We start from the raw sequence: 57,531 nt of genomic DNA, 5'->3' as shown, positions 1-57,531 counted from the left end.
CACCGGCTACAGGAGTACTGAATGTGCACCCGCGCCGCTCCGCCGGTACAAGATACGTATCCGCGCCGCCGGCACAGGATATGTATCTACGCCACCGGCTACAGGATGTACTGAATGTGCACCCGCGCCGCTCGCGCCGGTACCAGGATACTATCCGCGCCCCGGCACCAGGATATGTATTTGCCCAGGATACTACGAAATGTAACACCCACCCCCACACACCACACACACACACACAACACACAACACACCCACCACACACCCACACACACCCACACACACACACACCACACACACACACACACACACACAATCACACACACACACACACACACACACACACACACACACACCACACACCACACACACATACACACACACACACACCACATGTATACATACACAATAGACATAACCAATTTGTTATATGTAATAGAGTAATACTTGAACTCTTATGTATTTGTCTCCAGAGGGTCTCTAACCCGTTAGAGACGTCATTATGACGGAAGTTATTTGACGTCACTGTGCTATCTGGGTAGTTACTGGTACTGTTTTATTTTTTTCTACAATATTTTAATTTTTAATTTTTCTTTTACTGTATAGTATATATAAGAGATTCTAAAGGTATTACTATATATTATTTCTTTCATGTATTTTTTAAAATAAAATTTTAAATACACTCATTTACACACACATACACACAAAAGACATAATTTTATTGTATGTAATAGTAATACCTTTAGAATCTCTTATGTATATTGTAGCTGGTACTTATTTTATATTTTTTTTACAAGAATAATTTGTTTTTTCTTTTATTGTATAGTATACATAAGAGATTCTAAAGGTATTACTATATTATTCTAAGGGTATTACTATATTATTCTAAAGGATTACTATATTATTTCTGTATGATAATTTTTGAAATTATGATTTTTTCATACACGCTGCAAAATAATAAAATAAACATGAAATATATATTTCTGTACTATTTTTACTTTCTTATCCTTTTCTCCTTCCTCACACACAACCAAAGCACTTGTCTAAATTATCTTGTCTTTCTACGAATTTAGCCCGGTGAATGTACGATATAGAGCCTACGCATAAGAATTGTCGTAATTGTTTACGGCCGTTACGGCATTATTGTAAGTCGTAAGTCGGTATCAGAAGTCAAAGATTAGAGCCACCGCACAAGACTCTCGTATGGTCACGTAGCGTAACGTAACGTGAACCAACGCACAAGAAACGTATTGGTTACGGCCGTTACGGCATTATACGTTTCTTGTGCGTTGACTCACGTTACGTTACGCTACGTGATCATACGAGAGTCTTGTGCGGTGGCTCTTACGTCTGAGGACAGATGCAGCGCCATCTCTCGCAAGATCTGTCACCTATTGTTGACACGGTTACTGCTCTGTTTATTTTTCTGTATCTCTGCTAAGCACTATATTCGCGAAAATCGTAGCGAAGGGTCAAACTTTTTTGTTACGATATTAATCTTCGTTTTTCATGTGCGGTATTCTTTGTTCACATTATACGAATGGCGCGTGTATCTTATTTTGTACATACAAACTGTACAACTCCTGTATTAAGCAAACGTTTACGGTAGGTGACAGCTCAAAATGTATTTTTAAATTTTTTTTTTCGATTTTTGTCTTGAAATCAACACTCGCGCGATGTGTTTTCGTGCGTATTTCAATTGTACATAAAATTTTTTAAGTTCTGTGCAGTCTACTCAAAGTTAGACCCCTCCCTGCAATTGTCGGTAATTTGGGTCAGTTTAGGATCCCCTTAATTTTTCTTTTAATTCCTGCGCGTAATCATCGTAAGTATACGTCGGTTTCGGTGATTGCGACAGTGCGGTAGGTAGTGTCGCTCGGTGCCCCTATAGTAGTTCAAAGGGCGTAAAACCGGTCGCCGTGTGCGGCGTCGTATTATATGCGAACATTGCGTATGGCGTCCATTCGTCCCAATCCGTCTGGTTTGCGTTAATGTAATGTCGCAAGTATTCCGCCAATGTTCTGTGAGAGCGTTCTAGCGCTCCATTGCTCTCGGGATGATATGCCGTTGTTTGAATTATTTCTATATTAGTAATTTACAAGTACTTTTAAATAACAAATATCAAGGTTGACGGCCAATAACGAGCAAACAAGGATGGTAACAATTTGAAAATGTATATTAATATGTTAAAACGGGACGTTTCGGCAACACCGTGCCTTCATCAGCCTAATAAATTACATAATTTAAACGAATAATCGAGAACCACACATTTCCACATCCACATAAGTACGGTGACAATGTTATAAAGTCGCAATCGCTGTATAAATACGGTTTTTTAGTCCGAAGATGAGTAAACGAGGATCATCGTGATATTGTTCATCGGAACAACCCGGAATCAAGGCGCATTTTTGAAACACTTGCATAAAAGTCGGAAAGGGTCCATGATTTATTCCTCAGTCGACAATGGGAATGAATCGAGTCAAGTCAGCGAAGTCTGCACGTCACCATAAAGAGTCAACAGTTGAAAGTAAAAATGCGTCTGAACTGTGATAATGGAAATAAATGTAGAATCAATTAATAATGTTTATGAGTACCATAATGTGAAACCGTGTAAGAAACAATACGTGTGAGAATTTGTTAACGATTATACGTACTGAATGTGGAATCAAGAAGTAATGTTTACAAGTACCGTACTGTTTCGAATCCTATGTGTGACTGAGCATTATCGCTACACCGCAATCGACTAACAACACAGGATGTCAGTTGAATAGTAAATAAGTCCCTATGGATTGTTACTGAGTTCGCTTAAAATACTAAAATAAGAACCATCAAGTAATTCCGTATCTTTGTTGGAATTGATGCCATTTTTTTGTTCTTTTATGTGTATCATTTCAGAGATGAGTCTCTTATAATAATTCGTTTCGAAATCTAAAATTTCAGGATCGCTCCACTTAAACGTATGATTCAAACTTAACATATGCTCCGTGATAACTGAATGTCTAGATGGATCCAATTTATAATGTTTTTTATGTTCGTTAATTCTTGTTTATAGTTGTCGTTTAGTCTGCCCCACATAAGAGGCATCACAATCCTTACAATTAGTTTTATAGATAACATTATTATTAGAACACAATGCATTGACGTCTTTTGTGTTTTGATGAATTTGTTCAATTTGTTAAGAACTCTATACCCTATTATGTGTTCTTTTTTGTCAAAAAGATGAGCTGTTTTTTCTGAAATATTGTTAATAAACGGCATTACAATGATCTTTCTTCTATTTTCAACTGAATCATTATCTTCTGTCTCACCTACATCACGCGCGTTGTCGCTAATGTTCTGCTTAAGTTTACCGTTGAGTAATGTATTCAATCTTATGTTAATTCTTTTAAAGATTAAATCCAAGGGATAACCGTTACTTCTCTATAAATTAATAACCAATTTTATATTCTTAGACTGGAATATAGGGTGGGATGATAGTATGGCCCTATCGACCAACCCGTATATCGTGCCAATTGTGTGGCACTCAGGATGGTTCGAATAATATGATAAGTATCTGCCTGAAAAAGTATCCTTATGATACCAATCTATGACGACAGAGTCATTAATTATATGCAGTTGCAAATCTAAAAAGCTTAAGATACGATCCTTTTCAACTTCAATGGTAAACTTAAGTCTTTCGTGATAGTTGTTGAATTTGTCTAAGATGTATTGCGCTTTGTCCCGTGGAACCGGTAAAATTATATCGTCGACATAACGGTAATAAAAAGGTAAATAAGTCAATCGATTCTAGTATTGTTTTCTCAAAATCTTGCATGACAATGTCGGCTATAATCGGGGACAACGGAGATCCCATGGGAGTACCAAACGTTTGCTTGTATATCACATTATTGAAAGTAAAGTATGTGGACGACAGTATGAACTCTATGGCCATTAGAAATTCTTTTTTTTGGTATGTTGGTACCTTTTTTGATATGTGACCACCTCTTTTTAATACTCTCCAATGCAAGACTCAGAGGAATATTCGTAAATAGTGAAGACGCATCTAAAATATAAGTATATCTGAATTAGAAATTTTCTTACCGGAGAGCGCACCATCCCAAGTAGCAAAACAATATTTTTTAAACGTTTTTAAAAACATTTTTAGTAATGAAAAAAAAATATTTTAAAAACGTTTAAATTAATGGGATAGATCCTTTTTTTCTTATTAAAAAAATATTTATTTTAATATTGTAAAAAACATTTTTTTAACATAAAAAAATGTGTTTTAATTTAAATAAACGTTTGTTAACCTTAAAAAATGTTTTTTTAACATTAAATAAATGTTCTATTAACATTAAACATTTTTGTAATGTTTAAGAACGCTTATTTTAACAACTTTTTCGACAAAAAAATGTTTGAAGAACGTTCTTTTTCTTGACCTAAAAACCGCTTTCCTAACTGTTTTTTTATATATTGGTGTGCGTACAACCGCGCGTCCATCTGAAAAAACTGCTTTCTTAAGCCGGTCACCCATCCGAGTAGAGTACCGCGCTCACGTTGCTTGACTTTGATGATCGAATGGACAAGTGACGATCCTCTGACTCTGACGCTTCCTTCTTACCTGTACTTGTCTACAACATATCTTTAAAGTGTTAAAAAATCTTATGGGTCCTATGACGCGGAAATTTTTTACGGAACGGCACATAATTTATAAAGCAAACGACAACAGAAAAATTCGATTGAAACATCTCTTACAATTAAATAATTAATATAAATAATATTGAAGTAAATATTAAATATAAATAGTAAATAAATATTAAATAATATTTTTTTATATTATTGCAATAAATTATTAATGTAAAAGAAATATTAAATAAACGTCAAATAAACGTTAACTAAATATTTTCTCTAAATCACTATTTTAAATAAATAATCAATGTAAAATAAATATTTAATAAACATTAAATAAATATTATTTTTACAATGAATTGTACAATGTATAATTAATGAAAAATAAATATTTAAAAAACATTTAAAAAACATTGTCTGCTGCTTGGGATATAAATCAAAACTATTATTCACATAACTTCTAGTTTTTGGTATTTTGTCAGAAATAATTTTTTGTAAAAAACTGGCCAGGGAATATAAAGCTGTATCAATCGAGGAACAATTATTCTAAACGGATGATTAGGCTTGTAAATTTTAGGAAGGGCATACGCTTTAGGTAATGTTGCGTCACTAGAACGCATTCTGTAATATTCCTGTTTTGTAATGTACTCTTTGTTGAACCATACTTTAAGTAAATTGTTGGCAATTGTTTTCAATTTGTTTTGCAGGGTTCTTATTTACAATTGTGTAAGTATTTTCATCTTTTAACATGTCTTCTGTTTTTTGAATGTAATGATCTTTGTTCATAGCAATTGTGATATTGCCTTTGTCTGCACGTGTAAAAATAATGTCAGGATTGTTTTTGCAAAACTTTTGGGTTATTTTGTACATAGTTAGAAGCTTAATGGTGACGTTGTTTGTGGTTGGTTTAGAATATAGATAATTATGTAACTGTGGAATGACTGCATTTCTTATTCATGGGAGATCGTCAATATTGTGACGTTTCGTGTTCCCTTCTATATCCTTAATAAACTCATGTATGTTCTTCCTTTTGTTTTAAAACTATTCGGGAGGCAGAAATTGTTTCCAAATTGCAACAATTCAACCTTGATATTTGTTATATACTGTCACGTCTTTTTCACTCCCGGTCGTACCCGGGGCGGCGACGGATCAAAAGGGGGAGGAGAGAAGGGTGGTGGGCCTCTCCGACGATTCCTCGCACAGTCCGGCAACTCGACACGAAAATTCTTAATGTTGGGCGCCAGACGCGTAGACACGCGTCCACTAAGTACGCTAAACCCGAAAGAAACGCAAAACGCAAGGAATCCGGTGTGCGAGAGATCGGCCAGCTCGACCTAACGGTTTATGGGCGGGGTTGATGAAGGGCAGCGCGGTATTTCAGCGACGCCTAAATCACTAACTCAGGCAATTAACAAATGAATACGTTTATTCGGAGGAATTTCTCCGGTGAGAGAGTCACTGCCAATTCGGCTTTTCTTGTTACCATAATTAAATAAGCAAATGATCACGCGGATGTCAGAAATGAAACAAACAATAATCGTCACGCGGAGGTAAGAATGAACGGAATATTACGTTAATTTACAGTAGACGCGCGGAATGCGCCGTTATCAAATCAGAGGATAATAGTAGAAAATTAAACTTACAACTACATAGAATATCGGCAAACGACACAGCCGAATACGCAATAATTGAAGTAAACGCGAAATAATATCAATAGAAAGTACGGTTGAGCGCGAAAGATCGCGAAATCCTGGTGTGTCACGCTCGGAGCGCGTGAACGCCACGTCCAAAGCCACGCGGGGATTCTGTCGCCAAATTCTTAATCCAGCGCAAGTAATAATCGCAGCGCAAACATCGTCCAAACGCAACACGCTATTGCCAGCGATATTGTAACGCGAAGAATGATGGGCAGAGGCCCTCGACATAACGCAAAATACTATAACTAACGCGAAAATACGAAGTTACCGCGAGTAACAATGAAATACAATAATAAACCGCAAATGCTATTCTAACGCGAATCGTATCCTAACGCGAGAATCAACCGAACGCAAGAAATCCAACGCGAATCATATTTCAACGCAATTATCCCAACGCAAGGAGCACCGAACGCGAGTAATAGTCCAACACAATTAATAACGCAAGTAATGCCGCGTGCGGAATTTAAGTCCCGACCGTACGAATTACGACGCACAATGAAACACGCGGTCGCGAACGCAAAGGTCGCGAGACATGGCGAATTCGCGATCTCGACATCCGTTTTGGACACGTCTACCGCGATCTCCAAGGGTTTGTAAGTTCGGTCGCGATCCCATGGCCACGAAACCAGTCCGGCGCCCCTCGCTTTCGCTATCGATCGCCATATCAACGCCTTATCAGCCAATACGCTAATTACCGAAGTTATTCTTGAGCGAAAGCGCGGCCCGGAGGGCGGTGTCGTGGCTTTACATACGGAATATTACGCGAGGCAACCTCACCAGTGATCTGCCTCCTCCCGAGGGTATGTTGCCGCCAAAGGTCGGGCCGATCGTCGTTGTCAGAACAAGGGCTCGAAAGGCCGGGCGTACTGTGCCACGTTAAACGACTTATCTCACTGGAGGACGATCCGAGAGTGCTCCCGAAAATTCGCTCGATGGCGGAATCGATAGCGCGCCCCACTCCGGGCGTACGCGGCCCTGCGACGCTATAGCGCGGACCAATTAGGGGTGAGCTCGCAGGCTCGCGACGTGTTCTTGTGCAGGGCCGTCAATCACGGCTCCCGCAGGACGCTTAATAGTTCCTCGCTCGCGCGGTGATTTCGCCGGGATTTTTCCCGGCAGTGGACGAGACGCTAATGTCTCCGTGCTCCCTCCGTTTCGGTCCGGGAATGGGGCCACCCATCCCGGAGTCCGGTCTGCAGATGAGGAAGACAGGTGAAGTTCATTCTGCCCCGGCGTCCCGGGGGTCCGCTTCTATGGGTCCGTCCGCCGCTGTGTCACGCGCCGCGCGCGTGTCCTCCTGCGCTCCCTTGTGCTTGTCGGCCCGCGAGTCTCGCCGCGGTCCGCCCTCGTCCCGATCGATCTATCGTTTCGATCCTCTCGGTCGACTCCGCATTTCGCGATCCGCTGCATGTCCTCAGGAACTCCGGTCTCAGCTCGGTGAGGCGCCACGCAATAGTACAAAAGAAAATAAAAAGGATCAGAACATGGCAAACGCGCTTAATTATGCCCCTGGAGATCTCGCATCGACTCTTGGGACCGTCCTCGGGCGCGAAGCGAATAATTATTTACCGAAAACCCGCGCCTTGTGACGGTGGATGGCGGGGCGCTGCCACGACGCAGCGAAACTGCAACGTCACAATACATACGAGCTTGTTCTGTATTTATTACTTTTAAATATTTCGCTAAGAAAATTCGTTCCTCGGTCCTTCAAAACCTTTTCTGGAATACCGTATTCAAATATTATTTCGTCACGAATTCTTTCGCGATCGTATTCGCTTCTTGATTAGGTACGGGTATCGCTTTACTGAATTTTGATAAATTATCCTGGAACGTGAGGATATATTTATTTCCGTTTTCGGTCATTGTCAAAGGTCCTACGATATCTAGAGCACATTTTTCAAACGGTTTATCCGCGGTGTCTGTAATTATTAATGGTGCTTTACTTTTTCGCGATAACTTATTCTTCTGACATAGTTCGCATTTGGCAATATAATTTTCGACGTCTCGTGTTAATCCTCGCCAATTATGCGTCAATCTTATTCGATTTATGGTGCGTTCCACTCCCTGATGTCCTCCTACAGGTGCATCATGGTATTCGTAAAGTATACGTTGCTTCTCTTCCTCGGTGTATCTTCTTTCGATGTCCTGGTCGTTGTTCTCATCCTTCTCTATCTTATTGATATCTGTCGGCACGTGTCGACTCAGCGCGTCAGCATTTCTATTCGCTTGACCGGCCTTATGTATAATAGTATAATCGTATTCTTCTAATTTTAATCTCTATCGCATTAATCGCGATCCGGGATCTTTTACGTTGAATAGCCAAACTAATGATTTATGGTCTGTCACTATTGTAAATTTTGTTCCATAAACGTATGGTCAAAAGTGTTTCACCGCCCATACTATCGCTAGTAATTCTTTCTCAGTAGATTATAATTTTGCTCGGCTTTAGATATCTTTTCTTGTGACAGTATGGCTCCGATTGCGTAATCTGAAGCGTCGGTAGTCACTACACTGAAAGAAAAGATTGGCTGCAGTAGCCTAGAATTGGCTGCGTCAGCCAATTTCAATGGTCAAATATGGCATAGCATTTCAGTCGGCTGCAGCAACCAATTTTCAATGCTACTATAAGCTTGGCTGGAGTTAATACGTGACTTTGCTGCTCCAACCAATTGCCTACTTTACAGGGGCTTGCTGATTGGCTACTCCCTAACCAATAACTCCCGCGCGATGGCCTACTAGTTGGTTGCTCCAGTCAACTTACTCCTGCATGGTGGCCATCCTGTTCATATTGTTACGACCATCTTATCTGATTGCGCAAACCATCTGCACGGAAAAAGTTATAATATATGAACACCTAAAAATATTACAACAATTTTTTCCGTGCAGATGATTTGTATATAATACATTCAGATAAGATGATAACAATATGCACAAGATTGAAGGCAACACCAAAATGCTTTAATCGGTTGATGGCCAGTTTTATTTAAGAACAAACAGCAAAAAATAGACAAATTATTTTCAAATGACATTAATTTATTTTCGAATGCATTTACACCGCATATTCTAAATTAAGGTAATTTTATGATAAAACATTAACATATTTGTCAGTACATACTCACAATGCATGCCTTGTAGAAATAAAGTATTTGCCATCATTCATTCTGACTGAAATAGCTGGAATGTGATCAAATAAATCATCAATGTTGATATAAGAAATTTTAGCACTCATTTGAACTTCATATGCATGCATATGTTCATCAAAGCCAATTGTTTTAAAAATAAAGCACACAAGGCAAACCTTAAAGCCCTCCGTGCAATATATCCTTTGAATCTCACCAAAGATAGGCAATTCAAAATTATCTGAACCAAGAACAACATATGTACCAATTTTGTATTTTGTTCCCTTATAATCAATCCATGGAACTTCTATGCAAGTTGCTCTAAATCAACAGAGATGGACGAATAATCTAAATTTTCGTTTTTAGGCAATTCGTCTAATATGTTCCCTGGCCCCATTTCAAATTTCCGAGTAAATCCTAGTTGACTTACTAATCTATAACACATTTGCAGAGATTCTTTGAACGCTAATGTAAAAGTAATGTTTCTTCTTGAGTATGTGGCATTAGCACGAATCTTGTTAAGCCTGTTCTTAGATTCTTGCCTCATTGTGCTAAATAAAGCTAATGGTCCTGACATTTCAAGCATTATAGGAAAGTGTAGCATAATATTATGCTTAGGTTTTAGTTTATCTTTAAAGAGTTTTTGGTACAATTTATGATGTTCAAAAATGAGCTGCTCCAACAATATCGATATTTCAGTCTGAATGTTAGTGGCAGCAACAATATCAAATATTTGGCGTAAAACAATATAAAAATGCCAGAATTTATTATCACACGGCACAAAGTCTCCAACTAAAAAACCGAACGTTAAAAAAAAATTTATCATTTCAGTACCTGACATACTTAAATGTTTATTTCTCACTTCCTCCTCTCTTACAAGTGGCGGCCTGTTCGAAAATCTGTTTATATAATAATCAAAACTTTTCATTCTTTCATTAAGCTCTTGAATTACAAAGTGTTTCTCATTGAACATTAAATGATATAATAAATGGCCCATTCCATATCGCAGACAACCTTCTGCCATCTCATGTAACAAAGGATCTAAAGCAAAGTTTTCATAAACATGAAACCCTTTAACTTCATTCCAAATTGAATATTCATTTAAACCAGAGTTGGATAGACCATCATGGATATCGTTTAAGTACTTTTCTCTCCTTCTCAAATTTTCTTTTCGTATAAAGCAATCTTTTTCACAATCTTCCTTTCGGGTAGTGCAAAAACGACAATAATAAGTGGCATTAAAACCCATTGAATAGCCTAATATTGTATTAAGTCCAAGATTGTCTCCAGTTAATAAACCAAGAGCAAAGTATACCTTTTGATCACCCTGTGGCAAATGTAAAACAATACCATAGTCCTGAAGAAAATTGATTTCATCTACTAATGTGCGAAACATAGCTTCATTTTTAAAATGGGCTCTATCAGATGCATGGAACAATAAAGTAACAAAAATTTCATTCAATGTAGAACGGTATTCTGGTGGAATACACGGAATAGTAACATAAGTTCCGTCTAGCTTTTGAATCGCTTTATGACTCCCCAAAGGATTATTTACTTCAAAGTCATCATAATAAACGAAAAGAGGGAAAACAATTTTGTCAGAAAAATAATCTGGTTCCTTTTTTCTCCACAATTTACCCTGAACAAAGTTAGATAATACAGCTGTCTCTTCCATTAGATATACCATGTAATTATAAATGATGTCAAACACTCCTGGAAGGCTAAGAAAGCTTTCAAAATTGTACGAAGAGGTAGGAACTGACCATGTATGGGTACAATGTCTTTAACCCGTTGACTGTGTATGACGGCTATAGCCGCAAAAACAAAAGTGGCCAAGAGTGTGTATGACGGCTATAGCCGCAACGTAGAAAAAACAAAGTAAAACTTTCTGAATTTGCTTGAAACTTGTTACTCGGGGGTTTCTGGGGTCGCTGATTACGAATCCGAAGTCAGATGTACAAAATTCAAAATGGCGGATCCAATATGGCGGATCAAAATTATAAAAAAGATTTGATTTTCATGAAATTTGGTACCCTTATGTTTTTTGGGTCTCTGAATCCGAATATGAAGTCAGATTTTCAAAATTCAAAATGGCGGATTCAATATGGCGGATCAAAATTACAAAAAAGTCTGATTTTCATGAAATTTGGTACCCTTATGTTTTTTGGGTCTCTGAATCCGAATATGACATCAAAATTAAAAAATGGCGGATGCAATATGGCGCTTCAAAAACAAAAACCATTATGGGAGCTCTAGTGTCAGGATGTTGAAGCCGTCAGCCGACTCGCGACTCACGAGCCCAGCCGCGAAGAAGAAGAAGCCGGAAATCCGGAATGTAAGTGTACTTGACGAGCCTCTCGCGATAAAGGGGAGGAAAGAAGATGATCGCGAGGAGGACCAGGTAAAGATATCGCCCAGATTAAAGGGGGCGTTACAAGACATCTACCGGTTGACGAAACGACCGGAGTAAGGTCTGAGCGGAGGCACAAATGTAAATACGTTCAATAGTATATAAGTGCGTTAGAATTAAGTGTTCATTAAGTTCGTTCCATCCGGAATATTAGTGCGCCGATAAATCAGTTTCTTACACTACCGATACAGGTAAAGTTTTCAGTTGACATTTCGTGCCTTTAAGTTTCGGTTTTGGTTTGCTTTGTTTTGATGAATTAAAGATGAATCATTGTTTTATTTTGATTAACCCGAATAAATAAAATCTAGTATAATTAGATTACAAAGTTTAGTTATCAAGTGGGCAAATAACGGTCCGCATTTAAAAGTTAAATTACCGGCGCGAGAATGGCGCATAGCTTGGTGGACCACTCATGGTAAATAGGGTACGGCGTTACCATCCATGGTAACAGCGGAGAGCATAGATCCCGCAACGAAATGAAATGGATATAAAAATACAAATTTGGTTGAGCGAAGTTAATCAAAGATTAAGCGCGTACAGATTCTTAGTTACGGGGTGAAACCCCTAAAAATAATATGATTAAAGTAATATTAGACCAAAAAAATGTTATTTTCGTTCGTTTATTTTATATCTACCATCATGGTATTCAATAAGTTTATCCGAATCCAGTCGTAATGGTTCGTGATCTATCACGCGTGGATCACAAAGACAAATCGAACACATACATTACGGAACGATGACCAAACTAGCGATGGTCAGCGGCTTGGGAAAAGTACTGGCGATAAATAAAAACTTGCCACATAGACATGTTCAAATCACTCCACAACGGTGGACTATACGCGGAAATTCCAAATCGAACGCGTACCGTGCGAGCGGCGCATACCACGGAGGCGCGGTCACGAAAACGAAGCAAAGAGCCATCGACCGAGCATCAGGGTGACAAAACCGCCTCAGGGGAGACCGATCGGATCGGCGACAGCAGCCACGATAGTGGCGCACGCGCGGTTCGCGAGTGGTGGAGGCCACTGAGGCGCGGCCACGCGATACGGCAAACTAAGCGACAGATCGCGCTAACCATGACCGGAGCGCGACAATGGGGACACGAACGGGTGGCCGGCGCAACGACACCGACGAGGGGGAGGCGCAAACCCCAAAACGCGGACCACGAGAACGAGACGTCAGCGTATCATGCCTCGGGCGTAGGGCATGCGGACGTATGGCGAGCGGTATAAATGGGAACGTGTGTACATGCGAAACCCTGAACCCAGCGTGTGGAGTAGCCGGTTAAATACGGCAAACATAGATAAAGGTAGGACATGCGATAATCGTAATAAAGGGACCAGAGTCTCGCATAGCAACAAGATTCGATCGAAGGTGATAGAATCGCGCGTAGCAACCATCGAAGGTACGAGAAGGAATGTTGTACGTTGAAGTAAATATGTCACGGGTGATTGATTTACGACTTTATTTGTGCGAACATATGGCGAGTACGAATAATAAATTGCGGAATGCGGAAGCCTTCGACACCTGCGTGAGCAAAGCCCATTGGTCGCTGGGGCGTAACTCGGACGGAGTGGGAGCGCCGCTGACAACCTATATAAGGGAGGACAGCCCGTGAATCGAGGAATTCGTTATCCGAACGCAAGGGGAACTCGTTCTCCGAGCGCGATAGAAAGGAACTGCCGACTTCGACGGTAGATTGTATTCGGAGGCGAATATCCCGCGGTAGTCGCGTTAAACCTAGTCATAACTTTACTTAAGCGAGCAGCTTGTAAACCTGAAACAAAAGGGAAATATATTATATTTTACCTATCACTAATTGAGAGTATAAATTAATATTCAAACGTGTGCGGTATCCTTACCTTCCCAACGTACTTACCTGATCCCGATCGATATTCGTGAAAGAGCCTACGTCTGTCCGGGGAGACACTACGTGGACGCTGCAGCGATCCGAGGGCGAGGACGGCGGTGCACAGCCAGGGTCCAGAAGGGTCCGAGAAGCGTGGTCCAGCGACGGTGGATGAAGATCCGGCGACACCCTGGGTAATCCGAGACGATAGAGAAGGGGAGTCAGCTAAGGGGAGTAAATTGAGTAAATCCGTAATTAGAGTCACGAATCCTTTCTCGGTTTCTAAGGGAAAAAAATCGAGTGGCGACCGTGTCGGTGACACTAGAATCACTGGTAAATGTAAGCATCACCCCTCCGTACGGTCACAATGTACTTATTGATTTATTTTGACAGTATAATCACATTACATTCAAATGTGGAATCGGCGGATCCAAAATGGTAAAATTTCTTTCTTATTAACCATTTTGAATATATTAATTATAATGTTAAATTTAGATTTAGAGATCTAAATAACTTCAAAATAATAATAATAAAATTCCGTCTATTTTTTGTAATTTTGATCCGCCATATTGGATCCGCCATTTTGAATTTTGAAAATCTGACATCATATTCGGATTCAGAGACCCAAAAAACATAAGGGTACCAAATTTCATGAAAATCAGACCATTTTTTGTAATTTTTATCCGCCATATTAAACCCGCCATTTTGAATTTTATAAATCTGACATCATATTCGGATTCAGAGACCCAAAAAACATAAGGGTATCAAGTTTCATAATAATCCGATGAACTTTTTTTTCAACACACTTTTGGCCCAAATAGTAAAATTCTCTTACACAGCCAATGGGTTAATAATTCGGCTATCAACTCTTTTTTCACTTACAACATTTTCAACAATATATGGTTGAGGCTTAATAAAATGATCTGTTGCCTGTAAAATTTTTATACGCTTATACTCAGAATTGAAATTCGTGAATAATTTAAGAACTGTATCAAATAAATCGAAAATATTCGATACTATCTTCTCAATAGATTCTGTTTCATTACACATAACACTTATAGCAGGCTTCAGAGATGATATAATACTAGAAAACAAGGCAGCTGTATCATCCATTACAATTTGAACATGGTTTCGGGGCAAAGTTGGATCTGCATACAATTTCGCAATGTAACGTAGCAAGTAGTTGTGAAGTTTGTCATTAATAGATGCTTTTGAGACCGATATATCCTGAAGAAAATCTGGAGAAAAATTAACATCTTCAGAGTCTGAGTCTGACGATCGTAAGTTAGCTCTATTACTTTTTTTAGCACTTTGAATACGACTCTTAAGGACAGAATTAGCTGGAAATTTATGATAGGATATAAGATGTTTTCGGAATTTTCTCCATGAATTATAATCTGATAAACATTTATTGGGGTACTTGACACTTATATTCGGTAATCTCATCAAATTTATGAGCAGTACTTAAATGCAAATGTAGAGCATTGACAGAGGTCAAAGTTAAATTACAATTTTGCCCTACACACTTTATCATTGTAATATTTTATTTTCGAACATTCAAAAATATCTAAAAATTAATTAAAGTTCAATGCAAAACAAAATTATTCCCAACTCAAAACTAAAGTAATTTAATTATCTGTTAACTGTAAATATTCATTCACCAATGTTGCTACACTTGGTACATGTTTATCCCATTGAGTTTTCAATTGATAAATAGCCTGCTGAAGAAAAAGCCATGGCTGACTACTCTGAAAGGGATAGGATGCATGCAAAGCCTGATACGCTTTGAAACACACATCTATTGCACGTAAAGGGCTCTCTACCTTATACGGAAAATTGTCGATATAAACATACGATTCTGTTATGTTTGCTGTATTTTCACCAATGATGACAGGGAACGGCTGAAGTTGCTTCTTAGCAGCAAATAGCTTCTGCCTCATGCGTTCCACTTGCACTTCCAAGTCTCGTAAAGCCTAAAAAACCAGTTTAAATTTGACAAAAACATTTTTCTAGAAGTATTTTTCACATCACCTTCTCTTTTCTCTTGCAATATTATTAATATGTTTTAAGAGGATGCTGAAATGACTGCTGAATTCTGATGTGAAATATCTGATGTATCCAATCCGAAAAAAATTACAATATCGATTTTTGTATCGTTTTCATCTGATATAGAATAATACTCTACTTTAATTTCGCACGTACTTTTATTGTTTAAGGGGATCCTGCAGCCGTATGATTTACCGACATTATCGTTTTTCGATGGATCTTTTAATTGGCTTTATAGAATTGCAAAAATCTTTTACAGAATTAAAGTCCGCACAAAAATCTAGGGTAACAAACGCGATTTTATATCAAAAACCCCAAAAATTAAAAATATTACTTATTTGGGCACATACAGCTGTCACCTGACGACAATATTTGCTTAAAACAAAAATTCTGCAGTTTATACATACATAATGTTTATCATCTGCCCTTGGGAAAACATGTAGGAATAATATCGTGCAAGTAGAAGTAAGATTCAATGCGTACAAAAAAAGATCCATCGAAAAATTATTTTAGTAATGCAAATACGGATGCAGAATGACAAGAAGAGCAGCAACAGTAGTTGCCGAATCTTGCGAGAGATGGCGAGCAATCATACAAGGACAGATGTCATTTCGTTAGACAAAGACAGATATAGGGAAAACAAAATTAGAAAGGTTGACATTATCGACATCGAGGAAGTTCGCCTGTCACTGCAGGATCCCCTTAAAAGCATTTTTAAATCTGTGCAACTAATACGACGTAAACATTACAGAGAAAAGTCTCACACACACTATATATACAGGATAGGCTATTTTAATCTACGCACTAAAATCTCTCAAAATCAGACCATGCAAATTTCTCTTCTTAAACTTTCTTGTAACTTCGACCAGTTGCAAGATATTTACCCGGACATTTATGGACGGACACCCTGTAGATATTTTTTTTTTCGATAAAGTTTTGAAGTTTAACATCTCCAAAGACAGAAATATCTATTACCTTGATATGCAGCAGGAAACCAGCACTTAAATCTGCAGCCGTAGGACGCCACTTTCCAACATTTTTTGGAGAGAAAAGTGTTGGGATTGCTAGCAACACCTCCACAGTTTCCTCTGAAAGTAAGTAGACCTTGGAAAGAGTTTCTATTGAAAAGAGGGAGAAAAGCTAAAATTTTTTTAATGTATTACCTTCAGGAGTTGAGGATTTTATGTTAGTCTTTAAAAGACTTTTTATTCTTTGAACAATTTTCTCCCAATTGGACAAAAGTTGCATTGAATTATTAGGGTACAAGTAGCTGAAATCTTGTTCCAACTGAAATTGGACAAACACAATATTATTTTCAAATATTTAAAAAATAGAATAATAAAATTTTAACCCTAGCAATTTACCAAAATATAACCCCAAGGCTGTCGCAAAATACGAAATTCATTGAAGTAGTCAGTAATTGCACCAATAAAGTGTTTGCCTTTTTTCTGTCTGCATTCTGTACTTCTGAGTTTCAAAAGTCTTATGGAGGCAGTCTCTTTCCACTTTATAATGGCCTCATTCTGTGGCTCCAGGCATCTCCGTAACCACTGTAGGTTATCTAACTGTGTTTCTGAAAAGCCCGCTCCTATGTGTGGTCATAATATCATAATATATAATATATATAAAACTGTCATTCATAATATATCATCATATATAATATCCTGTAGTTATAGTATCAAATGAGTATAAAATGAGTATCAAATGAATATACCATTAAAGTCATGAGAGTCATTCACGTCCTGCTTCTCTTCCTGTAAATTGCCACTCCGAAGCTCTGCTTTTTGAAGTTTGCCAATTAATTTCGTGTACTGATCGTATAGCTTTCCTTTAGGTTGTACTGCTCGATCAGTCCCAGTAGTCTTCTTTCTTCTCGGAATGTACCAAGTATCCTATTCCAAATAAAATAGAATGTAGCATAAATAAAGAGAGCATAGAAGTCTACTATTAAAAAATTAAAAAATAATAAAAAATATTTAAAACTTACTACAATTTCCGTAGGAAAAAGTTCTATGATTTGTTGACTAAGTCGCTTGAAATCATCCGAAGTAATTCTGTAAGAAATGTATATCATTAATTTTGTTTATATTCATAGTAATTAGTAATTACTAATTACAGTAAATGTGAAATAATTCGAACAGCAGATTATTGCACCACACTCACCGTTTGTTCGGATCACTAGCTAACTCTGCAGTTATTATGTATTTTGCTAAATCAGATCTCAGAGCGTTGTCGAAACCTTAATTTTTATACAGACCAAAATAGCTCTTGCCATCACTTGTTCGTTCAAGATAAAGCCTTACATCCTACAACAATATTTAACTTGTAATTTTTTATTACTTTAAATAATGACAATACTTAATAAGGACTTACATTTGAAACACAAGTATGTTGTCGGTTTTCATTGAAAGAATTTTTCTTGCAACGTTTTACTTGCTGTGACTGTGATACCTCCTCAATCTGTATTGACAGGGGATCAGTAGGGAATTCCTCATTAACTGGTAATTCTTCATCAACTTTTTGTTCTTCAGGTACAGCAACGATTAATTCTTCAACAAGACTACCATCGGCAGCAACAATGGTATTTATTGTCTCAATAGCTCTATCTTCCAGAATTACTGCATTCTCAACCTGAAATAGAAAATAAAAGCGAAAAAGCGTGAAAGGTTAAATGAATAATTTAAAACTAACAGAGTACATATATTTTACCTTCATTGATAAAGACACTTTTGTCCATAAGTTCAATTTATCTATCGCATTTACGCGGGATGTCTTATCCGGTTTCGGCAAAGAAAAACGGTTCGCGTATCTGCTTGTACGACATTTTCTTCCGTGATGTCCGTATTTTCCGCATTTTTGACATTGGATTATCGGTCGGTTATCACGCGGTTGCGGTGAGTACGCATAAGTATTTTTGGAACGCGGCGGATTTCTACTCGGTCCGTTTACCTTCTCTTCCGCGCTCGCTCCGGCAATCGCTTCTTGCAAGGTTGCAAAATGCTGAGCTCAAACAAGTAACTTGATCTCGTCTCTCAATCCTAATTGGAAATTCTGTAATGCCTGTTGTTGAATCGTTTCTAAGATAGTTTGCTTGCTTTCTATGGTGTGATTTCTTCCTTCTATCATGGAATCATATAATTCCATAGCTAATTTATCTGCTCTTAATCCGAATGCTCTTGCGCTTTCTCTGGATTTTTGCTTGAGTGTATTAAATTCTAATTGCAAGTGTGTTGTGCTTTTTCGACTAAGATAACAAACTTCTAACTCTTTCTTTAATTGTGCGAAATCTCGTATCTCTCGCGTTTGGAAATCTATCATTGCTCTTCCTTTTAATTTCATACATAACATTGCTTCTAATAATGTTCCTTCTTCTATGGGATTTATGTTTTTTATTGCGTATGACGCGGCGCTCAAAAATTCTTGTAATTTACTCGAGGTTCCGTCGAACTCGGGTATCATGTCTCGTGCCTCTTTTATGTTGGGAGATTTATAATGACCGCCCTCTGCCAACGAGTTGCACCTACGAGTGGCGCTGTCTCTTCCAAAATACACTAGAGGCAGTGCTGACACCTTTTTATTTTAGTTACCGCCAACTGAGGGCGCTATCGTATTTTTTCCTTTTCTAAAGTAACTAACGTTCATTCTTCACTTCCGTCCTTAATCTCGCCCGTGACACATTGTAAACGTGTGCGCAATAAAGTTTCGTACTGTATAAGATAGATATACTGTTTTGTTTCGTTCTCGTGTAACTATCCTAACCCGTACCTCGCCGTACTAAATACCTGTTACACTTCGACACTGCCCAACAGGTTATGGGCCCAGGGCCGGTGAGTGCGAGAGATTAGAATTTTCGTCGTTACAAAAGACGTTAAGATGGCAGATAGCTTGCGTTTTACTTTCCCGAAACTGAACGGTGCGAACTGGCAAACATGGAAGAAGTTGATGCAGATGCTTCTAGAACGAGAAGATCTGTGGGATATTCTCACGAAACCGAAGCCGGAAGAGGCCGATCCTACATACAATGATTGGAAGAAAATAGATCGCAAGGCGCGTTCTACAATCGGATTGTTCCTGGAGGTGAGCCAGTTGCCCTTAATTAAGAAAGCGACGACTGCACGCGATACGTGGGCTGCTCTTAAAGCTTACCATGAAAAAGCGACGGTTTCGAAGAGAGTGCTGCTGCTGAAGAGGATGTGCCGGGTGGAGCTTGGAGAAAGCGGGAACTTGGACAAGCACTTGATGGAAATAGAGGATCTTTTCGATCAGCTCGGCGATGCAGGTCAGGTTCTAGACGAACCTTTTAAAGTAGCGATGATATTAGCTAGCCTGCCGGATTCATACGAAAGCCTCATTCAAGCGCTGGAGAGTCGACCGGAAGATGATTTGACGCTCGATTTTGTCAAATCGAAGCTGCTGGATCAGCATTCGAAACGTGTTGCAAAGGGCGGTGCAACAGACACCGAAAAAGCCATGAAATCCGAAGCAAAAGGAGGCAAGACAGAGAAGACTTGTTATTTTTGCAAGAAACCGGGACATTTTCGCAAGAATTGTCGAAAGTTTTTGGCGAAGAAGAATGAAGGCAGTTCTACCAATAAGAAACAGGACGGCAAGGACGCCAAGGACGCAGAAACAAAAGCGAAGCATGTGCAAGATTCGAGCGAGACGGTTTCTTGGCCGGTGGAAATGGCGACTGGATTATCGACAGCGGTGCGACATGTCATATGACAAATAATAAACATTTTTTCTCATTATTCACAGAGAGAGTATCCGACGTGTCATTGGCGGATGGAAAACGAGCAAAGGTGACGGGTTTCGGCGACGGAATAGTCATAGGTGTAAATGACAATGGCAAGCCCGTGAAAATAACCTTGAAGGATGTCTTGTATGTTCCTGAGTTCGAGGGAGGACTTCTTTCGGTGAGTCGAATGGCAGAAAAAGGATTCTCTGTAAAATTTGATGAATCTGACTGCAGGATCCTGAACGCGGCTGGAAATGTAATAGCTGTTGGCGAAAGACTCGGAAATTTATACCGACTGAAGATAGCAAACCAGTCACTGAAAGCTGTCGGTAATCATCACGAACGATGTCAGCATACGTGGCACCGGAGATTTGGACACCGGGATCCGGAAGTGATTCGGGCGATAGCTGCGAAGAACTTAGCGAGCGGATTTAACGTTACTGATTGTGGCAATCGTATCGTTTGCGAATGTTGCCTCAAGGGCAAGCTTGCTCGCATGCCTTTTCCCAAGTCGGCAGATCGAAAAACAAAACAGCCATTGGAATTAATCCACACCGATCTCTATGGACCGATGTCAACTACCACGCCTGGAGGTAATAAGTACTTCATGACCATGATCGATGATTATAGTCGTTTTACAGCTGTATATTTGCTGAAAGCGAAGTCTGAAGCAACCAGTAAAGTGAAGCATTACGTTCGTTGGACGGAGAACTTGTTCGGACGCAAACCTACTGTTATTCGATCCGATGGCGGCGGTGAATATATTTGTCAGGAATTACGACGTTTCTACGAGTCCGAGGAAATAAAGGCGCAGTTTACAACTCCTTACACTCCGCAGCATAATGGAGTAGCTGAGAGGAAAAATCGAAGCTTAACTGAGATGGCGAAGTGTATGCTGCTGGATGCTGATTTGCCAAAGAAATATTGGGGTGAAGCCATCCTGACAGCAACGTACCTGCAAAATCGACTACCGTCTCGAGCTGTTGATTACACCCCGTATGAACTGTGGACGGGCAGAAAACCAAGCTACGAAGGATTGCGAGTATTCGGATGTGAAGCATATGTGCACCTGCCAGATGTGAAGCGATCTAAGCTGGATGCCAAATCGCAAAAGCTAGTATTTGTTGGCTATTCCGATGAACACAAGGGATGTCGTTTTCTGGACCGTACAACTGATAGGATAACGATTAGTCGTGATGCGAGATTCATCGAACTCGGAAACGGAACAGAGCAACGAGAAGAATCGGAAGATGTATCTGAACAGGAGATTGAAGAAACTAATGTGGAACTCATAGAAACGAGACCTGCTGACCCTGTAGAAGTCGTTGAACAAGCAAATCCTGAGGAAACTTTCGAAGAAGAATCGGACGATGATGTCTTTTATGATCTCAACAATACTTCAATTGCAGACGACCATGAAGAACAGGAGCCTGTGTTGAATCGACAGGATCGACGCAAAAGAGGAGTGTTACCTCAGCGTTTCTCAGATTACATAGTTGGTTTGGCAGAACACGAGAAACCGACTAACTATGAGATGGCGATGAAGGAACCGGAGTGGCGCCAGGCCATGGAGGACGAGCTGAAGTCGCATGAAGAAATCGGGACGTGGGAATTAGTCCGTCTACCCCCAGGAAAGAAACCTATCGGATCAAAATGGGTTTTTTAATTGAAGCGAGATGAAAAAGGCAAGATCGTGAAGCACAAGGCTCGGATTGTGGCACAGGGCTATAGGCAACGGTACGGCGTCGATTACAAGGAAGTATTTGCTCCAGTTACACGACAGACAACATTACGAGCGTTTTTGGCTGTCGCTGGAATCGCATGTTAAAACACTCGATTCCGATTTAAGCCGGGAATCGTTCGTGGAGACGCAGACCATGTCCCACGACCCCGAGAACAAGAGCGAGGTGCAGAAGGAGCAGGAGGTGCAGCCTAGCCAGGTGCATCAGTCGATTGAGGAGCAAACAGAGGGGTCTCAGGTGAACCTGACGCAGATCCAAGCAGACGAGGAGGTCCAGAGGCTGTGGGCGACGAGAGAAACGCCATTCGTGGTGAGCACGTCCCCGGGGAGCCAGTTGTTCGCAGCAGAGGAGGAGGTACGGCAGGAGCCGCAACCAGAGGGGACCGAACAGCAGAGTCAGACGACCGAGAGCAGCTACACCCAATTGTAGCGTAACAACGATATCCCTTTATTAATGTACCTGCGCGAATTAACACTAATAGATTCGAGTCAATTTTATTTTCTATGATTTTTATTATTTTATTGAAGAAAAGTACACAAAGTACAATTAGGTTTTAAGAGATACATACAAGGCTACGAGCCAACGTTTAGTCGATATATATAGATATATAATAATATGATTTTGTATAAGACATTTACACTAAATACATACATACCGAATACATACCTGTAAAGATTCCTCCAATCCCAGATAATTGTCAGAACGACAAACACAGAAACTATATAATTACATTCATTGAAATGGACTCAGATAAATTCAAGATAGTTATATTAACATGCATTTTTATTCTTTTTGCCATTGCAGTAGTGAGCATACTGTTATTGGTATACTCTTATAAAGTAGAGTCAGAACCACATTGTTTACCGTAAAGCGATTACCATGAAGTTTAAAGAATACATTATTGTTTCGTTCATAATATTTTTTCCGTTATTCACAAATTTCCCAGACACGGATATAATAATTACACTATACGCATTATTCACACTTTACATATTGATATTAGGAGCGGGAGTAGATCCGCGACCGATCCACGAGTGACGGTTTTATTATTCATAGCATTTAAGATACACTTTTAACATTAATAGCGAGCAGGACGTATTCCTGAGCTAGTATATATTTTATTTCAATTTTACAAGCGTTATTTACAATTACACCACGATACACTTTACTGTACCATGTACACTTTACAGGCACTCAGCCGACAGAATCACGCAGAGATAATCTGTACACGGAAGAAATTCCCAATTAGCACATTTAGCAGTTTTATAAAGTCATATTTACATTTTCAACATTTAATTAATAACATTCAGCCAAAGAGATGCACGAGGTGCACGAGTACAATTCAAATTACACTTTATTCAAGACATATTGAAAGATTTTATTACAGAAATGACATTTCAAGTCAATATTCAGTCAATTACAATAATTTATAACATTTTGAGAGATTTAATAAGATTTACACTCTTTACACTTTCTACACTCGACGACTTAGAATAAGCGTGCGAGACAAGCCAGCAAAGGCTCTACACTTTAGATTACACTATTAACACTTTCTACACTTGCATGACAGCGTGCGAGACAAAGTCACCGAAAGGTGCTACACTTTTTACACTTTCTACACTCGACGACTTAGAATAAGCGTGCGAGACGAGCCAGCCAAGGCGAATACACTTTTGATACACTTTTAGCACTCCGAGTGCAGATTCATTAAATTCATTGAGTTTCACATATATTATTTACAGTTACATCTCAAGGAAGAGAAGACAGCCAAATGGAGTCATTCCAGGCAAAGATTTATTTAACATTGCATATTGCATTAATTTTCATTATATTCAGTTACACTTTGTTACACTTTTGTGAACTCTCTACACTTTTAGACGGCATTGAGCCAATTTGATATTGTATTCATTAATTTGATATTATTATGTTATTCCCTGTCGATTTAAGAAGTCATTATAATATAATTATGCGTGCGGTAAATTTAAGCCGCGTTACACTTACCTTTTATACTTACCTTTATTACACCGACTCCGGTGATTAGATGAGACGATTCCACAGCGATCCCGGGTACCTGAAAGAAAGAGAAAATTAATACTTACCTGGTTTCATAGGATTCGTCTGTTGTGACGTTGAGAGTCACTCGGTGCAAATCGAGTGACTTTGGGTTCGCTTGCGCGAAGTTTGCGTGCAGCGACGCGTTTGGTTCACGCGAGTGCGAAAGCCAGGTCGCGCCGTTGCACTTTAGTGTAGCATCTCATGAAAAGGTGCCGAGTCCCAAGAACGACTCGGCAAGCGAAGTGCAGATGGAGTCGTACCATCTACACCTGAAGGTGCGTTCCGCCAGTGCGAAGGCTGCGCGCCTAAAATGAGGACTCAGCGCATGCGTGAGTCTAAGGTGGGAGAACTCGACCCGTTCCTCCTGGACAGTCCGTCGCGAACTTTCGAGACGTTAACACGTACATCGGTTGCGTCATACAAATCGAAAAAGGCGGTCTTATCCCGTTATCCGCTAGCGTCAGTAGCGTGATTGAACATTCAGTAGAGACAGTGAATGCGTGATACGGGAAATCCTATTGCGCTTAAATTGATCGTTTAGATCCGCATTAACCGAGCAAGCGGCGTTTCGATAACAACTCGACGTAGTTCCACGCGATCGAGCGAACACGCGCGCCAAGAGAGATGCTGTACAATCTTATTTAATAAATTGTTATTTGTTTATAATAAACAAAACAATTATTGATTCGCGACCCCAGTGAACATCCTATCCGATATTCCGTATATACGCTTCGCTTAACAAGGGCGTGGCCGACGGCCTTGAACACGTCCGCGACGTAGAAACGACAGCCATCTTGCTGAGAAGGAAGGAAGGGGCAACGCAGTTGAATCAGGTTTCTGTATTTAAGCCTGAAAATACAGTGGCGACCGTAAACACAGCCCAAGTAGTAAGTGGCTATATTTTAGATTTTTATCATTCCATTCGTTGTTCCGGTCACATCGCAAGTAAGAAGAAAATGGTACTAAAACACGTGGACGTGAAGACTGCTTACCTTAATGGAGTAATTGAGGAGGAGCTGTATATGCTGCAGCCACCCGGCTTTGCAGTACCTGGAAAGGAGGAGTTTGTATGCAGAGTGAAGCAGAGCATTTACGGACTGAAGCAGTCAGCAAAATGCTGGAACGAAGCTTTCCATGCTGCACTTTTGGCCCTCGGTTTCAAGCAGTGCAGCTCAGATCCCTGTCTGTATGTCAAGCGGAAGAACGGGAAGACTATTTACGTTATAGTATACGTAGATGACATGTTGTTCGGTTGCACGGAGGAACCGGAAATCGACGAAGTTTGTCAAAGCCTGAGGAAGCATTATGAAATTACTTGTCTGGGCGCGGTAAAGCATTTCCTGGGTCATGAGATTTGTTTTGAGGAAGGTCGATATAGTATGTGTCTTACTAATTATATTGAGAACATTGTTCACAGATTTGGTATGAGCGATACAAATCCGTCAAAGATTCCGATGGATCCAGGTTATACTGCGGCGAACGGAGAGAGCAAATTGCTGCAGGATGTGACGCTGTATCGAAGTCTGGTGGGAGCGCTACTCTACGTAGCAGTCAATGCTCGGCCGGATATTGCTGTTAGCGTCGGATTATTGGGCAGAAAGGTCAGCGCACCTACTGAGATGGATTGGATGGCAGCAAAGAGAGTCATCCGCTATTTGAAAGGTACCAAAGACTACAAGCTACGATTTGGACCTGGAGATGGTTGAAAGCTGATGGGGTACTCTGACTCGGATTGGGGCGGAAATCGAACCAGCGGACGTTCAACTACAGGATATATTTTCTTCTATGGAGGAGGACCCATTGCATGGATGAGCAAAAGGCAAACCTGCGTTGCTCTATCTTCCATGGAGGCGTAGTACAACGCCATAGCTATGACGTGCCAGGAGGCTATCTGGTTGCGGCGTTTATTTGCGGATCTTGGCAAGCCACCTGATGAACCAACAATGATCAACGAAGACAACCAAAGCTGTTTGAGCTTCGTAAAAATAGAAAGAGCCAGTAGACGCGTGAAACATATTGACACGAAAGAACACTTCATCAGGGAGCTCTGTCACCGGAACCAGGTCAAATTACTATACTGTCCTACTCCTGAGATGCTAGCTGATGGACTGACTAAGCCGTTGGGAGCATCAAAATTGGTATCACTCGTAAACCGGATTGGACTATCAGCCTGACGACGTACCGCGGTCATTAAGGAGGAGTGTTGGGAGATTTATAATGACCGCCCTCTGCCAACGAGTTGCACCTACGAGTGGCGCTATCTCTTCCGAAATACACTAGAGGCAGTGCTGACACCTTTTCATTTTAGTTACCGCCAACTGAGGGCGCTATCGTATTTTTTCCTTTTCTAAAGTAACTAACGTTCATTCTTTACTTCCGTCCTTGATCTCGCCCGTGACACATTATAAACGTGTGCGCAATAAAGTTTCGTACTGTATAAGATAGATATACTGTTTCGTTTCGTTCTCGTGTAACTATCCTAACTCGTACCTCGCCGTACTAAATACCTGTTACACTTCGACACTGCCCAACATTTTAGACGTAGATATCCGATAGCGCGTTCCGCTTGATTCCGGATATCGTATGACGTTCGTCCGTACGTAACTTCGAACGGGAGGTCACTTTGTTCGCGTCTCGCGTGAAATTCGCGGCGTTCAGGATTCGCCGTTTCTAAATGATTTACGCAATCTTGTAAATTGCGGATTCCATTTAATATCTCGTTGAGAATGGAATCTCTATCGTCCGGCTGTAATCCGGCCTGATCGGGCATTCGGTTACCCCGGGATTCTCCTTTGAGATAATACTCTATTAAGACGGTTTATTTCTTCGTCTATTTCCTCAGGGGTTACCGGTGCATCTTCATTGTTCGCATCGCGGTGGTTAATTTGTGCTTCCGCCATCTCGATTACGTTTACGTTTCTTGATGCTGAGTAATATTCTTGCGGATTGAATATGCTGCTATCATACGATGTCAATGAAAACTCTCGTTTTTGCGATATTCTACTGGTCATACTGTCTGCGTCCAGTCTTCTGATTGTGCGTACGCGTGTGAGGGGTGTAGTGATCGGCAAAAAAAAATTTTCATTATTTATTTTTTAAATGTCAAAGCAATCATTAATAAGCCAAGATACAATATTAAGTGCCAAAAAAATAAAATTTTTTTATAATTTATTTTTATTTACCTAACAATTTGTAAATAATTTCAAAAAAAGATTATTTTTACAAAAATTATTAATGTTTAACATTATTTTTTAATTCTTAGAAAATTTAATAATAAATCGAGAATTATAACTAATTTTTCAAAAATAAATAATTGAATAAAAATAATTTCTAATTTTCTAAAAAATAATAAAAAACAAATATTTTTTAATTTTCCAAAAAATTAGTAATTAAAAAAAATATTTTTTAATTTTTCAGAAAATTAACAATTAAATAAAAATAATTTTTTATCCTTGACTCTGAAACAAGTTGTCTTGGCAAAAGCAAGTATGAACATGAGGTAACTGACAATATTACAATCAGAGATACTGGGCAAGACGAAGGGGACGGATATACGCGATTGGTCAAAACCTGTTAACGTGCTAACGTTTTATGAAAAGTGTGTGTGTGTTTAGAATATAGCATGAATCGATACATAGGGTAAGGACAGACAGAGCTAACTTGGTAAAATAGAATTAAGAGCGAAATTAATAACGCAGTTGGTTATGTTACCGACCTCCCGTAAACGCACTATCGATCAAACAGCATTACTACTGTTACCATGATTCATCTAGTACAATGCATGCGCGTTGGCGCTTCTTGATATTCTTGCGCGACGCACCTTCCTGCGCGACGCAGGCGCGTCGGCGTTTCCTGATATTACTACGCGAGCGACGACGAGCGTCGTCATTCTCTTCCGGGCGCTCAACTAGTGAGCAGTCAATGCGTAGATACGCACGTAATATTCGAGAACTTTCTAGAAGCAATCTATCGGACTAAATACTATCTAAGACACTGAGTCAGGGTCCCGGATAATTACTAAATACGAAAGGACTCGAGCCTATTTCCGACGATTCTCCTGCTGAAACGGCTGGTATATTACAAAGGAAATTTATCCGTACTGGCGAGGACAGCCATTATTACTGGAAGACGCACATTGAAACATCGTGCCGACCGCGGCCATTATTTCCTTTTGAGAACATTCTTGAAGGACGAGAATACATTGCGATGAGTATACATTGCGGAGATTATTCCAGAAACTCTATTCTGGAACAAGCCGATTATGGCTAATTATAAGGTAACAATATAATTTCTAGTAAAATCAACACGAGTTTACATGGCACGGAGGCTATAAAGCCTAATTATTTGATATTAATTGCAGAACATTCAATCGTGAGATATTCACTATCGAACGAGATAATTTCTTCGTTGTGCTCATAACGTTAAATAAAGAAGAAGAGTTTCATTACATTTCTTTTGTTCACGATGAACTTTCGAGACAACGAATTAATAACGAGACTATTATAGTTCTTCGATTTATATAATACCTAGTGTATTCGAAACATGATAAATAGCGTGGTCAAAACGTGAGATGTATCTTATTTAAAGCGTGATACATTGTTGGCTAGAAGCGTGATACATGACTTGTTAGAAGTATTATTACGGTCAATATAGTATTTATCCCCGAGGATAACCGAATTAGCAAACTGAGTTTATATTTAAGGTTTACGTTAATTATATTCTAGTTATTCTCTTAAGTGTAATGAGTATCACACACTTTCTTACTTATTTTTTCTGAGCATATTCGGTTTACATTGCAATCTTAGTTTATAATTTAATGATAAGAGAATCTTCGTCAATAATGATTGAAGTGAAGTTACGATTATTATTTTATCCTTATTTCTAAAAATTATAGAATTCTCTAATTTGTTCTGCTGAAAAATGAATTCAATTCATTCTTAAATATAATTAAAAAAAATCCATTTTCTGTTAAAAAGAATTCCATTCAAGGAAAGGATACCAGATTAACCTGAATTAACAAAACTTCAATCATCTATGACTCTAATGGTATTTTTAATCATTTGTGGAAATTCTTTTATATGTTCTAATCTTCTTGTTTATATTTATGATTTTCCTTATATTGCTTCTTCAATTTATTCTGTATACGTTTCTTGGATTGCATTTAAACTTTGTCTTATATTATTTGCTGCAATTCTGCGCAACAAATTGTAATCACATGATTTATTCTTTATTCAAAATTATAATTGATTTCTTTCTGAGTTAATTTGAGGAATTGTTCTTTCCTACCATTCGAAGAAACGATATTCTACCCAGCGCCTATACAGTGTGGCTAGCATTAGAGCCATCGCACACGAAATGCATAGCTTAGCATAAGCGTAGCATAAAGGCCCGGGCACATAGAAAAACTTAAGCAGTAAGGAAATCAACGATACTGATTCGCCACCGCTTACGTTATGTCTTAAGTTCTTGACTATAATTGGCTGATTTGCTTACTGCTAACGTCTTACTGCTTAAGTTTTTTTATGTGCCCGGGCCTTTACTATAGCGCTACTTGTACTTCCCAGTCATCTCGGTGGGAAATTGAAAATCTCTTATTAATGTAATTCCTTATAAAAAAATCCAATGTGATCCCCCGAAAAGTGATCCCCCGATTCAAAAGTACTTTATTATTAATATTTTTTTAGATTTTTTTGTATATATGTGGTATTGTTGGTGTAGATTTTGCATATTGTAACAAATTTTAAAAATTCCAAAAAATAAATCCAATATGGCGGACTCAAATATTTGCGAATTTTTAAAACTTTATATTTTAACCTATTTTGTATATATAAGGTTTTTAAAAGAAGCAATAAAAAACAGAAAAAACATTCAAAGAAAGTCGATAATAAACAATTAAACTTTATTTATATTAAAAAATATAATTTTGTGAAAAAAAACAATAATTATCAAACTTAAATGTTTGATAAAGTTGGTGTGATTGAAGAAAAGATGTGTTTAATCAACAAAAATTATATATGTTGCTTTATCTAGAGTAAGATCATTTGATTCAGTTATTAAGTTTTTCTAGGTAACCAACGTCAAGTTAGAAACATTAAAAATTATTTATATCAAGAAATATCTGAATAAATAAGAAAAATACGTATATGGAGACATAGAATCAAAATTCACAATTATTTGTTTATAATTATTATTATGATTAAATTATAATTGTTATACTGGGGGGGAAGGGGTTGAGTGGAGCGTGCGAAGCACGTTTATAGTTCATCTAGTAATTGCAAATTTTCCCAAAAAACACGAATTTTCAGTATGAAAAAATTATTTAGTATAGTTAACGTCATCGTTTCTTTTCTACTGCAACTAATATACTGCTACAAACGGATACTTTACAAAATTAATAAATGCTAATTTTCTAAAAAAATTAGTAATATATTTTCTAATAATTATCTACTAATTGTTCAAATAATTTACTTTTTAAAAACTACTAATTTTTCAAAAAATTAAAAATATTTTTTTCTAAATGAGTAATTTTTTAAAAAATTGACAATTTATTTTATATAATTGCCAATTTTTTAATTATGAGCAATATATTTCTGATTATTTATTAATTTTTCAGACAGAGTATTATATTTTCAATGAATTAATAATTATTTTAAATTTAGAGCTTAGTATTTTATTAATTACCAATTTTTTGTTAATTAAAATTAAAAACATTCAAATTTATTATTTTTGATTAATTAAAAATAACCGCCAATATCATTACTAAAAACAGAATTTTTGCCGATCACTGGAGGGGTGGAGTATATTTTCCTCGGGGCAGTTATTATGTCCTATTAAACTCGCGTCTAAATCGTCGAATTGAAATTCGCGTTCGACTACGATGTTAGGATGTAATTCCGGTTCTGATTCGCTTTCGCTTGAGTAGTACGCGTCTAAATTTCTACGCACGGTTTCGCGATTGTCGCTTACGACTTCTTCGGTCGTTTGAACGGGACTTAACGGGCTATTTCTACGCGCTCGTCGTGACGTCTCGCTATGGAGCCACGATTGATTTTGTTCCGCAGGTGGATTATCGCTTTCCGACATCTACGGTAATTGCGCTTTACATAAATTGCTTAATCGACTTACATTACGGTCGCTAGTCGCATGTTGCTGGTCGGTGCTCGTCCCGCTTTATCTGTCGGTGAGCCTCCGTTGAGGTAGGTCGGTGCCGTCTCGGGTTACGCTGAACGTTTGTCCCTCGTCGGCTGCTACCGTGTGTTCTGCTGTTGTTGAATCTTGCTGTCGTGTCTCCGTTGAGGATGTTGCACCGCCTTAGTGATTCACTTTTTCTGTTTCAGCTGCCGTTTCCGTCTCCTTCACCGTGGATCCCTCACGCTGCCACCATTTGTTGTAAAAATAGTGAATAATTTAAGTTTAATCGCATAGACCATAAAAAGAATAGAAAAAACACTTAGTATGATTATCGAGACCGAGAATCTCGATTCAAAACCAAGACCGAGACCGAGACGAGATTGTCATTGTCGAGACCAAGCCGATACCGAGACCGAAAATTTCGAGACCAAATCGAGACCGAGACGAGACTTGAGCTAATCTTGTCTCGTCTCGGCGAGACAAAATCACTAGACGTGACATTGACTCGATTAGTGGGTGAGAGATTGTGTCTCGAGGAATCTTTTTCTATTCTTTCCTTAAAATATTGAATAAACTTTGTTTATTGAATGTTTCTTGTTGGCTACTCGGCGACCAAATTCATCCCAAAAATGCTCAATAGGATTTAAGTTTTGAGACTGACAATGAGCAGACCATTCGAAAACTCGCACTTTTTTGGCAGACAAATACTGTAATACGATCTTTGAAGTGTGTTTCCCAGAGAGCACAAAGATATCCCAAAGATGTCTAAAAGATGACAAATTTTCAACATAAATGTCTTTTTGTTAGAGCTTAAAGTCGACTAAAAGATGATTTAGGTCCCACTAAATGTCGTCTTATAGCCAAAACTTATAAGATGACTAAAAGATCCGATCCGACGAAAAGATCAAGACAGATCTTAATTTAAACCAGATCTTAAATAATTGTTATAAGAAAATTCTTCCCCAAATAAAGGTAATTTTAATTCTTGAAACCAATTTTTAAATAAATCCTTTAATTCCACAACCCTTAACTGTCGCTGCCAAATAGCGTGGCAACAGAAATTTCCTGATTCTTCCTGATTCTTGTCGCTGCCAAATAGCGTGGCAACAGGAGTTTTCCTTTAATCTAGTTTTATCGCACAACCTGGTCCAAATCCCGGGTAAATTACTTGAATGTTTTGACCCAAAAACGGACCAATTTACATTAACTTGACAGAACGTGACATAAATTTTTAGAAGATATCCGATATTAGACATCTTTTAGTCGTCTTTTAAAATCATATTGTGGACATGTTTGTGTTCTTTATATTTTATATAAATTTGGTTTATAAATGAATATTTATAAATAAAAAGTTTATGTTAATAAGACTTAAAGTTATAATTTCAAAAAATATTTTATTGCAACAAAAGAACATTTTATTTTAATATGGTGTCATTTTTATATAGATTGCCAATAACACATCACATGAATCAACCCATATTGTTATAACATATATTTTATGCATTAAGCTTTAATCTTAATAAACACCTCCACATAATATAGCGTTGCGATTAAAAGCGAATCGCAAAGGGAATTGCTTCGCGTCAATTGCGACCTCCGCTCGATTAAAAATTTTAAGTTATGTTTAGCAGAGAAAGCAATTCAGTGAGCGCTCTGTGATTTGAAGTATTCTTTTAAACCTTTGATAAATCCAAGAGAACGTATAATATATACCTACTCGGCATGTTATATTGCTGAAATATTGAAATGTTCGGAAACAGTTCAGAAATATTTCATTCAGATTTCCATTGTAACTGTGCATTTGAAATACTTCAGAAATGTACCTGCATCATATATTTTATAATATTGCATTAATAATATTTCTGAAATCTTTCAGAAACATGTTTGCAATATTTGCAAGCCTCTGTAATATTGCAAACAAATGTAGCAGATGCAATATTTCAGGAATATTTCTGAAGCATTATAAAAGTAATATTACATTTACATAACACGAATAATATTTCTGTAACATATCAAACGCAACATTGCATTTAAAATATTTCTGAAAAATTTTTGAAAGATTGCGTAGGTAATGAAAAATTTAATTGCAGGCAGTAAATTTCTGCAATATTACAGAAGAAATATTGCAGATGCAATAATTTAGAAATATTTCTGATACATGATAAAAGTATTATTACGTTTACATTGCACGCGTTATTTTTTTGAATGTTTCACATGCAACATTGAATTTGTATGAAATGTTCTACGGAATCTGCCATTAAGAGGAATAGCGATAATTTTAGGACACCCTGTATTGCATACTTTTAAAATGTATCTGCAATTTCTCGGATGCACTGAGAAAAACAAGATTTCAGATAATAAACATGATAGGTAGGTACATTTCTGAAATATTTAAGATGCACAGTTACAAATAAAATGTTAATAAAATATTTCTGCACCATTTCCAAACATTTTAATATTTCAGCAATATAACATGCCAAGTGGGTTGATATATTATTTTTATGTAATTGTTTTGTTCTGGTAACAAAATATATCATTTTTCACATATCAACAAATAGTTTTTGCGTCAGTAACAAAAGTTTGTTTGCTAATACAAAAACATTTACAAAAAACATTTTTCTCAGTGTGAAATGTATTTGAAATATCTCTGAAGTGTTTCTGCAATATTACGTAGATATATTTCGGAAATATTTCAATAATATTATCGATATATTGCCGAAATCTTTCAGCAAGGTTGCATTTGAAATGATTCCGGACATTGAAACGTTGCAGAAATGTTACAGAAACGGTCGTAAAATATTTCTGAAATATTGATGAAAGGTGTAATATTTCAAATGGAATCAAAATACAGGAAAAGAGGCAATAAGAACCGGCGCGGTAAATAAGGCGCAAGATTGTATATATTCTTTTAACCGTCAATACATAAAAAAATCGCGAATGTTTCGACCATTTTTTGTGGTCATTTTCAGCGCAATGTGTACGTAGTCACAGAAAAACAAAATTAAAACATTAAAAAAATTAAATATAATAACGCGGTTAACAGGCTAAATTACTCGCATACGCTCTTTCTTCGCTCAATTTTGCGGTCAGTCAGGTGTGTGCTCCGATGCAGGCAAGCAACGCACTTCCAAGTTGGAAGGCCAGGAGGGCCATGTTGCATCTCTCTCTCTCCCTCTCCCTCTCCCTCTCCCTCTCCCTCTCCCTCTCCCTCTCCCTCTCCCTCTCCCTCTCCCTCTCCCTCTCCCTCTCCCTCTCCCTCTCCCTCTCCCTCTCCCTCTCCCTCTCCCTCTCCCTCTCCCTCTCCCTCTCCCTCTCCCTCTCCCTCTCCCTCTCTCTCTCTCTCTCTCTCTCTCTCTCTCTCTCTCTCTCTCTCTCTCTCTCTCTCTCTCTCTCTCCACTATATTGCATGATACCTGCGTACATACGGGGTGGCACACTTCATTTACGGTTCGCATCGATATAATAGTGAACATTGTGAGTTACTTACAATGAAAATATATACAATCTTGCGCCTTATTTACCGCGCCGGCTCTTATTGCCTCTTTCCCTGTACTTTGATTTAATCAAGAGAGCCTTATATATTTTAATTTTTCAAATGAAATTTTGCAGAAATGTTTCTGAAATATTACATGCCGAGTGGATAATATGAACAAATAAGAGGTATTTTTTCCCGGAAAGTTATCCTTCGGTAGTTTTAGTGTTAATTATTTATGTTTAACAAAAAAGAAAATAATATGTTATATATAAATTGCATATTTTATTTTCCAACTACACTTTCAAAGTTTGATCATATTAAATCCGATTTTTATTTGAGAATTTTGTAAAAAAAATAAAGTATTAGTGGAAACGTGTTTTATCTAGACTTTTTTTTAATAACAGATAAGGGTCTTCTGTATGTTTCGACTTTGGAAGAGCTTTTATATATGGCAAAAATTTATAAGATATCGAAAATTTACCAGTGCGAGGAATTGCATGCAAAAGAATTTGTTTATATCTGTTCCGATCTCGGCAAGGCTTTGTTAAAGTTTAAAGCTATGAGCGCGATATTCTTGGAGTCTTCTTTAGTGGATACTAACATTGTCGAGAAACTGCCTCTATTTGATCGTCGAATTACAGGTGATTTTAATGTTTTATTAAATACTTCAGAACAAATAATATTTAAATAATTTATAAGGTATAAGCAAAATAAGCTATAGATATAATTTTCATTATTAGCATGGTATGCATTTTGTATATTTTATACATATTCTTGATATTTCATGAATATTTTGCGTATTCTTTTAATTCCTGTATATTCAATATATTCTTTATATTTTATATAAATTGTTGAAGAAATTAGACAAATGCTTCATTTTATAAAAGGGTTTTAATATAATAGAAACAGGAAGGAAGAACAGAGTGATAGCCGTATTCATAGTCCTTTCTTGAGGATAAGGATTCTTTGTTCCTTATTCTACATTTCATTAACCTTCCTTGACCGATCAAGGAACTTTAAGATTTATGAAATATAGAATGAGGAACAAGGAATCCTTATCCTCAAGGAAGGACTATGAATACGGCTATAAATGTCTTAAAACAAATCTTTATAACTTATACGTCATCAAAAATATGCAAATAATATATATCAAGAGACACGGTAGTGTCTTGCGCCAAGTACGCGCGGAGCGAGACCGACCGTGACTCATTTACGCGACGCACAGTGGGGAATTTCTGCCAAAACATGGCCATAAATCGGGGAATCATCAGAATTGCACAAAAATTAGTAGGTTTATGTTTCCGAGGTCGCTAATTACGAATCCGGTGTTGAATTTGTAAAAAACAAAATGGCGGCTTCAATATGGCGGATAAAATCAATAAATACTCACTCGATTTGGCTGAAAATTAATTTCTTTAAGTTTTTGGGGTCGCTAATTACGAATCCGGTGTTAAATTTGTAAAAAACAAAATGGCGCACAGTGGGGCCAAAGCGTCCAAAACTTGGTCAAAAGTAAGAAAATTGAAACCGTAAACAAAACATGTTATGTACTGTGACGTGACGGTTCGCCGCGCGTGGCAGCGCCCCGCCGCCGCGCCACGCCGCCGCCTCCTGACCCACCTTCTCGCCCAGTTTGTCGCGTGGCCCCTTTCCCAGATACATTCGGTTCCCTGGTTCGCCCCGGCGAACCTTCTGGACGGGGAACTCCGACCCCGTCGACCGCCTCGACCGTTGAGGTCCTCGAGGAGCTAAGCGATCCCGAAATAGTCACGTTAGATTAATTATTACTTTCGTTCCCAAAATTCTTGTTTCTATTCCGCGAACATTCCTTTTCATATTTTTTACTTTTAATTCCGACTTAATTTAAGTTAAAATTTTGTAATTTTATTTCCCTTAGTTTAAATTATCGTTTGTATTTCTTATTTCTCGTAAGTCTTATTATCATATTCTACCCTTCCCAATTATAAATTTTATGCTCAGTATACACATACACACCGTACACCTATTCTAGTTAAATTCATGTAACTCCACTCTTTAAAGAAATTGTAGTGATGGCGGGCAGGATGTTAGTCTCGAAATAGGTTCCTTCTCGATAATCCTGCCCGATCACCCTCGTACTAGTGTAACACCCGCGATTCACACACACATTCATCCGACATTCACACTCGTATTTTAACTGTATTCAATTCTAATTTCCCTGATTCTCATGTATTGTTCACCTAAGTTATATTATTGTAATAAATGTTTATCTTATGTTAAAAATTAATTTCAATCTGATTTAACTTACTACCTAAGACCTCTTACTTATAAGCTCCTCTCAAATTCGCACAAGGTCCGATCCCGAGTTAAAGGGATTAAATTCTCTGACTCAAAAGAGGACCGACGATCGCACCGCTCGCGGGAGGCGTCCTAGGGTCCTTACAGACGTTGACCCTTCCTGAGCCATTAAAAGTGCGTTCGGCTCACGCCACGCGCCCTAGAGCGTGTACCTGCGAGCAGTATTCTTAAGCGTCTAGTTGCGTCCTTCCTTACCTTGACCCCTCTGGTTAGCCTTTCCTTCGCTTCCCAGATTTTCTTATCCTAATCCCGGGGTTGGACGTAACACAGATATGTGTTATTTTCTATGTGAAATAAATATTTAGCACGTATGTAGACACGCGTATAATGTATTTGCAACGATTGTGAAATAAAAGTAAAATTTATACAAAAATATTACTTTCATTTTTCAATTACACGCTACCGCATGCCACTGATCCTATATTTCCAAACACTGCGGCCGCGGCCAAGGCCAAGTTCAACGTGCCGAGCGAGCGAGCGAGAGAGAATATTATTCTCTCCTTGCTCTAATTCAGCTGACACGATCGACACGGATAGATTTATTTTCGAGTAGATTCATGCAAATGCAAGAAAATAAAAATCAGTGAAATCCACGACATATATTATCCTCTCCTTGTAATTAACTTTACTCGTAAACTGTAACAAAAGTGATATATATATATATATCAATATATATATAATGCAATAATAGAATATATATAAAAAGCTGATATATATATATATATATATATATTGATATATATATATATTGATATATATATATATTGATATATATATATATTGATATTGATATATATCAATATATATATATATATATATATATATATCAGCTTTTTATATATATTCTATTATTGCATTATATATATATTGATATATATATATATATCACTTTTGTTACAGTTTACGAGTAAAGTTAATTACAAGGAGAGGATAATATATGTCGTGGATTTCACTGATTTTTATTTTCTTGCATTTGCATGAATCTACTCGAAAATAAATCTATCCGTGTCGATCGTGTCAGCTGAATTAGAGCGAGGAGAGAATAATATTCTCTCTCGCTCGCTCGCTCGGCACGTTGAACTTGGCCTTGGCCGCGGCCGCAGTGTTTGGAAATATAGGATCAGTGGCATATATATATTGATATATATATATATATATATCAATATATATATAATGCAATAATAGAATATATATAAAAAGCTATAAATAAATTTGACAATAAGAGTCAGCACGGTAAATTGTGCGCTTTATATTTTATTATAATTTAAATACTTAAACAATATAAACGTTATTAACAGCGTTTCAATCCTTTTTTGGATCATCTTCAACGCATATTACTGATAATGAATTAAAAATTTATATTGTTTTGTTACGTCCAACCCCAGGATTTGAATGAGAAAAACTGGGAAGCGAAGGAAAGGCTAACCAGAGGGGTAGGGGTAAGGAAGGACGCAACCAGATACTTACTCTGATGCTCGCAGGTACACACTCTGTAACGCGTGGCGCGAGCCGAACGCACTTTTAATGGCTCAGGAAGGGTCAACGTCCGTAGGGACGCTAGGACGCCTTCCGTGAGCGGTGCGATCGTCGGTCCTCTTTTAAGTCAGGGAATTTAATCCCTTTAACTTAGGATCGGACCTCGTGCGATTTCGAGAGGGGGATAGTACTGAGGGTGAGGTCTTAAATTAAAGAATGAATGGAGATATCTTTAACATAAGTATTTATATTTATTTGACATAAAAGAGTGTTATCTGGTATAAAAGAAATAATTATAAGCTAGGCGTTAACGTAAGATGTGTATATGTATATATTAAAACAAAGGAGACTTTATGTAAACGGTTATTGTACATTATGTGGATTCTGGACGATTTGCGTAGGTACATTTAATAAAATTTTCTATCGCGGAAAAACGCGCGGTGATCTCGTCAATATCTGACGCGGGTGAATTTTCGGTGGTTAAATCGATAACCGGTGTAGGCGCAGTCAAGTCGATTACTTCCGGCGCGGGTAGATTTTCGGTGGTTGAATCGATGACAGGTGTAGGCGCAGTCAAGTCGATTACTTGCGGCGCGGGTAAATTGTTATTCTCTGTCGTCAGAGCAGAGTGTAGTGTTGTAACAATGCACCCCGGAAACTGCATCGTTCCGGCCTAACATCTTGCCGAGACCGCCCGGCCGACCATCCGCAGGGCAAAGAACGGGCACGGTGTGCCCACCGTATTTTTAATACTTCATTGTATGTTAGGAAGTCCGCGACCGGACTTACCGCGGCAGCCGTCTCAACGCGCCGAGCGGTGCCGAAAGCGATCGAAGACCGCCGAACGCGATCGCGGCGTCGCGTCGGGACGCCGTAGTCCCCGACCGTTCCGCCGCATCGTCCCGGCGCTCGCGATTGCCGTCGCTATCCCCGCCACTCCGTAACGCCGCCGCGACGGCTATATAAACCGAGCGTTTGTTAACGCAAATTGCGATTTCCCGATCAGCTTTCCGACCGACCGCACCGATCCTAAACTCCCGCATCCGCTAGTCAGAACGAGGGTAGAGAGCCGCTGGCATACTCTGTCTTCACCGAGCGTGTCTCGATAAACGACCAGTTTCCTTACACCCAAGGTTATCCGAACGGGGGTAGAGCGCTTCTCTGCCTCCACCGAGCGCTTCTCGCCGGATACCGCTCCGTCTCCAGACGCTTGCAGCCTTCCATCGGGGGTAGAGCCGCCGTACTCTACCTCCACCGAGCGCTTCTCGGTGGTTGGTCTCGCGCCTTTTTCCTCGATCTAGCCGCTCGCAGCCATCCTCAGGGGTAGAGCCCCGTACTCTGCCTCCACCGAGCGCTTCTCGGTGATCGGGCTCACGCTAGATCGATCCTGCTCCGCGCGATCTCATCACCGCTTCCGCGCTTCGCGCCACTTTTCCCGCGCTCCGATCCGCGACGCCCGGAAAACCGGCCCCGCCCGCGCCGATACCTATTGTCACGCGATTCGGTCCGCGAGACCGCCGAAAGTACCGGCTCCGCCCCGTACGTACCGCGCTTCACCTCGCGCCGCCCGCGGCACGTCGATCATTGTATCCTGCCTCGCGCCGCCCGCGACAAACCGATCATTGTATCCCGCGCACATCAAATCATTGTAAATATCGCGAGCACTTGTTATAGAATCAGTATTAATCCGTTGTAAATACCGCGAGCATTTATTATAGAATAAACTCTTGTTATTTTGTTACACCCGGCGATACGCTTCATTTTGCCAACCTCGCCTCGCGTCTGTTTCTCCGCGCCTCCTTCGAACCCAGCCCAGCCGCGAGCTAGATCCGCATTTCAAAGACAGGTTGTTTTAGTGTGTTAAGCCGGCGTAGTTCGGCCAGGGCGTGCTCGGAGATGAATTTCCCGGAGAGGACGGATGTTATTACGGAAAACGATTCTGCCGGTTTTGATGTTGCAGAATGCGTTCTCTCCGCTTCCTGCCTGCTCTATGTTTCCATACCATCTATATAGGAAAAGGCTTTTTAATTACTCCGAGCGGATAATCGCTAAAGCAACTAGGCGGGAGAATAACTTTAAGGAGGAACAGCGGATTGATGGGAGGTTCTGAGCGAGTAGCGTTAAGACAAAGGATTCTTAATTACTTTGAGCGAGTGACGCTAAAACAATTGAACGGGAGTATTGAGAGGTCCTGAGCGAATATCGCTAGAACAAAGGTGCTCGGGGGGGGGGGGGTGTGAGGCGCTCCTCGGATTCGCGAAAGTTCCATGCGTTATGGCGAACTCGAAGGACCAGAGGGACCGTTCCCTCACGAATGCAAAAGCGAATAAAGCGAACGATTATGCGACTCACCGTATCGTTGCCCGACGCTCTCCTGGCTGTAGATTTCGTCCTTCCTTCTGGCTATGAGTGAGCCCTCCGTGATAGAGGGAGGGCTGTGCAGGCAAGGCAAGGCTTTAACGTGCGAATCACGGGCTCAAGCAGGCAGGCAGGCAGCAAGACAAGCAGGCAGTATAATGCAACACTCTGGGGCGGTCTCCAACTGAGATCCGAAACGATATGCGGACACGGCGGTAGCTCGATCGTGTCCGAAACTTGATGCGTGTTACTTGGATCACTTCCGAACGATGAGTGATCCCTTCCGGCACTCTCTGGCTCGCGCACCTGTGAAGTACGGCGCGAGCGAGTACCAATTTCTCCCATTACTTGGGGATGCCACCCGCGGGCGGGCAGCACGAGTCGGGTGAGTCACGCGAATATTGACAAACTAATCGAGCGCGATCCGCCAACGTTCCGCGCGAGTCACAAGTCACGAGTTTGACGTTACCGACGGTAACGCTTCGACAGGCACGCCAATGATAAAGCGACTTATTACCTAATAAAGTAACGCAAACATCAAACAACTATACTAATAATCTATATACACTAATATATACACGTGAGCTCCAAACATACCGCCCACCAAAATACAACGCATTGTATTTTACTAATCCGAGTTCGCGGCCCGTGGCGATGCGCCCATCGGCAAGGGGCACAATTTTACCAAGGGGCGCAAGATCGAGCCGTCCGCCACCCGGACCGTGGCGACCCGCGAGACGCCGTCGCTACCCGGATGTAGCCGTTCCATACGTCCCCGCTTTCAACGTAGCGGGGACGCGTTGTCGTCCTTGATGAGGACTAACGAAACTACATTAAGCGGATTGACTGCGGTCCACCATTTGGGACGCTGTTGCAGCGTATTGAGATACTCATTATGCCAGCGTCTCCAGAAATCTTGGTGGATCCGCTGTACTAGCTGCCATCGACCCAAACGATTCACCGGCAGCGGAGTTACGTCGGGAGAGGGAACGGCCACAAGAGGTTCCATGGTGAGAAAATGGCCCGGGGATAGGACCTCGAGATCTAAAGGATCGGTGCTCATAGGGCAGAGGGGCCTGGAATTCAGGATGGACTCTATCTGCGCGAGGACCGTCGTGAATTCCTCGATCGACAGAATTTGATCCCCTGCCACCCGCCGAAGGTGGGTCTTAAACGACCTGACTCCCGACTCCCAGAGACCCCCGAAGTGGGGCGCGGAGGGAGGATTGAAAGTCCATCTAATCTTTTCTCGCTCCGCCGCGAGGCGCATGTGATTTACGAGGTCATGCGCTGCCCCCACGAAGTTAGTGCCGCAGTCGCTATATAGAAGCGAGAAACGCCCGCGGCGGGCCACAAAGCGTCTCAGCGCAGCGAGAAAGGAGTCCGTAGACAACGAAAGGGTTACTTCTAAGTGAATAGCCTTAACCGCGAAGAAAACGAAGAGGCATACATAAGCCTTGAAAGAGGAGACTCCCCGAGCTCGTCGAGTAACCAGGGAGAAGGGCCCCGCGAAATCCACGCCGCTTATCGAGAACGGCTTGGGTTTACTAACTCTTTCGACCGGTAGATCCGCCATAGAGGGCTGGATAGGCCGCGGATTTGCTCGGAAACGTTTAAAGCAACTCGAGAGAGCGCGTTGGATCGCGCGGTGTACCCCCACGATCCAAAATCGCTGAGCGAGTAAATACTGCAACGTGCGTCTACCCGGGTGTAGATGCGCACGGTGCACTTGTTCTACCACGAGCTCGGTTAGCCTATGCTTATTGGGCAATAACACAGGGTGTTTGGTCTCGAAGGTCAACCCCGAGTGAATGAGCCTGCCGCCCACCCTGAGAACGCCCGCGGGGTCCAGAAAAAGAGCGAGCTTGAGAAGAGGCTTCGGGATCCTCTTTCCGTTTCTGAGTCGATCAATCTTATCGCGAAAAACTTCCACCGATCGCGACAAGTGTCAGGGAATTTCGTTTTGATGCGCGAACCGAGGCATACCGCGCAACTTAAAGGCTTAGGCCACACACAATCTTCCGATGGTCAGCGCGGCCGCGAAATCGCGAACCAGCGCTCGCACGTCAAACGGGGTCACCGATGGCTCACCAACGGGACCCACAGAGGGGTCACGAGTGACCGCGGGTCAAATTCGGAGGCGCGTTCGCGAAATCGTGAACCAATGGTCTCACGCGAGGCGGGGCCACGGGTGATTCACCCGCGGGACCGATTGATCGATCAGGGCAGGCCGGCGTAGCGAACGGACGTCCAGGTAGGGAAATCGCGGACAACACGAAATCCGCGGGGACCGATAGTCGGTGACCGATGTACGACACCTAGTATACGCGAAAACCGGGTCGGCGTCAAAGCCCGGCCACGCGAAGGTCGAGTGGCGTGACCGCCCGCGATCTAGTCACCCGAGCGTCATCGCCGGGAACAAAGAGCGGATACCGGTTAGGAATGTCACCCAGATGAGCCATCGGGGGTCGGCGTCGACGGCCGACGACACTAGGTATACCCGGACGTCTTCTGCGAGAAGTCGGTCCGGATGCATGTATTAGAGCGCGGGGTAGGACGTGCGCACAGGTCGGCGCCAGAAAAAACCAAAGATTTAGCGAGGTGAAAAACCACTACCCTGGAGCGAAGAGAGTGAGTCGTCCGGAGGGCGTGGCCACCGGAAATTTCCACCGACAACATCTGGAACGTTCGACGGGAGAAAAACAAGGTTGTTATTGCGCCGCGACGAACGTTCGAGAAAGTGAAAGCGGCCGTGAAGTCACGGTGGGGGAAGCGGCCGTAAGTGAGGAGCCACTGAGAGCAGCGGCACTCGAGGCAGTCTCTCGAGGATAACCGGCGCGCTAACACGTTATCCACATTATACACCGCGATCGCGTTAAGTCCCGCGAATGTAAGTCGAGTGTTAATAATAATAGTTAACCGGTTTCCCTAACAATCAAGAACGCCCGCGAAACGCGTTAAACAACGCCGATACGAAAGGCGAAAGGTATCGAGATACCAAATAGGACTTGCGTGCGTTTGGCAAATTGTACGAACGCCATCTTGTGCGAAATAAGTTTGTGAACAACCATGTGTGTATAAACCAAAGCCTGCGAATAAATGGAATAATTATTTGCAAAATAAATACGAAGTTGTCGACTAATTACCTCCTCATACCTGATCAAGCGGATGTCAGCCATCTTGGACAGTCGTTGATCCGGATCGAAGATTATCGCCGGTGATTCATTAGTGAGGGACGGAGAACGGCCATCCGTAACAAGAATCTAGAAAAGTGCAGTCGTTATTAAGTTAATTTACCAAGTTGCGTATACTTACCTCAGGCGCGCGACGGTCAGCCATCTTAGCCGGGCGTTGGTCCTGGACGTTGATTAATACCTATGATCCACGGGGCGGCGGCACGGACGAGGCATCCGTAGCGAGAACCTGAAAATGAAATAAATTAACTAAGTTAATTTACCGAGATACGCATACTTACCCGGGGCAGCTGATGGTCAGACCTCTTGGCCGTGCGTTGATCCTGGCCGGTGGTTAGTACCTATGATCCATGGGGAGACGGCACAGACGCGCCATCCGTTGCGGGAACCTGAAAATTTAATAAATTTTAGAAGTTAGTTAACCAACGTACTGATACTTACCTGATGAGGCGGTGGTCCGCTATCTTTGTCCAGCGTTGATTTAGAGCGGCGATTGAAGTCGATGATCCGAAGATTGAGGCTGGAAGTCGTCCATCCGTGGCGGGAACCTGAAAAGAAAGGAGGATTAATTAATTCGATGACGCGTTACTGATATTCGTAGAGTATTGCTAGGACTCACGTATACTTACCTTCTCGGTGAACGAAGGTTAAACCGAGTGGCGACCGTTAGACGGACAGATAGCCGCGCAAATCGGTCGTCCAGGTATCGGGGACGGGTTGACATGTCCCAATGTGTCGTATCTTCTCAAAATACGATGAACTGAACGTTCCTGTAATAAAAGCGCATGTTCCTGAAGATGCTATGTATGCATTCAGAACGAACTCTGTATACATTTATTTTATTTTATATATTTTTTAATTACAAAGAAAGATACGCGCACGGTTGTGTGCAATTTTTGAATCGATGACTTTAGGCATGAAAGTGCCTAAACAACGTTTTTTCGGTGATTTATTTTTAGCTCGAGCAATACTTACAATTATATTCAAATGGGCTGATATGTCTGTCGGACCCATGCCACTTTCCCTCAACGCTATTATCTGTCCTCTCTTAAATTGGCTTATGGGACCAAGCATTTTGTTCTTCAATTAATTTTACTTTTGATTATATATTTTCTTATTATACGATGCGCTTCTCTACGCCGTCACGATTGTTTCAGACCACATTAGAAGAAATAAAGGAACATCGAGAATGTTAGAAGAAATAGATAATAATTGTATAACAGATTGTACGTGAATTATTGTACGTGAATTTCGTTCAAGACAATTCAAGAGTGCATCGAGCGAGAATTGTCCAGGATTGGCTGGCTGAACAACCCAACCTCAGGACGTTGAACTGGCCAGCCAAATCCCCTGATTAGAATGTTATCGAACATGTTTGGGGCATTATGGTGCAAGAGTGGGACCCTCAAATTCCACGAACACGAGAGGCTCTTGCACAATATGTTGTGGAAAAATGGGAGGGTCTCCGCGCAAGGCCACAATTTTTTGAAAATTTAGTGCGGTCAATGCCCCGAAGAATGAATTGCGTAATTGACAGTAATGGAAGCGTCACGCGATATTGAGTGACGCCTCCATTACTCTCTATGAATGCATGGTGATGTATGAATGTTGCATGACTGCAAAGTGGACAATTCTCGATGAGTGATTGAATTAATTATATTACAGTAACAGTTATATGATTTGTAAATATAATTGTTATTGCAATATAATTAAAAGTGTATGTGTGTGTGTGTGTGTGTGTGTGTGTGAATGAGGAAAGTGAATGCTGAATGAATGCTGCGCATAGTGAACAAAGCGAAAGCCATCCGTTGCTCCTTTGAAGGATCCCCGATAGGAAAATTACGCAAATATTATCATTCAATTGGACAATTATTGCGCTAAGATGGTTCTTCATAACGCTGCTGTCTTGCTGAAATACTATTTATAAATAAATTGTGCAAATATTTATCAATATTTGCACAAAGGTCTCAATTTCTACTAGTATTGTTGCAAATTAATATCGAGACATATAATTGCAACATTCCCAATTTCATTCAGATTTCGTCATATCATCTTATAAATCTTTTCCTATCGGGGGAAGTCACTTATACTCTTGCGGCGTATAAAGAAACACATCGTGCAATCGGCGTAACAATTAAGTAGATACCTTATACACTCACATATATCAGAATTTCTTGTGATGGACCAATGTAAATCTATCCTGTGTCCCAACGTAATTCATCCTTTGTCAAAGGATGAATTATTTATCTGCAAGTAAAGTATTGGATAAATATGTAAATGCACATTATTTGAATGGATAATCGCACAGATACTTTTACTTAATATGTATACTTTCAATAATAAATGATCTTTAAATTGCATACTGGATTCGAAATCGGAAATTGTATCCCACTTCCTTTCTCCAACGTTGAGCGATCGCCGGTTTTTATCTTCAATACTTCGTTGATATTGCATCACCACAACCTATTAGTATAATTTATCCAAGTAACTCTGCAAATATTGGACAAATCTGTTATTGCACATTATTTCAATGGATAATCGTATACATATTTTTTTTAATGCCCGGTAAAAAAATTATATAATTAAATATATCAAATATGTCCATACATGTTTTTGTCTCTTCTATAATATATATTAAAGAAAAAAAAATAAAAAGAAAAATATAAAAATGATTAAAAAGATTATTTTCGCATTGCATTTTTTATAATATATGAAGTTTGAGGTAATGAGAAAAAAATTGCCCATATATAATCATATATGTATAAATGTAACAGTTGTTATATATAATTAACATAAAAAACATATAAAAACATATATAAATATATATAATTATATATATTTATAAATGTTTTTGTTTTTATATATTTTTATATAAAAAATTTTTACCGCGTGGATATATGCCTATACTTATCGTCCTCTTAATCGTATATATTCTTCCACAATTTGTGAACGCAGCCTGGCTTTGTTATTTTGTCGTATTTATATGATGTCTTCACCTGTTAGGCGTAGTTTTTTCATTTTCCTAAAGGTTTAAAACAGGAATTGATTTAATTTGTTAACAATTTTGCAATATGATACACTACAATTTTTCAATGCAAGAGAAATTTTATCAGTTCAGCAGCTTACCTTGTTGTTGAATTTGTTGATTTTTCATACCTCTTAATTGTTTAATATTGCGTATTTCCTTCTCCTTCGGCAAGTTCTTCGAATCCCTCATTTTTTCTCTCATCTCCAAGTGCAGATTTTCAGTTTTATGAAGATTCTTACATTGTTTCACAGCAAGCTCCAACTTTCCCACAAATCCCATTAAGTATTCTTCTTTCACCTCTGTTCAACGCTGCCTCCCCTTTTACCTGCAAGCAGACATATGACAATTTAATTGAAGTTATTTTAATTTAATTTAATCTCTCAATTCTTAATTATGCTGACAAATTCTTCATTAGTGTTGTGTAAAAATGTTGTTTTAAACATTAATTATCATCATATCTGCGTCCATCGTTGACTAAAAGCTTTCTTCCACGTCTCGAACCACTGTTTCCTCTGTAATATTCATGCATATTATTTTTCCAATTGTAATAAAATATACTGTTCGACATAACAGATAGAACATGACAGGATTACATTACATTCAATTTAATTCAATTAATGTTAACAAGACTTTTATTAATTTACATTGAAATCTAATGTGATTTCATCATATTCTATCTATTAGTTTAAACAAATTATACTTCAATAAATTTCTTTTTTACAGGTGTATTAAAATATCTATTTATACTTTCTGATGGGTATATTATTAATATATCTTACATTTCTTTTCTAATATTAGTCACTGGTCATTTTACTTACCATTCTCTGCTCATATTCCTCTTCTCCTTTTTCCTCTTTATGACGGGCTTTGTTCCTTACGTCAAATACACGTGCTTACTTTTTCTGGTATTCTAAACTTTTCTGACACCTTGTATAGACTGCCCGTATGCTCCGATAATGTGTCACTGCGAAACTTTAGGTTATGGCCGTGAGCAGGGACCATCAACTCTCACATGACAGAGTGCGTTCCAAAACTTATAAAAAAAAGTCGGACAACCTTTTTGGCCACGACCATACATTCCCCACGGGTGATAACGTTCGTCGCGAATTATATGGATTTTGCGACGCAAGCGAACAGGGTTATGGGGCCGTAATTTACTTGCGCATTGTCACTCCGTCGGGGACTTCCGACCCGGAAAGTCGTAATTCTTTGTGCCAAATCTAAGGTGGCTCCGTTACGCGCTATCTCTCTACCCCGCTTAGAGCTCTGCGCTGCGTTGCTCCTCTCTAACTTGATCGCTTACGTCCGTCAGGTCCTGCAAGAACATATAGAAATTGATGATGAGTACGCCTGGTCCGATGCCAAGGTGGCTCTATATTGGATCCGTTCTTCCCCGCACCGATGGAAGACCTTCGTTCGAAATCGCGTTGCTTGGATACAGTAAAAGATCTCGATATCGGCCTGGGGTCATGTTGCCACTGAGTGAGTTCAATCCAGCCGATCACTGCTCGCGTGGACTTTTTCCTCGCAAACTTGTGGCTAATTCGATGTGGTGGAGAGGCCCTGAGTGGCTAGTAGATTTCGAGTCCCGCGCCGAGCCTGTTCTTTCGGAGGAATCTTTTCCCAGCGAGGAAGAAAAGATCGTATCCCTCGTCGCGCTCGATCCACCTCAGTAGGTAAACTATGACAGTTCTAAATGAAATGTGGGCGAGGGGTGCCGCGGGGGGGGAGGGGTACCTTGGCGGGGGGGCAAGGGGTACCGGGGGGGGGGGGTACCGCGGGGGTACCGCGGGGGGAATACCGCGTTTTCGGGCGCCGCGGGGAGAGGGGGAGGGGGAACCGCGTTTTCGGGCGCCGCGGGGGAGGGGTCTGCGGGGTGAGGGGACCCGCGTTCGCGTTTTCGCCGCGCCGCGGGGAGGGGCGACCGCGTTCGCGTTTTCGCCGCGCCGCGGGGTGAGGGGACCCGCGTGCAACGGCCGCGTCGGTCCGCGTGACGTCACACGGCACGCTCCCGCTCGCGTTATCTCCCCCTCGTAGATGTTCTCTCGCGCCCCCGTCCCCCGTTCGCGCGCGTCTTCTCGTTTGCGCGGTCTCTCACGCTCCAACTCGGGTGATCTCGTTCATTCATTCTCCATTATATTTAAACTTATTTAATGTATAAATAATATTATATGTTAAGCTTTTTTAAACATATTTAAATTATAATGTTTATATGAATCATATATAATCTTTTTTTTTACTATTTTTATAAAATTATTTGCCCTATTTAAACATCACTATTACTAGCTTATCTAAAGGGAATGGAATCGGCGAAATAACGGAAAACAGATTTTAAAAATTATTTTATATTTTATATTTTATATTTTGAAGTTATACATTTCTTCAAATAATGTATTTGAAGTATTTTCGAAATAATTTTACCAAATTTCCGGCTCGTAGATACGCATTCCGAACAAAATTTGTAAATCGAATATGTCTTCCTCGCCGCTCTGCTCCCATATTAGATCGTTGGCTTCACGATCAATCGATCTGAAAAAGCGAGTCCACCAAATTCGAGAAGCCATCGATTCTCACCTCATCACGATATAATCGCTGAACCGTCGCTGAAATCAGATTACATAAAATTAAAAAATGTTAAAAGTATAAAGATACGAAGTATACATACCTGGCCACGAAGAATTCGAATTTTCACCATGTCTGTAACGCGCACCTCAACGATGGGTATGTTATCAACCCATACTATCTGTAAAAGTTATATACCAGTTAATATTTACAAATTTGCACTTTAATCGCGAATTGTTATACACACCCCAGTCGTTGGATAAGATATTTGAATCACATCTTCAATATAAGCCATTATATAGCAGTTATGTAACAAAATGCATGTAATAAGCCGTATGTTTGCAAAGAGAGACGGTGCTCTGACCCGAGGCAGAGCTCAATTTATAAGGAACGAAAAATGTAGAGAGAGGGTTGTACGTGATTTATCTGCGGCATTGAAAAAAACTAGCTGTCATGAAAAATAATCTTCTACTTACCGTTGCATCTTGCAATCGCGGGTGGATACTCTGAACCGCTATCGAATATAATGAGAAGCGAGGATGCGCGTGATTTATCTGTGGCATATTATGTTATGCGAAAATAATCCTCGCGAGAAAAAAGACAGCTATTGAACAGCTATCAAACAACTAAAACATCTTTAAAAACAACTAAAAACAACTAAAAAAAACAGCTATCAAACAACTAAAAACAGCTATCAAACAACTAAAACATCTTTAAAAACAGCTATCAAACAACTAAAACATCTTTAAAAACAACTAAAAACAACTATCAAACAGCTATCAAACAACTAAAAAACAACTAAAACAGCTTTAAAACCAGCTATCAAACAACTATCAAACAACTAAAAACATCTTTAAAAACAACTAAAAACAACTAAAAACAACTATCAAACAGCTATCAAACAATTAAAAACAACTATGGGGAGGTCCCCCGTTAGCCCTCGGCGGGGGAACAGGTGGAAAGCTCGAGGAGGTAGAAATTGGGTTGAAGACAGAATTGTGTGAAAGGGTGGAGGCGCAGGAATGAAGAAGGTTACGAAGGAGGTTGAGAGGAAGAAGAGGCATTGGAGGTGAGGAAAGATTCGAGGTGATGTGGCCAGAAACCGAGGGAGAAGAGAAGAGTTGAAAGTGAGGTTAGGATGACGGTGAGGAACTGGAAGGAGGTCGCCGGGGATGGAAGAGGTGAGAGGCGGTGGAAGGGGAGTGTTAGCTGGAGCTGGAGCAGGATCTGGCGGGCAGAAGTGGAGACGTGGAGTCCGCTGGTTGGCTGTCGACGAGAAGAAGGCGCTATGGAGATATCGGTCCGAGCCGGCGCGGGGAGGCGACTGCTCCGAAAGAGCATGTTGGCACCACTGCGGGGCGGTAGGACGTGGCGCGCAAGAGTGCGCGGCGGGCAGAGCAGGTCGGTAAGGAGGAGAGAGTAGATACCGGCGACGGAGGAGTTGGCGTGAGAGGCGTTTGGATTAAGGCGAGCGCGCAAGAGAACTGCACGGCAGCCAATGGGAGAGGAGCGGAAGAAATCGAGAAATCGATGGATCGAGACGATGGTTCGATCGAGGAGGTGCGCGCTAGGCAATAGCATGTGGAAGCTAGTGGTCGCAAGGCAATGAAGAGCTGATCGGTAAAGGAGAAGCGGAAAAGCGGAAAGGTAGAAAAGCGGAAAAGAGAAGTCAAGGAAGGCGAGGAAGAAAGCAGAAGAGAGGGAAAGTAGGAGTGAGTGGAGTCAAGGAGAGAATAAAGAGGAAGAAGAGACCCGTGAGAGTAGGTGGAGGAGCGGACGGGGAGTGAGAAGGGGAGCGGAGGGTCGAGACAGAAGACTGAAGGAAGCAGAAGGGGTGGTGCAGGAGAGGGGGCGCAGGCAGAGAAGAAGAAGGTACGTGGAGCGAAGGAGACGGAAGACAGAGGGGGGAGATGGAGGAGTCGCAGAGCATGAGGGTGTGGTGCAAGATAGCAGAGGAGTTAGAGAAGATCAGAAAGGTGCTGGAGGGAAGAGTAGGGGGAGCGGAAGGTGCAGAGTGCACAGGAAGCGAGGCAGGAGCCAAGTTGGAAGGGAAGAGCGGCAAGGAGGTGTGGAAGGAGTCGGGAGGAGAGGTCGTAGGGGAGAGTAGGGAAAGGGGGGAGAAAGTGATGGCAGATGTAAGAGAGGCGCAGAGAGAATCCAAGGAAGGGGGAGAGGAAGAGAGGAAGCTTGTCTGGGACAGAGGTGAGAGTATTAGAAGGTGGGTGGATGAGGAGGCGAGGAGAAGAGTTGGGTCGTCGGAGATGAGAGGGACGGAAGTGACGGAGAGGGTGGGGTATATGGAGAAGAGGGAAGGGCCACAGAAGGGGGAGGAAAGAAGAGAGAAGGAAGAGAGCGAGAAGTCAAGAAGCCTGAAGGAGAGAGTAAGGAGGCTGGAGGAAGAAAGAGAGCAAAAGGAAAGAAGAAAGAGGAATGTGGTCTGGAGGGGGCTAGACGGGCGGGACGCTGAAGAAAGGAGGGGGGTGATGGAAAGGGTGGCGGAGAAGGTGCTAGGTAGGGTCCCGAGAATTAGAAGGGTCTGGGAAAGAAGTGGGGAGGGAGGGAGAGAGGTAGTGATAGCGGAGCTGGAAGATGAGAAGGAGAGAGAGGAGCTGCTAGGAAGGTATGGGATATTCAGGCAGAGGTGGGGGATTGGGGTGGATGAGGACCTATCCTTGGAGGAGAGGAAGACGAAGTGGAGACTGTTAGAGAAGGCGAGAGAGGAGAGGGTCAAAGGAAGAAGAACGCGGGTGGAAAATAGGAGAATCTGGGTGGATGGAAGGGAAATTGTGTGGAACGAGGATGAGGGGAAATGGGAGGAGAAGTAGTGAGCGAGGAAGGGAGGGAGGGAAAGAGTATGTGAAAGGCCGCTATGGTCAGGTCGGGTTAGGAAGGGACAGGATTGTAAAGGGTTGGGTACGTCCCTGGAAAACGCCGGCTATGTAAAAGCTATGTATATGTCTGTTGTGAGTTAAGGAGGATTGTAAAGGTTTGGGTACGTTCCGTAAAAACGCCTTGCAAACCCTGTGGGGACAAGCAATAAAGACTACTACAATTAAAAACAACTAAAACAGCTATCAAACAACTATCAAACAACTAAAAACAGCTTTTGAACAGCTAAAACAGCTTTTGAGAACAGCTAAAACATCTATATTATACTACAAACTATGTGGGAAAAAGGAAATAAAACATTTTATATATACATATATATAGTTTATTTAAAAAATCATAATTTTTTCTGGTGTCGCGACCACCAGTTAAATATTTTTAATACATTTTGTAATGCGCAATTCTTAACATGTTTTTCACATCTTATAGTATTAGTAACATCTAGATTATTTAAAGATTCGATATCTTCGTAATCGGCATCCAAAGTCTCAATGTTTAGATTTTTTCTAGCTTTATTCTCAAGTAGATCCACCAGCCATTCTCGTTTCTGGCATCCCTTGACGTACACAAGAGTCGACGTCTCGTCGCCCTCTCCAAGCACGGCCGATGTAATTAAATGTTTCGCCATGCTGTATGACACGTTTCCATCCTCCCATCGTAGTCCATGGTGATTTGCAATCAACCAAGAAGCGCATGATTTGTCGGATTTCATGAGGAGACTCCATGGCATGGGACATGTAAAAATGTAATGCGCCAAAACGGTCCCGTTTCTCAGAACCGCCACCTCCTTTACGACAAATTTCATCCCGACGGTGAAGCCTTGCAGATCGACAAACGTTGGTACGATCATGACGAAACGACGGAGCAATCTGTATCTTATCGCGGTACATCAGTGCTTCTTATATCGCAATACCCGCTGATATTGCAATTTACATGATTTTGCGCACTACGTTCGACAATGGACAGTATTCGATTACGTGATCATGCAAGATGAGACAATAGGCGGTAGTATTTGCCGGTACATTCTCTTTGCAGTCAAATTCTATTCGCACATCCACGGTGGCGCTCTTGACAGATTCGTTTTGTCGCGAGTAATCGATGATAACAAAAGGTCCTTTTGTCAGGAATGTAACCACGGTGCAAAGCGTATCGAAGCAATCGTATCCGTAATAAGCTTTACAAAAACACGCATACATATCGAAAAGGACGGGCTTGGAAAAATTCCCCGTTCGCGCACGTCTTCTCGCTCCCGTCACCCATTATAGTTAGATCATTTTTATATTATTTTAAGTGATTTATTTATTGGAAATAAGAGGAAGAATATTTAATAATTTATATGAGACAGATGAGAAAAACGTTTAATGATCGCGCGACGAGTGCGGCACGCGCATTCTTATCGAGAGTTACCGCTCTGTAATTCTAAACCGCTGACGGTGGACAAGGGAACGGTAGACAGAAGGAAAGATAATTTTAGATACAGTGATATGCATTTTAATATACATTTATTTCTCATGTAATGCATCGTGTATAATATTATCTGCAGCATACGCCAACAGTTCACAATCAATAATTGAATTTTTATCATAAAATTCATGCAAGATTCTAACTGCATTACATTTATTGGTGATACAATTTTGGCGTAAAATGGTTACAAATTGTTTAAATTTTTTACTTACGCCATGAACATTTTGGCATAGTTGAAAATACACATTCTCGACACAATGTTCTAGTTCGAACAGGAGGAGTACGGTTGACGGTTTCATGTACAAGCTGGTGTCGCACGATGTCAATTTTACAATATCTGCGTCACGTATTTTAACGAGTTCCAGATCTCGAAACGCTAGCGATGATGGCGCTGGTGACTGCACGAGTCGCTGAATATCTGCACGTTTTTCGATGAATGTCACCCACGTTGCATGAGGCAGAATTATCCGATTGCCTCGGTTATCACCAATAAGTATATCCACAGAGGACATAGGTCCCACGTTGATTCCAACATCCAAAAATTTATATGCTGTCGATGTCAAGGCAAATCTTCTTCCCAAAATACGAAGCGTATAACGGGGTTTATCAAAACTGAAAAAATACAATTATGTTTATAGTAGTTAGTATAGGCCGATTCTAACCATGGAGCTCCGAGGGGGGGTGAGGGAGGGGGGTGGGTATCGGGTTACGCGGGGGGGGGGATGAGGGGGAGGGGGAGGGGGCGGGGTATCGGGTTACACAAGGGTATCGGATTTCGCGGGGGTGAGGGGGAGGGGGGGTATCGGGTTACACAAGGGCATCGGATTTCGCGGGGGTGAGGGGGAGGGGGGGGTATCGGGTTACACAAGGGTATCGGATTTCGCGGGGGTGAGGGGGAGGGGGGTATCGGGTTACACAAGGGTATCGGATTACGAGGGGGTGAGGGGGAGGGGGGTGACCTTGGCATACCACCGGAATGACTCACCGGGATGACTCAACCGCGTTCGCGGTCGCGCCGCGGGTCCGCGAGGGGGGGTCGGCGTCGCGCCGCGGGTCCGCGCCGCGCCGCGGGTCCGCGAGGGGGGGTCGGCGTCGCGCCGCGGGGATACGTTCGCAGGGGGTATGTTCGCAACGACGCCGTTAGGCGGCGCACAATGGGTAAGATTAACTCGATAGCGCACTATAAGTAGGAGCGTGTCTCGTCGATGACGCGTCGAACCTGTCGGAACATGTTCGTCGTAAACAACATTTTTCTGGGAAAAGAGGGGGTGGTTATCGCGTAGACTAAACAATCTATCTACGCAGTACGTAAAACAATCTACGCAGTACGTAAAAGACAAAGGAAGAAATGACGTCATCGGGACGATGATCGACCCGATAACGCGTCGAACCTGTCGGAACATGTTCGTCGTAAACAAAATTTTTATGGGAAAAGGGGGTGTTATCGCGTAGACTAAACAATCTATCTACGCAGTACGTAAAACAATCTACGCAGTACGTAAAAGACAAAGGAAAAAATGACGTCATCGGGACGATGATCGACCCGATGACGGAACGAAGCGATGATAAAAATTAAGGTAGGGATGGATATGCACGCAAAGAAATTACATCGTTCATTTAGGTGTAAAAAAAGCCTGTTTATTTAATTCTTCTTCTTTTACATAATATATCTTACGTACTAAAAAACTAAAGCTGCGAGCTCACAATCGATGAGCTGATTCGTATTGAACGCATCGCTAGCGTATATTACATTCGACGCTTCCTTGGGATCCGTCACGGTGGACGCGATATCGGAGAACTGCGCAAACTTTGCATCGACCGTCGCAAGTATTCTGACCAATCGATCGAATCTCGCATCGATGCACCGATCGAGATCGAACATACGACGCAACGTCGATTCGGTCATCATTAAGCGTACGTTTGCAGATTCAAGACGTATGGAGTTTGACGTTATTAACCGACGTCCAAACTCTCACCGTTAGCGGTCCAACATTTATAACACTATGGACATCTTTGTAGTCGTTTGCGGAAAGAAATTCTGAATGTTTCGCCGTTGCTCGTAGAGGTGCCTTCCACGTTTCGAGAGGACAACAGCAGTTCTTTTCCTCGATGATCTCCAACTGCGGATCTCCACCGTAGCTCGGTGGGCCACGTTTGATTCCAATTTCGAGGAATTTTATCCCGTAGACTGTCAGCGCGTATCGTCTGCCGAGTAGCGTACCGCGCGACGGTCCCCCGAATGCTTTATAAAGAAATGAAATTAGTTTATTTTGTAAGTAATACAATTTGCAAAGATATAAAAACTGGGAGAGGCTCTATTTTTTCTTAAAAGAAACTACCTATTACATCTGGCCTCATACGTTTGAGTTTCAACGTCGTGAATCGGCACGTAATAATTCACGGCATTCGCGCGTTTTGCCCGTTGTTGCTGTTGCTGCTGGCTGCGGCTGCATCCTTCAAAGAGAACATTTTCGCTCTCAGCTCTTGAGAAGTTGACCGTCAGTACAAGCGATCGCGACAAGACTGATCGTGTAAAATTATCTAGTATACGCAACAATCCAAAATAATGATGTGGTGGGGGAAAGGGAGAGGGGAATTAATGTTTATATATAGAACTGCGCAGTGGATTTTTTTATTAGGAGAGAGGAAAGTAAAGAACTACTCTAACGGTGGATGGGAGGGGGAGTAAGAAATAAAAACATTATAAAAAGTTATATATAATTTATTTTAAAAAAAGATCGCAAGTTCTTATTGCGTCGCGCGCGACCACCAGTTAAAATAGTTTTATTACATTTGTAACGCGCATTCTTTTCATGTTTCCGCATCGCATAGTTTGGTGTCATCTAGTTATTCAAAGATTCGATATCTTCGAATGCGCATCCAGAGTCTCGACGATAGGTTTTTTTCCGCGCATAATTCTCCAGCAGATCCACCAGCCATTCTCGTTTCTGACAATCCCTTGACGTACACGAGAGTCGGCATCTCGGTCGTCGTCGTCATCGCTTCTTTCTCATCATCGTCTTCTTCTTCTACACCAAGCACGGCCGATGTAATCAGGCTTTTCACCCATGCTGATACGCCCGTTTCCGTCTTCCCATCGTAATCCATGGTGATTGCGAATCAACCAGGTAGCACGATTTATCGGATTTTGTGAGGAGATTCCACGGCATGGGGTAATTAAAGATGTGATGCGACAGAACGCAGCCTTTTCTCAGCCAGCCACCTCCTTCACGACAAATTTCATCCCAACGAGGAATCCTTGCAGGTCCACGACTGTTGGTACGGACATGACGAGATTTCTTTATATATATCTCTCTCTCGTCAATGCGTCAATCGAGAGAATGACGCGCAACTCTGCA

At 40.8% G+C, this 57,531-nt stretch overlaps 1 pseudogene; it reads right to left on the bottom strand.

Moving 5' to 3' along the window:
- Positions 1-15,308: 15,308 nt before the first annotated feature.
- On the bottom strand, positions 15,309-18,870 carry LOC139785775 (uncharacterized; annotated as a pseudogene).
- Positions 18,871-57,531: the final 38,661 nt, after the last annotated feature.

This window comes from Temnothorax nylanderi, unplaced genomic scaffold (assembly GCF_030848795.1).
Source record: "Temnothorax nylanderi isolate EJ_2023f unplaced genomic scaffold, tnyl_v1.0 TNYL_tig0882_pilon, whole genome shotgun sequence".
Classification (NCBI taxonomy): domain Eukaryota; kingdom Metazoa; phylum Arthropoda; class Insecta; order Hymenoptera; family Formicidae; genus Temnothorax; species Temnothorax nylanderi.
The sequence above is the reverse complement of the archived record's forward strand: the minus strand, read 5'-3'. Positions and strand labels throughout refer to the sequence as shown.